Consider the following 72,089-nt stretch of genomic DNA (forward strand, 5'->3'; position numbering starts at 1 on the left):
GTTAGAACAGAGAGGTACTGTGATTTCGTGGGAAATATTCAGAACTGAATTTTATCGAAGATTTTTCTCAGTTTCGTACCGAGAGGACAAGAAAGCAGAATTTGAGAATTTGAGGCAAGGTCAACTGAATATTGAAGGGTATATTGCTAAATTCTCTACTTTAATGCGTTTTTCTCCTCATGTAGCTGGGAATGAGGAAGCTGTAACGGCTCAATTCATCGGAGGATTGAACTCGGAGATAGTTGCATTGATGAATATGCAGCGACCATACCATTTTGCTGATGCCTTGAGTAGAGCGAAGAGAGCGGAGGTGAGTTTGATTAGACAATTAAAAAGGTTGTGTGTGATGCAACCCCAGACACAACAATCCCCTTTTAGATTTGATAGTGGCAGTACGAGTGGGAAGCAGGAGTTGCTGAAAGCTCGAAAGAAACTGTTTAAGAAGTTGGGGAGCGGACTGAGTGATTCATCTAGCTCCAGTGGTTCTAGCCCGAGTTATACTGGAGTTTATTGCAGGACTTGCGGAGGAAGACATCCCACAGAGCAATGCCAGGGAGTGACTGGTAGTTGCAACATCTGCCGACAGTCTGGACACTTTGCTAAAGTTTGTCCACAGAGAGGTCCCCGAAGATTTCAGGGAGCAGAATCCTCTGGTGGGAGGGATCGAGAAACAGACCCAGGACACACTTGATGATATAGCGACAGGTACTGCTCTTTTATGATTATATTGCATATGTATTGATATATACTAATGCATTCTTTACGATTATCTTTGACTGAGTTGCATTGATATACGTTGTACCTGTTGAGTTTGTAATTACTGTAGTATTGATTCCTTACCTTTTTGGGGAAAGAATTTGATATCAGTGATATTCTGTAATACATTGTATACTGCTGTAAGTTGAGAATGAGATTGAATTAGACTAGATGGTACTTGTACTGTCTGATGATGACTGCGTGATTGATATTGATATATCGAACGAGTACAGAGCTATTTTAGATTCTTGCCAGGAGATGGTAAGATTCGGACCTGAAATGGCCAAAGAATGAATGATATACGGTAAGGGATTTGGATTTTTAAATTCTTTGACATCCGTATTAGGACCGATTCGATGATTATCGAAAGGAATGGAGTTATTCCTTTATGTTCGTTGAGGACTGAAGTGGAGCCTATCAAGGATTGATTTACTAATAGCAGGAAGTTTGCTATAGTCTTTCAGATGAGATTTCAGGTTTGTCCTGTATCAGGGAGAGTGATTTCAGTCTTGATTTGATTCCAGGTATTGGTTTCATGTTAGAATTTCTTATAGACTGATACTGATTGAATTGAGAGATATGAGATATCAGTTGAAAGATTTATTGCCTGAAGAGTTAAAGTTACGTCTGATTATATGTTTCTCTGTAAAGTACTTCAGTTCCGTTTATGGGTTGATAAATCATGTGCTTGGAAGTGTTCTGATAATTTTATGCTCGGTTTATCTATGAAATTTTGATATATTCGCAGCATATGATTGATTGAATGGAACAGTGGAAATTTGTATTGAACCTTCTGGGAACTGAGATTGTTGTATACAGATTGTTCGGATATGAATCTCGATTGTAACAGATTGTATTCAGAGTCTGTGATATCTGAAGACGGTATACTGATTGATTTTAGCACCGTGAAATCGTGATCAGTGGTTGGGAACGACATTGAATAAGGCAGAATTTTCGAAATGTCAGAAATTGTGTTCTATGCAGTTATTAGATCAGTAGTGCGTATTGATATTTTGAATCTGATCCGATATTATTATCATCCTAAGTCCATGTTTGATACCGATTGTTATGAACCGTTGAGCTTATATACAGTTCAGTCGAGGCAGAACTGATTTTGAAAATTAAAGCAGTTCAGAAATTTGATCAGACTGTTCAGAACTTGATTTTGATAGTCAGAACCGAATACCAGGTATGTATTTTTCTTTAATTTATATTATTAACTGATTTTTTTGTGCCAGATGTTCGAATTGGAAATGACAGGTATTGTCAGATGCACACAATAGTAGATTCAGTACTATTCTGGTAACAGGAAAAGTGTGGTAATTCGAATAGACAGTTTTGAAGTAAACAGATGAAAATTGGTTATGTCAGAATTTGTATTAAAATGTCTAAATCGCTGACAGATGAAGACAGAAAGATAGAAACTTTTAGATTAATGATCTTGATTATTGATTTCTAAATAGAAATGAAAGTACATTTCTATTGATTGTGTGATGACACTACTGAAATCTTGACAAGTCTGTGCGGTGATGTGATTATGATTGACAGAATTCTCGAATCTGCCTCTGTTATATTGTACAGGATGACGTACAAATATGATCAGACGACTGAAAGGTATGTCAGAAAAAGAGACATATTGTATTGAATGCCAAAGTTAATTATGTCAGACGGTGATTTTCGTTTGATTTTATACTTGTGGCTGAGTGCATGAGATGATATTTCATCTATAATTTATAGATTGACAGATAGCCGGAGTGAACTATCTAGATACTGGAGGATATCCAGGAATTGTAGTGCTGGATTTTAGCACTAGTTGACATGATTCATTGTCACTTGTGAATTATTGTACAATAATAGCTATCAGATGAATATCGAAATAGCTTTAGTCGAGGTATTGTACAATGAGAACTGCGAATTTCCTTCGTATGGGAATGATATTGCGGTGATGCCTGAGATTGGATTTGATAAGATCAGAAATCTGATAAAGAAAATGAAACTGATTCAGAAGAAAATGAGAATAGCTCGGAAATTGATATGAACTATGCTAACGTCGGACGATGACTGTTGGGATTTGAAGCCGAAGATTGAATATATCTTTGACTAGGATTAACAAATTTGGTAGCAGATGCCAATACTGATTTGTTATGAACTGGTGATTGGCATATACGGATGTTGTATAGCCATTGTTCTGAGATTGATTTTATCACGAGTGATTTCGTTGATACGAAGTTATTGTAGTTATATATATCTCCTTCTTGTATCCGATTTGGTATCTGATATGATTACTATGATATATGAGTTGTGATTGCTTGTGATTTCGGGGACGAAATCATATCTTAGAGGGAGAGAAATGTAAGGCCCAAGAATTTAATTACCGTAATCTGAAATGAATTGAGTGTAATTACCGTAATCTGAGATTTATTTGGAATGATTTATTGTTTAATCAAGGTAATTATAGACGGATCGGATCGGACCGGGAAAGGACGAGAAAAGATGCGAAACAGATGTGCGAGGGTGTGCATTACGCGCACATGCGCGACGTGAATGGCGCATAGGGGCGAGTAGGACAGAGAATGTCCCGCACCTGCGCGACGATTTTCGCGCACATGCGCGAGCACTCCAGTAGCCAAGGAGACGGAACAGAGCATTACGCGCACCTACGCGACGTAAGCCGTGCACCTGCGCGAGATGGACAAAAAGTGTGGCGTATATGCGCGGGGTAGAGTCGCGCATATGCGCGAGTGGAGAATTGGAAGGCCGAACCTTCGACGCATATGCGCGGCATTATGGGCGCATATGCGCGAGGCATGCATCACGAAAATACGCCACTTGCTGATCGAGCAAAACTTGCACAGTGAATGGTCCCAAAATTTGTTTTATATATGAAAGCTCGATTTAAATATCGCAAGTGCACGATAGTCAAGTTATAATAAACGTACGTGAATACGAGTATCGATCCACAGGGACTGCGTTACAATATTTTTTATTCTCAATTAAAATTTCTTTAGCAACGATAAAGTGGTTTGGTAATTAAACTAATGTAAATCAAATAACTAAAAGAATTAAAGCGCAAAGAGAATGTATGCAATAATGCAATGATTAAGTTGGATTAAATCAAATGAAAGATGAATTTGTTGGGAATTATCAGTTCACCTACCACTCGTGTTTTAATAATTACCCTCGACTCTTACTCGTGCATTCGACGGAATTCCCTAGACTAATCAATATACTCTGTCGAGCTATATTAACACTAATCATAAACATGCAGTAATCAAGTGTCCTCAATTATTTAACAGTTTAAGATCGCCTTACGTTCTATGGAATCCTCTAGCTTTTATCCGGGTGAACTATCACTATCGACACGTACCCAATTCCGTATGTCTACTAAAATTGTAAGTCCGTGGTTTATACTATGCGATCCTATTGTTAATTAGTCTGTCGACACCGTTAACAATATGCAATAATCAAAGGAAGATAGCTAGGCTTCGCTTGAAACAAGAAATAACAATAGCATAAACAAATCACTTGTAAAAACGTCAAGAAATAATGTTAAACAACGAGTACGGGTAGGATCCCCTCAAATCCCAACAAATCTAGAGTTTAGCCAACCAAATTCATACTAAAAATTAACAATCTATGCAAGAGAATAAAATACTGAATAATAAAATACTAAATATGACGATGGAAGACGGCTGCGACGCTTGGAATTCTCGAGTTCTTCGAAAGTCTTCCTTGCTCCTAGCCTTCTCGCCCAGAAAAGCGATGAAAATATGATGAATAATCCCCAAAGAGGCGCCCAATCTCGTGTATTAGGTTAGTGGTCTTGGATAGAGTCCATGAAAATAGAAACAAATCTCGCAGAATCTTGCTGGATCGCGTGACTCGCTAGGGCGGTAGGTTTTGACCGCTGGGGCGAGTGACTCTCGGGTAAAAATCTTTAGCCTTCTCTCTAGTCTCGCTGGGGCGGCCACTTTTGACCGCCCGAGCGAGAGATCTTCTGTTAAACTCTCCTGTCCAGGCTAGCAGTCTCGCTGGGGCGGTCAGTTTTGACCGCCCTAGCGAGAGGTCTTCTGTTCGAAATCCTCGGTAGCGAGGCTTCTTCGTTGTTGTGCCCATTTTCTGCCATATTTGGTTTCATTCCTACAAAATACCACAAAACACACGAGATCAGTCATATGCTAAATAATGCAAACAAAATGCAAGAATAAACTAAAACAAACTAATATGATGTATGAATGCGACTCGAAACAAACACTAAAAACACGTAAAAACGAGTCCTATCAACCCCCTCATACTAACCTTTTGCTCGCCCTCGAGTAAAATAGGTTAAAGCACGAGATTCTAAACAGACAAAATAAAAACGAAATAACCAACACAAGAAAAAGTTAATGGTGAGTTAACAACTTTATGTTCATGCCTCAGTAAATTTTTTCACATCATAATCAAGTCATTTCACAAATAAATACTCTTTCTCATCTACAAATAAGTCTTGGCACTAATTCGAACGTGTGTGTGTGTCATGGTGGGTCTAGTCATTCGTACGTCAAATAGATCAATCGTCAAGTTATGCAAGTCACTCAATCAACACTTCAATACAAATCTCACTAGCATGCATCCCCGTGTTCATTCATCACTGACCATCATTTTGAACTTTAGTTAATTTTTAAGTGCATAGAAGGGTGTCGAAAGGAAAGAAAATAAGCTCAAGTGGCGAAAAGTTGGGAGTACATCGATCATTTTCATTGTGCAATTGTCAAGACTGTGCGTCTGACTTCCTCGACTCCTTACATCTCCAACTTTTAGCCTAGGAATAGAATTTCATTCCTTTTATTTTCGGCTCCCCCTCACCTTACATCTCCTTTTTTCCCAAAGTTCTTTTTACAAGAACTTTGTTATTTCAACATTTTGATGCACAATTTTCACACATGTACTCCCTAGGCTAAGAATATATCTTTTTGGATTATAGCTGGTTAGGAGTACTATATTTGAATTCAGGGTATTGACAAGGGGGCATCAAATGCTATCATGCACGATCTCAATCAGTGACTTATTTCCACGGGTTTTCATGCTAAATCAATTCATACGTGATGTCTTTCAAGTTAACCAACAAGAATTTCAAATTTCACCATTATTCCTACAAAATTCTAAGCCCCACACATATGTGCTCAAAAAGTTCAAAATTTGCACCAAAACTCATGTTTCAACAATCCAGAGTATCAGTCATGCATTGACCCAATCAATATTTCTCAAAGCAACATCATCATCGGCTCATAAATCATGTCAACTCACCATAAACGACTCACAATCTAACAACGAAAATACGACTTAAAAACCCAAATAACAAACTAAATAACTAAACAAGCAAACAAAACAAACTACCCGACCCCCTCATACTAGAGTTGTGCAATGCCCTCATCGCACAAAACGAAACAGACACGAAAAACAATAACAACTTATGAATTCAAATGCAACAATAGAAAATGCAAAAGAAAAAGAAAGGGGAAACAGTGAACTCCCCTGATCAAAACTCCTCCTCCTCATCATGCTCAGGTGGTGGATTGCCCTCGTCAGCTGCAGGTGGCATAGGATACGTGTACTGGAAGTGGAAAGGTGGCGGGTATGCTGGAACAGGCGGCCGGCCGGAAGTGTCTAAGCCCAAGTGAGTCGAGATGCCCTGCACCAAGTACTCGATGTTCAGAGTGTGGGCTTGGTCGATGGCCTGATAATGAGTCTGGTAGGTGGCCCAAGCGCCCAACTCGTCGACTCGGTCTCGAATGGCACGGCGGCGTGGCTGCGGTGGTGGTGGATGTCCGAAGACCGGAGGTGGTGGAGCGGCTTGCACGAGACCGTAAAATACATCAGCGGGCAGCTCATCCCGTCTCTTCGCGTACTTGGAGGTATGAAGAGCCTCATCGATGGCTCTTAGTGGCGGTAGCCACTCATCATCGTCCGCGAAAATCACACCCGCGCGGGCACATAGCTCAGTCACGATAGTGGGGAAATAAAAGGCTAAATTGTTGCAATTGATACAGATATTAAGCTGCCCGAATATGAGTTTGCCCACATAAATAGGCATCCCGGTATAGATCGCATAAAGAACCACCGCCCTATCCCGCTGTACATCACTCGTATGCCCTACCAGCATCAATCTCTTCGATAGAAAGGCATACCAAAGTGCCGCCTCCACCTTCAAAAATTTCTCAAGAAACACCGTATATGTTCCCGGCTGCTTCCACGTAGTGCCCGGATAACACAATGTGTGAATGATCAGATCGTAATCCGGATTCAGCACCCAAGCCTGGAATACCGAATCATCCACTGCCGGTAAACCCAACAAATCATTTATCGTTGTAGGATCATATGGGACTAGACGTCCCCTCACCTTAGCCTTATTTTCAGTCCCTTCCGGGGCGTTAGCATAAAACTCACGTACAACCGGCACCACAGCCGCATTCGGTTGTGCTAAAAAATTCGTCCACCCTCGTCCTGCAACTGCTAACTCCTCAAAAATATTGTCTAAAATCCACGAAGTACATCCCCTCTCAGGGATTGGTTTTCTATGGAGTTTAGCGTGCTCAAATCGCTCCCTAGCCCTGTCATTCACAAATATAGAGGGGGTGGATCGAGAACTAGAGGCACCGTGAGTTACCTTCGAGCGTTTGGGAGCCATGGTATGATATGAGTGCACAAAGAAGCCCGGAGTAGAAGGTGGTGCCGGAACTTGAAGAGGCGGCGGCGGCGGCGGCGGCGGCGGAGAAGCGACGGCGGCGGCGTGGGTGGTGGTCGGAGAGTGTAGATCTGCCCGGAAAAATCGCGGCTTGGGCTTTGAAACAATGGAGATTCGCAAATATACCTGTAAATTAGCAAGAAACCACGTAAATCGCTTCAAATATGGAGAGGAGGGGCGAAAATTTTGAGAGAGAAGGGTAGGTTTTCGAGTGGGAGAAGAGAGAAGTGATGCGCAGCTTTTTTAAAAATCGCGACTCGCTAGGGCGGTCAAAAGTGTCCGCCCTAGCGAGAGGCTTTCTGTTTGACATTGGCGAGTGCTCGTTGGGGCGGACAAAAGTGTCCGCCCTAGCGAGGTGTTTTCTGTTTTAAAAATATTTAAAAAAATTGCGAGTGTTCGCGAGGGCGGTCAGTTTTGACCGCCCGAGCGAGAGTCTCTCTGCCCGAAAATTATTTTGAAAAGTTGTAACGCTCGCTGGGGCGGTCAGTTTTGACCGCCCTAGCGAGATACTCTCTGCCCGAAAATCCATTAAAATTTGAACCTCTCGCTGGGGCGGTCAAAACTAACCGCCCTAGCGAGGTATTTTCTGAAAAAAATTTTGAAATTTTTTTTTTTTTTTTTATGCAAATGCCATGCAACTACCTAAATGCAAATGATGCGAATGCTAAAAAAAAATCTAATTAAAATCACAATAAGGGATAGAAGTAGTTCTCAATTTATAGTCTAGAGCTCGACTTTTCACCCATGTCCTCAACGACTGTCTTGGAGCCGAGTGACTCCAATTTGTGGCTCAATTGTGCCACCAATATAGTGCTTTAATCTTTGGGCGTTCACAGTAAACGTCCCTTCCTTGCCATCATGTAACACCACTGCACCTGATGGGAACACCTCGGCTATAATGAATGGTCCTGACCATCTTGACTTCAGCTTGCCCGGAAAGAGTCGTAAGCGAGAGTTGTATAACAACACCGCTTCACCCACTTTGAATTCTCTTCTTACAATGTGTTTATCATGGGCTCTTTTGGTGCGTTCCTTGTAAGATAGGGCAAGATCATACGCTGTACCTCGGAACTCATCCAACTGACTCAACTGCAACAGTCGTTTTTCACCTGCAAGAGCAAAATCAAAGTTCAGTGCCTTGGTCGCCCAATATGCTCTATGCTCTAATTCTACGGGTAGATGACATGCTTTACCAAAAAGTAACCTATATGGTGTAGTGCCTATAGGTGTTTTGAACGCAGTACGATAAGCCCACAAAGCATCATCTAACCGAATGGTCCAGTCCTTTCGATTCACATTAACCGTCTTTTCTAAAATCCTCTTAATCTCTCGATTGGACACTTCAACTTGTCCACTAGTCTGAGGGTGGTATGGAGTGGAAACTTTGTGGGTGACACCATATTTGCCCATCAGTTTATCAAAAATTTTGTTGCAAAAATGGGTGCCACCATCACTTATGATTGCACGTGGTGTACCGAATCGATTAAAAATGTGTTTTTTCAAAAATTTTAACACCACTTGTGCATCATTCGTGGCACAAGCCTCCGCCTCCACCCATTTAGATACATACTCCACTGCCACCAAAATAAATTTCTTTGTAAAAGACGCAGGAAAAGGACCCATAAAATCAATCCCCCACACATCAAATATTTCACACTCAATAATGTTATTCAAAGGCATCTCATGACGGTTAGAAATATTACCTGTGCGTTGGCATCTATCACAATTGAGAACATACAAACGAGCATCCTTAAAAAGAGTTGGCCAATAGAAGCCACATTCGAGTACCTTAGATGCCGTCCGTATGGGTCCAAAGTGACCACCTACCTCACGGTCATGGCAGTGGTTCAGAATTTGACTGGTTTCCTCCTCTGCTACACATCTCCTTATCATGGCATCTGCACAGATTTTAAACAAAAACGGTTCCTCCCAAAAATAATATTTCACGTCAGAAAAGAATTTCTTTCTTTGGTGAAACGATAAATTTGGGGGAGGTGTGCCAGTGACAAGAAAATTTGAGAAATTGGCATACCACGGGCACGCATTTACCTCAAACAATTGCTCATCAGGGAACCAGTCATCTATATCAGTGTTAACGCCATTAATTCTAATATCCTCAAGCCTAGACAGATGATCAGCAACCACATTTTCTACACCCTTTTTATCTCGAATCTCGAGATCAAATTCTTGCAATAGTAAAATCCACCTAATTAACCTAGGTTTCGCATCTTTCTTAGCAAGCAAGTATTTTAGGGTAGAATGATCTGTATACACAATCACTTTAGACAGAACAAGGTATGAATGAAATTTCTCGAAAGCAAATACTATAGCAAGTAATTCCTTTTCAGTAGTAGCGTAATTCAACTGAGCATCATTTAAGGTCTTACTTGCATAGTAGATGGTATGAAATACCTTGTTCTTCCTTTGACCCAACACCGCACCAACAGCGGTATCACTAGCATCGCACATCACCTCAAACGGTAACTCCCAATCAGGGGCAGTCAGAACAGGTGCTGTCACCAAGCTCTTCTTGAGTACTTCGAATGCCTGCAGACAAGTAGAATCAAAATTAAACTCAACATCTTTCATCAACAAAGAGGATAAAGGCTTAGCAATTTTAGAAAAATCCTTAATAAAACGCCTATAAAAACCCGCATGGCCTAGGAAACTTCGAACTCCCTTTATCGATGAAGGTGGTGGTAGATTTTTTATCACTTCCACCTTGGCCTTGTCGACCTCGATTCCATTCTCCGATACTTTGTGTCCTAACACAATCCCCTCTTGCACCATGAAGTGACACTTCTCCCAATTTAACACCAAATTGCTCTCTTCACATCTAATGAGCACCAAATTCAAATTTTTAAACATTCATCAAATGAAGAGCCAAAAATAGAGAAATCATCCATAAAAACTTCAAGAAAATTCTCAATCATGTCATGAAAAATAGCGGCCATGCATCTTTGAAATGTAGCAGGTGCATTGCATAGACCAAAGGGCATACGCCTAAACGCAAAAGTACCATAAGGGCAAGTGAAAGTAGTTTTCTCTTGGTCCTCGGGTGCAATTGTGATTTGGTTGTATCCCGAATATCCATCCAAAAAACAGTAAAATTCATGACCGGCTAATCGTTCAATCATTTGATCAATAAATGGCAAGGGGAAGTGATCTTTACGGGTTGCATCATTTAATTTCCTATAATCCATGCATACACGCCAACCCGTAACGATTCTAGTGGGAATCAACTCATTTTTTTCATTGGTAATAACAGTAATCCCACCCTTTTTAGGCACACATTGTACAGGACTTACCCACGCACTATCAGAGATAGGATAGATAATACCTGCGTCCAGAAGTTTGATCGTTTCAGCTTTTACTACCTCTTGCATCTTTGGATTGAGTCTCCTTTGTGGTTGTGCTAGAGGTGAGTACTTATCCTCCATTAGGATTTTGTGCATGCAGATCGAAGGACTTATCCCCTTGATGTCCGAAACTTTCCAAGCGAATGCTCCTCTATGCTCCTTAAGGACTCCCAAGAGCTTACTCTCCATATCATCTGTCAAAGAAGAGGAAATAATAACAGGCATTTTATTATTTTCTCCTAAATATACGTACTTGAGATGTGGAGGTAGTGGTTTGAGCTCCAAAGTAGGTGGCTCCTCTAGGCTTGACTTTTGAGGCATTAAATCTTTTCTATCCCCCAATTCCTCTAGTCGAAGCCTCACTTGCTTTCTCCAAAGTGGAATGGCATTCAAATGAGCTACCATCTCCATCCTTTCCTCGTCCAGCTCGTCCTCCTGTTTTTCAGTAGTGAGAGTAGCCTCCAATGGCTCTTGCAATCCATCCTGCACAAAATCACAAACAAGAGAATCTAAGACATCAACGCGAAAACAACTATCATCGTGCATTGTGTGCTTGAGAGTATTAAAGACATCAAAAATAATTTCTTCTTCTCCAACTCTCAGTCTCAATTTTCCCTCGTCAACATCGATCAGTGCTTTCCCTGTAGCCAGAAATGGTCTCCCCAGGATTAAAGGCATCTCCAAATCTTCCTCCATATCTAGTACTACAAAATCTGCAGGAAAAATAAACTTATCCACTTTCACCAAGACATCTTCGATAATCCCACGTGGATACTTGACAGATCTGTCAGCCAGCTGCAATGACATCCTAGTCGGCTTGGGTTCACCCAATCCCAGTCTCCTAAACACAGAATAAGGCATCAAATTAATACTCGCACCAAGATCACATAGAGCTTTATGAAAATTAATATCACCAATAATGCAAGGTATAGAGAAACTCCCTGGATCTTTTTGCTTAGGAGGCATCCTGTTTTGAACTAAAGCGGAGCAATTTTCAGTCAAGTTCACAGTCATATGATCTTCTAGCTTCCGCTTGTTTGCTAAGATATCTTTCAAGAATTTTGCATAACTTGGCATATTCAGTAAAGCATCAGCAAAAGGAATGTTAATATGCAATTTTTTGAATATCTCAAGAAATTTACCAAATTGTGCATCTAACTTAGCTTTTTTCAGTGCTGCAGGAAAAGGTGGGGGGATAACAATTTTACTCGGTGCAATAGGTGTAAAAGCAGAGTTAGAAGACTTACCTCCTTGTTGTTCCACCTCATCCTCACCTTGCTTGTTCTTTTTCTCCTTAGACTCAAGTGCCTTTCCACTGCGCAATTCCACAGCTTTCACATGCTCTCTCGGGTTAGTCTCCGTGTTGCTTGGCAAAGTTCCTTGCTCCCTATTAGCAATTAACTTAGCCAATTGTCCAATTTGATTCTCTAACCATTTTATGGATGCATCCTGATTCTGAAATCTCGTCTCGGTTGCAGAAATAAATTTAGTCATCATTTGCTCTAAATTTGACTTCTCCTCCCTAGGCGGTTCTGGCTTGAATCCTTGGTGCATCCCATGTGGTGGACCTCTTTGTTGGCTGTTTTGGTTGTTTTGACCTCCCCACGCAAAGTTTGGGTGATTCCTCCATCCCGGATTATAGGAGTTTGAATAAGGGTCATTTCTAGGACGGTTCTGGAATCCCACGTGTTTTGCTCCCTCAGGTACATAGAATGGATTGCCATCTTGGCAATCTTGCACGTCATGCTCACCTCCACACTTATCACAAAAAATCTCTTGCAGACGCATAGCCGATCCACTCGCACTCATCCCATCAATCTTTCTGTTCAAAGCCTCTAACTGTGCTGACACCGCAGATAAATCAGTAACTTGATTAACTCCAGCACCTCGTTTCTGCCTATCAGAATGAGGATGATAGCTACTAGCAGCCATCTCCTCCAATAATTCATATCCTTCCTCAGCCGTTTTTCTCAGCAGGTTACCACAGGCAGCAGCATCTATCATGGTACGGTTAGGAGTAAGCAGACCATAATAAAAAGTTTGAACCACTAACCCAAGAGGTAGCTCATGGTGTGGACATCTCCTCAACAAATCCTTGTATCGCTCCCACGCCTCGTAAAGTGACTCAAGCTCATATTGAGCAAAAGTAGTAATGTCAGCTCTAAATTTCATAGTCTTCGACGGAGGAAAGTACTTGGTCAAGAATGCCTTTTCCATATCTTCCCACGTAGTGATAGACCCTACAGGTAAACAGTTTAACCAAGACTTAGCTTTGTCTCTTAGTGAAAATGGAAATAAACGCAAACGAACAGCATCATCAGATACGCCATTAAATTTAAATGTATCACAAATTTCAAGAAAGTCAGCTATATGAGAATTAGGGTCATCAAGTGCACTTCCCCCAAATTGAACAGTGTTTTGGATCATCTGAATGATAGCTGGCTTGATCTCGAATTGATTCGCACGGATGATTGGCCTTACGATGCTTGGACGTGCTCCATCAAGAGACGGCTGTGCATAATCCATCATCGGTACACGGCGTGGCATCTCAATCCGTCTCTCATTTTGGCGCTCCTCCTCCTGCTCTTGTTCGTGCCTCTCCATTTGTTCCTTGAGTCTTTGCTGTTGTCTTCGGCGTCTAGCAGTGCGTTCGATCTCAGGGTCAAACGGCTCAAGCTTAGACTCGAATGATCTTCGCATGCACCTCAAGAGAATTCTGCAATAAAATGAGAGTATCAAATAACAATAAAATTAAGAATACTAAAGAATTTAAATGAGAAATAAGAAAATTATGAATCAACAGTCCCCGGCAACGGCGGCAAAAACTTGATCGAGCAAAACTTGCACAGTGAATGGTCCCAAAATTTGTTTTATATATGAAAGCTCGATTTAAATATCGCAAGTGCACGATAGTCAAGTTATAATAAACGTACGTGAATACGAGTATCGATCCACAGGGACTGCGTTACAATATTTTTTATTCTCAATTAAAATTTCTTTAGCAACGATAAAGTGATTTGGTAATTAAACTAATGTAAATCAAATAACTAAAAGAATTAAAGCGCAAAGAGAATGTATGCAATAATGCAATGATTAAGTTGGATTAAATCAAATGAAAGATGAATTTGTTGGGAATTATCAGTTCACCTACCACTCGTGTTTTAATAATTACCCTCGACTCTTACTCGTGCATTCGACGGAATTCCCTAGACTAATCAATATACTCTGTCGAGCTATATTAACACTAATCATAAACATGCAGTAATCAAGTGTCCTCAATTATTTAACAGTTTAAGATCGCCTTACGTTCTATGGAATCCTCTAGCTTTTATCCGGGTGAACTATCACTATCGACACGTACCCAATTCCGTATGTCTACTAAAATTGTAAGTCCGTGGTTTATACTATGCGATCCTATTGTTAAATAGTCTGTCGACACCGTTAACAATATGCAATAATCAAAGGAAGATAGCTAGGCTTCGCTTGAAACAAGAAATAACAATAGCATAAACAAATCACTTGTAAAAACGTCAAGAAATAATGTTAAACAACGAGTACGGGTAGGATCCCCTCAAATCCCAACAAATCTAGAGTTTAGCCAACCAAATTCATACTAAAAATCAACAATCTATGCAAGAGAATAAAATACTGAATAATAAAATACTAAATATGACGATGGAAGACGGCTGCGACGCTTGGAATTCTCGAGTTCTTCGAAAGTCTTCCTTGCTCCTAGCCTTCTCGCCCAGAAAAGTGATGAAAATATGATGAATAATCCCCAAAGAGGCGCCCAATCTCGTGTATTAGGTTAGTGGTCTTGGATAGAGTCCATGAAAATAGAAACAAATCTCGCAGAATCTTGCTGGATCGCGTGACTCGCTAGGGCGGTAGGTTTTGACCGCTGGGGCGAGTGACTCTCGGGTAAAAATCTTTAGCCTTCTCTCTAGTCTCGCTGGGGCGGCCACTTTTGACCGCCCGAGCGAGAGATCTTCTGTTAAACTCTCCTGTCCAGGCTAGCAGTCTCGCTGGGGCGGTCAGTTTTGACCGCCCTAGCGAGAGGTCTTCTGTTCGAAATCCTCGGTAAGACTAGAATGCTCGCTGGGGCGGTCAGTTTTGACCGCCCTAGCGAGGCTTCTTCGTTGTTGTGCCCATTTTCTGCCATATTTGGTTTCATTCCTACAAAATACCACAAAACACACGAGATCAGTCATATGCTAAATAATGCAAACAAAATGCAAGAATAAACTAAAACAAACTAATATGATGTATGAATGCGACTCGAAACAAACACTAAAAACACGTAAAAACGAGTCCTATCAACCCCCTCATACTAACCTTTTGCTCGCCCACGAGTAAAATAGGTTAAAGCACGAGATTCTAAACAGACAAAATAAAAACGAAATAACCAACACAAGAAAAAGTTAATGGTGAGTTAACAACTTTATGTTCATGCCTCAGTAAATTTTTTCACATCATAATCAAGTCATTTCACAAATAAATACTCTTTCTCATCTACAAATAAGTCTTGGCACTAATTCGAACGTGTGTGTGTGTCATGGTGGGTCTAGTCATTCGTACGTCAAATAGATCAATCGTCAAGTTATGCAAGTCACTCAATCAACACTTCAATACAAATCTCACTAGCATGCATCCCCGTGTTCATTCATCACTGACCATCATTTTGAACTTTAGTTAATTTTTAAGTGCATAGAAGGGTGTCGAAAGGAAAGAAAATAAGCTCAAGTGGCGAAAAGTTGGGAGTACATCGATCATTTTCATTGTGCAATTGTCAAGACTGTGCGTCTGACTTCCTCGACTCCTTACATCTCCAACTTTTAGCCTAGGAATAGAATTTCATTCCTTTTATTTTCGGCTCCCCCTCACCTTACATCTCCTTTTTTCCCAAAGTTCTTTTTACAAGAACTTTGTTATTTCAACATTTTGATGCACAATTTTCACACATGTACTCCCTAGGCTAAGAATATATCTTTTTGGATTATAGCTGGTTAGGAGTACTATATTTGAATTCAGGGTATTGACAAGGGGGCATCAAATGCTATCATGCACGATCTCAATCAGTGACTTATTTCCACGGGTTTTCATGCTAAATCAATTCATACGTGATGTCTTTCAAGTTAACCAACAAGAATTTCAAATTTCACCATTATTCCTACAAAATTCTAAGCCCCACACATATGTGCTCAAAAAGTTCAAAATTTGCACCAAAACTCATGTTTCAACAATCCAGAGTATCAGTCATGCATTGACCCAATCAATATTTCTCAAAGCAACATCATCATCGGCTCATAAATCATGTCAACTCACCATAAACGACTCACAATCTAACAACGAAAATACGACTTAAAAACCCAAATAACAAACTAAATAACTAAACAAGCAAACAAAACAAACTACCCGACCCCCTCATACTAGAGTTGTGCAATGCCCTCATCGCACAAAACGAAACAGACACGAAAAACAATAACAACTTATGAATTCAAATGCAACAATAGAAAATGCAAAAGAAAAAGAAAGGGGAAACAGTGAACTCCCCTGATCAAAACTCCTCCTCCTCATCATGCTCAGGTGGTGGATTGCCCTCGTCAGCTGCAGGTGGCATAGGATACGTGTACTGGAAGTGGAAAGGTGGCGGGTATGCTGGAACAGGCGGCCGGCCGGAAGTGTCTAAGCCCAAGTGAGTCGAGATGCCCTGCACCAAGTACTCGATGTTCAGAGTGTGGGCTTGGTCGATGGCCTGATAATGAGTCTGGTAGGTGGCCCAAGCGCCCAACTCGTCGACTCGGTCTCGAATGGCACGGCGGCGTGGCTGCGGTGGTGGTGGATGTCCGAAGACCGGAGGTGGTGGAGCGGCTTGCACGAGACCGTAAAATACATCAGCGGGCAGCTCATCCCGTCTCTTCGCGTACTTGGAGGTATGAAGAGCCTCATCGATGGCTCTTAGTGGCGGTAGCCACTCATCATCGTCCGCGAAAATCACACCCGCGCGGGCACATAGCTCAGTCACGATAGTGGGGAAATAAAAGGCTAAATTGTTGCAATTGATACAGATATTAAGCTGCCCGAATATGAGTTTGCCCACATAAATAGGCATCCCGGTATAGATCGCATAAAGAACCACCGCCCTATCCCGCTGTACATCACTCGTATGCCCTACCGGCATCAATCTCTTCGATAGAAAGGCATACCAAAGTGCCGCCTCCACCTTCAAAAATTTCTCAAGAAACACCGTATATGTTCCCGGCTGCTTCCACGTAGTGCCCGGATAACACAATGTGTGAATGATCAGATCGTAATCCGGATTCAGCACCCAAGCCTGGAATACCGAATCATCCACTGCCGGTAAACCCAACAAATCATTTATCGTTGTAGGATCATATGGGACTAGACGTCCCCTCACCTTAGCCTTATTTTCAGTCCCTTCCGGGGCGTTAGCATAAAACTCACGTACAACCGGCACCACAGCCGCATTCGGTTGTGCTAAAAAATTCGTCCACCCTCGTCCTGCAACTGCTAACTCCTCAAAAATATTGTCTAAAATCCACGAAGTACATCCCCTCTCAGGGATTGGTTTTCTATGGAGTTTAGCGTGCTCAAATCGCTCCCTAGCCCTGTCATTCACAAATATAGAGGGGGTGGATCGAGAACTAGAGGCACCGTGAGTTACCTTCGAGCGTTTGGGAGCCATGGTATGATATGAGTGCACAAAGAAGCCCGGAGTAGAAGGTGGTGCCGGAACTTGAAGAGGCGGCGGCGGCGGCGGCGGAGAAGCGACGGCGGCGGCGTGGGTGGTGGCCGGAGAGTGTAGATCTGCCCGGAAAAATCGCGGCTTGGGCTTTGAAACAATGGAGATTCGCAAATATACCTGTAAATTAGCAAGAAACCACGTAAATCGCTTCAAATATGGAGAGGAGGGGCGAAAATTTTGAGAGAGAAGGGTAGGTTTTCGAGTGGGAGAAGAGAGAAGTGATGCGCAGCTTTTTTAAAAATCGCGACTCGCTAGGGCGGTCAAAAGTGTCCGCCCTAGCGAGAGGCTTTCTGTTTGACATTGGCGAGTGCTCGTTGGGGCGGACAAAAGTGTCCGCCCTAGCGAGGTGTTTTCTGTTTTAAAAATATTTAAAAAAATTGCGAGTGTTCGCGAGGGCGGTCAGTTTTGACCGCCCGAGCGAGAGTCTCTCTGCCCGAAAATTATTTTGAAAAGTTGTAACGCTCGCTGGGGCGGTCAGTTTTGACCGCCCTAGCGAGATACTCTCTGCCCGAAAATCCATTAAAATTTGAACCTCTCGCTGGGGCGGTCAAAACTAACCGCCCTAGCGAGGTATTTTCTGAAAAAAATTTTGAATTTTTTTTTTTTTTTTTTATGCAAATGCCATGCAACTACCTAAATGCAAATGATGCGAATGCTAAAAAAAAATCTAATTAAAATCACAATAAGGGATAGAAGTAGTTCTCAATTTATAGTCTAGAGCTCGACTTTTCACCCATGTCCTCAACGACTGTCTTGGAGCCGAGTGACTCCAATTTGTGGCTCAATTGTGCCACCAATATAGTGCTTTAATCTTTGGGCGTTCACAGTAAACGTCCCTTCCTTGCCATCATGTAACACCACTGCACCTGATGGGAACACCTCGGCTATAATGAATGGTCCTGACCATCTTGACTTCAGCTTGCCCGGAAAGAGTCGTAAGCGAGAGTTGTATAACAACACCGCTTCACCCACTTTGAATTCTCTTCTTACAATGTGTTTATCATGGGCTCTTTTGGTGCGTTCCTTGTAAGATAGGGCAAGATCATACGCTGTACCTCGGAACTCATCCAACTGACTCAACTGCAACAGTCGTTTTTCACCTGCAAGAGCAAAATCAAAGTTCAGTGCCTTGGTCGCCCAATATGCTCTATGCTCTAATTCTACGGGTAGATGACATGCTTTACCAAAAAGTAACCTATATGGTGTAGTGCCTATAGGTGTTTTGAACGCAGTACGATAAGCCCACAAAGCATCATCTAACCGAATGGTCCAGTCCTTTCGATTCACATTAACCGTCTTTTCTAAAATCCTCTTAATCTCTCGATTGGACACTTCAACTTGTCCACTAGTCTGAGGGTGGTATGGAGTGGAAACTTTGTGGGTGACACCATATTTGCCCATCAGTTTATCAAAAATTTTGTTGCAAAAATGGGTGCCACCATCACTTATGATTGCACGTGGTGTACCGAATCGATTAAAAATGTGTTTTTTCAAAAATTTTAACACCACTTGTGCATCATTCGTGGCACAAGCCTCCGCCTCCACCCATTTAGATACATACTCCACTGCCACCAAAATAAATTTCTTTGTAAAAGACGCAGGAAAAGGACCCATAAAATCAATCCCCCACACATCAAATATTTCACACTCAATAATGTTATTCAAAGGCATCTCATGACGGTTAGAAATATTACCTGTGCGTTGGCATCTATCACAATTGAGAACATACAAACGAGCATCCTTAAAAAGAGTTGGCCAATAGAAGCCACATTCGAGTACCTTAGATGCCGTCCGTATGGGTCCAAAGTGACCACCTACCTCACGGTCATGGCAGTGGTTCAGAATTTGACTGGTTTCCTCCTCTGCTACACATCTCCTTATCATGGCATCTGCACAGATTTTAAACAAAAACGGTTCCTCCCAAAAATAATATTTCACGTCAGAAAAGAATTTCTTTCTTTGGTGAAACGATAAATTTGGGGGAGGTGTGCCAGTGACAAGAAAATTTGAGAAATTGGCATACCACGGGCACGCATTTACCTCAAACAATTGCTCATCAGGGAACCAGTCATCTATATCAGTGTTAACGCCATTAATTCTAATATCCTCAAGCCTAGACAGATGATCAGCAACCACATTTTCTACACCCTTTTTATCTCGAATCTCGAGATCAAATTCTTGCAATAGTAAAATCCACCTAATTAACCTAGGTTTCGCATCTTTCTTAGCAAGCAAGTATTTTAGGGTAGAATGATCTGTATACACAATCACTTTAGACAGAACAAGGTATGAATGAAATTTCTCGAAAGCAAATACTATAGCAAGTAATTCCTTTTCAGTAGTAGCGTAATTCAACTGAGCATCATTTAAGGTCTTACTTGCATAGTAGATGGTATGAAATACCTTGTTCTTCCTTTGACCCAACACCGCACCAACAGCGGTATCACTAGCATCGCACATCACCTCAAACGGTAACTCCCAATCAGGGGCAGTCAGAACAGGTGCTGTCACCAAGCTCTTCTTGAGTACTTCGAATGCCTGCAGACAAGTAGAATCAAAATTAAACTCAACATCTTTCATCAACAAAGAGGATAAAGGCTTAGCAATTTTAGAAAAATCCTTAATAAAACGCCTATAAAAACCCGCATGGCCTAGGAAACTTCGAACTCCCTTTATCGATGAAGGTGGTGGTAGATTTTTTATCACTTCCACCTTGGCCTTGTCGACCTCGATTCCATTCTCCGATACTTTGTGTCCTAACACAATCCCCTCTTGCACCATGAAGTGACACTTCTCCCAATTTAACACCAAATTGCTCTCTTCACATCTAATGAGCACCAAATTCAAATTTTTTAAACATTCATCAAATGAAGAGCCAAAAATAGAGAAATCATCCATAAAAACTTCAAGAAAATTCTCAATCATGTCATGAAAAATAGCGGCCATGCATCTTTGAAATGTAGCAGGTGCATTGCATAGACCAAAGGGCATACGCCTAAACGCAAAAGTACCATAAGGGCAAGTGAAAGTAGTTTTCTCTTGGTCCTCGGGTGCAATTGTGATTTGGTTGTATCCCGAATATCCATCCAAAAAACAGTAAAATTCATGACCGGCTAATCGTTCAATCATTTGATCAATAAATGGCAAGGGGAAGTGATCTTTACGGGTTGCATCATTTAATTTCCTATAATCCATGCATACACGCCAACCCGTAACGATTCTAGTGGGAATCAACTCATTTTTTTCATTGGTAATAACAGTAATCCCACCCTTTTTAGGCACACATTGTACAGGACTTACCCACGCACTATCAGAGATAGGATAGATAATACCTGCGTCCAGAAGTTTGATCGTTTCAGCTTTTACTACCTCTTGCATCTTTGGATTGAGTCTCCTTTGTGGTTGTGCTAGAGGTGAGTACTTATCCTCCATTAGGATTTTGTGCATGCAGATCGAAGGACTTATCCCCTTGATGTCCGAAACTTTCCAAGCGAATGCTCCTCTATGCTCCTTAAGGACTCCCAAGAGCTTACTCTCCATATCATCTGTCAAAGAAGAGGAAATAATAACAGGCATTTTATTATTTTCTCCTAAATATACGTACTTGAGATGTGGAGGTAGTGGTTTGAGCTCCAAAGTAGGTGGCTCCTCTAGGCTTGACTTTTGAGGCATTAAATCTTTTCTATCCCCCAATTCCTCTAGTCGAAGCCTCACTTGCTTTCTCCAAAGTGGAATGGCATTCAAATGAGCTACCATCTCCATCCTTTCCTCGTCCAGCTCGTCCTCCTGTTTTTCAGTAGTGAGAGTAGCCTCCAATGGCTCTTGCAATCCATCCTGCACAAAATCACAAACAAGAGAATCTAAGACATCAACGCGAAAACAACTATCATCGTGCATTGTGTGCTTGAGAGTATTAAAGACATCAAAAATAATTTCTTCTTCTCCAACTCTCAGTCTCAATTTTCCCTCGTCAACATCGATCAGTGCTTTCCCTGTAGCCAGAAATGGTCTCCCCAGGATTAAAGGCATCTCCAAATCTTCCTCCATATCTAGTACTACAAAATCTGCAGGAAAAATAAACTTATCCACTTTCACCAAGACATCTTCGATAATCCCACGTGGATACTTGACAGATCTGTCAGCCAGCTGCAATGACATCCTAGTCGGCTTGGGTTCACCCAATCCCAGTCTCCTAAACACAGAATAAGGCATCAAATTAATACTCGCACCAAGATCACATAGAGCTTTATGAAAATTAATATCACCAATAATGCAAGGTATAGAGAAACTCCCTGGATCTTTTTGCTTAGGAGGCATCCTGTTTTGAACTAAAGCGGAGCAATTTTCAGTCAAGTTCACAGTCATATGATCTTCTAGCTTCCGCTTGTTTGCTAAGATATCTTTCAAGAATTTTGCATAACTTGGCATATTCAGTAAAGCATCAGCAAAAGGAATGTTAATATGCAATTTTTTGAATATCTCAAGAAATTTACCAAATTGTGCATCTAACTTAGCTTTTTTCAGTGCTGCAGGAAAAGGTGGGGGATAACAATTTTACTCGGTGCAATAGGTGTAAAAGCAGAGTTAGAAGACTTACCTCCTTGTTGTTCCACCTCATCCTCACCTTGCTTGTTCTTTTTCTCCTTAGACTCAAGTGCCTTTCCACTGCGCAATTCCACAGCTTTCACATGCTCTCTCGGGTTAGTCTCCGTGTTGCTTGGCAAAGTTCCTTGCTCCCTATTAGCAATTAACTTAGCCAATTGTCCAATTTGATTCTCTAACCCTTTTATGGATGCATCCTGATTCTGAAATCTCGTCTCGGTTGCAGAAATAAATTTAGTCATCATTTGCTCTAAATTTGACTTCTCCTCCCTAGGCGGTTCTGGCTTGAATCCTTGGTGCATCCCATGTGGTGGACCTCTTTGTTGGCTGTTTTGGTTGTTTTGACCTCCCCACGCAAAGTTTGGGTGATTCCTCCATCCCGGATTATAGGAGTTTGAATAAGGGTCATTTCTAGGACGGTTCTGGAATCCCACGTGTTTTGCTCCCTCAGGTACATAGAATGGATTGCCATCTTGGCAATCTTGCACGTCATGCTCACCTCCACACTTATCACAAAAAATCTCTTGCAGACGCATAGCCGATCCACTCGCACTCATCCCATCAATCTTTCTGTTCAAAGCCTCTAACTGTGCTGACACCGCAGATAAATCAGTAACTTGATTAACTCCAGCACCTCGTTTCTGCCTATCAGAATGAGGATGATAGCTACTAGCAGCCATCTCCTCCAATAATTCATATCCTTCCTCAGCCGTTTTTCTCAGCAGGTTACCACAGGCAGCAGCATCTATCATGGTACGGTTAGGAGTAAGCAGACCATAATAAAAAGTTTGAACCACTAACCCAAGAGGTAGCTCATGGTGTGGACATCTCCTCAACAAATCCTTGTATCGCTCCCACGCCTCGTAAAGTGACTCAAGCTCATATTGAGCAAAAGTAGTAATGTCAGCTCTAAATTTCATAGTCTTCGACGGAGGAAAGTACTTGGTCAAGAATGCCTTTTCCATATCTTCCCACGTAGTGATAGACCCTACAGGTAAACAGTTTAACCAAGACTTAGCTTTGTCTCTTAGTGAAAATGGAAATAAACGCAAACGAACAGCATCATCAGATACGCCATTAAATTTAAATGTATCACAAATTTCAAGAAAGTCAGCTATATGAGAATTAGGGTCATCAAGTGCACTTCCCCCAAATTGAACAGTGTTTTGGATCATCTGAATGATAGCTGGCTTGATCTCGAATTGATTCGCACGGATGATTGGCCTTACGATGCTTGGACGTGCTCCATCAAGAGACGGCTGTGCATAATCCATCATCGGTACACGGCGTGGCATCTCAATCCGTCTCTCATTTTGGCGCTCCTCCTCCTGCTCTTGTTCGTGCCTCTCCATTTGTTCCTTGAGTCTTTGCTGTTGTCTTCGGCGTCTAGCAGTGCGTTCGATCTCAGGGTCAAACGGCTCAAGCTTAGACTCGAATGATCTTCGCATGCACCTCAAGAGAATTCTGCAATAAAATGAGAGTATCAAATAACAATAAAATTAAGAATACTAAAGAATTTAAATGAGAAATAAGAAAATTATGAATCAACAGTCCCCGGCAACGGCGCCAAAAACTTGATCGAGCAAAACTTGCACAGTGAATGGTCCCAAAATTTGTTTTATATATGAAAGCTCGATTTAAATATCGCAAGTGCACGATAGTCAAGTTATAATAAACGTACGTGAATACGAGTATCGATCCACAGGGACTGCGTTACAATATTTTTTATTCTCAATTAAAATTTCTTTAGCAACGATAAAGTGGTTTGGTAATTAAACTAATGTAAATCAAATAACTAAAAGAATTAAAGCGCAAAGAGAATGTATGCAATAATGCAATGATTAAGTTGGATTAAATCAAATGAAAGATGAATTTGTTGGGAATTATCAGTTCACCTACCACTCGTGTTTTAATAATTACCCTCGACTCTTACTCGTGCATTCGACGGAATTCCCTAGACTAATCAATATACTCTGTCGAGCTATATTAACACTAATCATAAACATGCAGTAATCAAGTGTCCTCAATTATTTAACAGTTTAAGATCGCCTTACGTTCTATGGAATCCTCTAGCTTTTATCCGGGTGAACTATCACTATCGACACGTACCCAATTCCGTATGTCTACTAAAATTGTAAGTCCGTGGTTTATACTATGCGATCCTATTGTTAAATAGTCTGTCGACACCGTTAACAATATGCAATAATCAAAGGAAGATAGCTAGGCTTCGCTTGAAACAAGAAATAACAATAGCATAAACAAATCACTTGTAAAAACGTCAAGAAATAATGTTAAACAACGAGTACGGGTAGGATCCCCTCAAATCCCAACAAATCTAGAGTTTAGCCAACCAAATTCATACTAAAAATCAACAATCTATGCAAGAGAATAAAATACTGAATAATAAAATACTAAATATGACGATGGAAGACGGCTGCGACGCTTGGAATTCTCGAGTTCTTCGAAAGTCTTCCTTGCTCCTAGCCTTCTCGCCCAGAAAAGTGATGAAAATATGATGAATAATCCCCAAAGAGGCGCCCAATCTCGTGTATTAGGTTAGTGGTCTTGGATAGAGTCCATGAAAATAGAAACAAATCTCGCAGAATCTTGCTGGATCGCGTGACTCGCTAGGGCGGTAGGTTTTGACCGCTGGGGCGAGTGACTCTCGGGTAAAAATCTTTAGCCTTCTCTCTAGTCTCGCTGGGGCGGCCACTTTTGACCGCCCGAGCGAGAGATCTTCTGTTAAACTCTCCTGTCCAGGCTAGCAGTCTCGCTGGGGCGGTCAGTTTTGACCGCCCTAGCGAGAGGTCTTCTGTTCGAAATCCTCGGTAAGACTAGAATGCTCGCTGGGGCGGTCAGTTTTGACCGCCCTAGCGAGGCTTCTTCGTTGTTGTGCCCATTTTCTGCCATATTTGGTTTCATTCCTACAAAATACCACAAAACACACGAGATCAGTCATATGCTAAATAATGCAAACAAAATGCAAGAATAAACTAAAACAAACTAATATGATGTATGAATGCGACTCGAAACAAACACTAAAAACACGTAAAAACGAGTCCTATCACTTGCCTTGCATGCAATGTATCTATGTATATATATATATATATACGTATATACAAGCAAATTCTCTCAGAAACGAGAGGAAAGGGCCGATGAAGCTTAGAAAATCCTTATGCCTTTTTACTTCAATCCGCCCGTCTGATTTTGAATCCGAGTACAGCACCGTGTTCCTAACAACGATAGCTACAACTGGACGTAAGTTTTGCTACGTTTTGACATGTTTTGAAATTAGACTATTGTCAGAATTGAATAGGATCCATATATGATGTTCTTGTCATGTTAGACATCATAGAATCAAAGTCAGATTGAGAAACAGACTGATTATGGAATTGTTATGATTTTTGGAATCGATATGACTGAGAATTCATATCAGATAGGTATTGTTATTGAGATTATGACTGGTATTGATACTTATTACGAGTTCTGGTATTATATCTGTGATGTTTGGATTGACGGGGTTATCGAAACTGTATTGTTATACCGTCGAAACATCAGTTAATTGATATTGATCAGATTCAGTAGTGATTTCGATCATATCATGATATCGTCGATATGAATTGGATTGTATCTCAATTGACATTGATCAGATTATGTGTTCGATTTGAATATTGATCAGAACAGGTATTGAATTGAGTTGTATATTGATATTATATCTGTTCGATATTGTTATTACCAGATTGGGAATGGACCGAGATAGAATCGGGACTTCTTCTTCTTCTTCTGAGCGAGAAGATAAAAGTATAAATTAATGTTGAGTTGGGATTGCACAACTCGAGTGAGGTTTGACTCGAGTTTCCCTAAATCACATACTTTATTTTATTGCATAGATATTTGCAATGAATGAATTGATATGCTTGTTTTCTTGATGGATAGATAGCAGGTATTAGACGAGTAATCTTGTGACAGAAGTGCCTGACAGTGGTGGGATCTCCACGGGCACATTGCACGATGTCACAAGATAGTGTCATAATCTTGGGACGGAAGTGCCTAATAGTGATGGGATCGCCACGGGCACATTGCACGATGTCTGAAGATAGGATATTAGCGATAGAGCTACAGTCCATGACGGTTAGGTCAGGACACCGGATGTTGGTTATATCGAGTAAATAGAATTGGAATTTCTTCTATTACGGAATTCGATATAGGAACACCATATTTGGTTATATCGAGTAATAGGATCAGAGTTCCTTCTATTACGGAATTCGATATAGGAACACCACATTTGGAAACCGGGATCCCTAGACTAGGATTGAGTCTAGTCTAAAAAGTAGAATTAAGAGTCTGATTGACAATTATATTGATTTATATTAATTGATGTGGATTAAGTTCCTGAATATGGTACATGTCGATTTATGTTCCGGATTAGGACACATGTTTAGAATATGAATTATTCTTGTTATTGATTCATGTCATGATTTTGATATAGGATATGATTTTCTGTTATATGCTTTTATATTGTTATATGATTGAATGTATACATGATTTATACTGGGATATTTATATCTCACCGCAGTTATCCGGCTGTTGTCTTGTTTGTATGTGTGCATGACAACAGGTGGGGCATGATAAGGGTCAAGAAGAGAACGAGGCTGGACTAGATAGCGTGGAGATCCGGGCTTCAAAACAACTTAGGATTCAACACTGATATGTAGTTGAACCTAGTTGAATTCTTGTAGATAACACAGGATTGTATATTTATGTTTAATATGTAATTTGAAGTAAATTACATAACGTTTCCGCTTTGCATTTAAAAAATATATATAAATTTAGACCCTGTTTATACTAATTGATTAATTCGTCATAATTATGATTTAGAACATGATTAGCGTCCTTATGATTTAGAACATGATTAGCGTCCGGGTCCCCACATGTGTTGAGTCTTTAGACTCACTAGGCGTGTGTGATGCAGGTGAACTTAATGATGAGGAGACTAGAGGTGCCGAACTCTGAGTAGGCAGACCTGGTGCGGTGACACGACCCAAGGACCACATGTTTTCCGCATTACGATTTATGAGATTGAGAGGAGATGAATATTTTCATACGTTGATGATTTTAAGATTTTTTAATTGGTCATGTTTTCGTATAACTATGGATGAGTTTGATTTAAAAAAAAAATTAATTTCCGTATTTTTAAAACGAGTAGAGTTACATGTTATGTTATGAATATGATGTTACGTTACGAAAAGTATGATGTATTTATGTGTTGTTTTCGAAAATGGAGTAAATATTTTTTTATGCTGTGCTCGTACGGCCCCCACTTGCTGAGTATTTTCCAAAATACTCACCCCTTACTCTACCTTCCCCAGATAAATCAGAAGAAGAAATAGAGAAAGAAGAATCAGACATCAGTTTTGGGACTGATAGTGGACACATGAAGCATTTTAATTAAGAATATGTTCTTGTGAGTTTTAATTCAAGTTATAAACGCTTCCGCAGATTTTTATCGTTTTCAGAGTTACTATTGTAAAGAAGATTCCATTTTTATGGTATTTATGATATAAACTGGTTTCGTTTTATATTGTACTACGAGGCTTGTTGTTTAGAAATTATGTGATTGTTGAATAACGTCGGTGTCGACTAACTTCGGTCTCGGGGCTTGACATTTAAGTGGTATCAGAGCCGTCAGGTTCATAATTAGACTTGTCAAATTGGGTTAGGCCCGTCGGACCGATCCGCCCCGCTATAAAAATTGAACGGGTTGGGTTGATAAAATAGCAGCCCGTTTGAAGGCGGGCCAAATTGGTTGAGCCCGTTTGGGTTGCGGGTCAAGACGGGTCGAGCCAAAACAGGGCGGGCTGGCTCGCCAAATTCGGATAAATTTTACATTTTTAAGTTTTATATAAAAATTAGAATAAGTTTCATGTGCCTCCATGTCTTAGAACAAATATATTAATAATTTATTCTTAAACAAATTTATTGATAATTTACTCTAAGAACAAATTTACAAAAAGAAAATAAAAAGAGAGAAATTTACAAATATACATAAAGAAAACAAAAGGTTAGAAATTCCTGTAAATTTTATTCATGAATCTTAAAATAATTTTTAAGCATAACAGTTGTTTGTGAACCCAAGAACGGTTTCGTTTGAATTTCGACGAGTTGCAATGAAATTTTGTGGACTATGTGTATTGTTGAAGACATGATATTTTTTAATTATGTGTATTGTTGAAGACATAATATTTTTGAAGACCTCATATTTTTCTAATTATGTGTATTGTTGAAGACATAATATTTTTTAAAATTTACAACCGTCAACTTTATGTTCTCTTCCAGGTCTCGATCTTCATGTTTGGTTTAAAAACTTTACTTTTTATGGATTATGTTGTATGCTTTCTTAATTTCTTATTTTAATATTTTTAAGTATTTTATGAAACTATTTGACTGAAATGTATTTTTCTTCTATGTTTACTGCGATATTGTTTAGCATTTTTTTCTTTTAAAAAAATAAGCGGGTCGGCCCACCTAACCCACGGTCCAATATGGGTTGGGCTGGGTTGACCATTTAGAAGCTCGCCGAAATGGCGGGCTGGCCCACCCCGCCCCGCCAGCCCATTTTTACATGTCTATTCATAATCCAATTGAGAAAATTTTACCCAAAAAAAATCGGCCAGATTTTGCAAAAAGCCGATCCAATCTCCTTCAGAACGACCCATCGAGTAATATCCATAACGAAGTTGAGAGGCATAGTCCGAAAACGCAAAATTCTTTCGTTTAGGCATCTGAAATCGCGTCCATTTTAGAAAAGTTTCGTAGAACCCATATCTTTCTGAAGAAAATTTCAAATTCGATTCCGTCAGTTGTTCTAAACGCCTCTCGAAATATGCTTTAAATTCATATGTTTTTATCTAAACTTTACATTTTTCAAAAATTTCTCGAAAATTCTCGTTCAACGCGTTTCTTGTAGTGTTTATCGGATTTTTTATGGAATTGGATTAAGGAAACAATTAGTATTGATCTATATTGTTGGGATTATATCTATCTGAGATAAGTTGACTTAAGCTTCTGACTTAAGATGAAATATTTGATTTGGGGACAATAAATTATTTATGAAAAAAAAATATTACGTAAAAATCTGAGATAAGAGTTATAATAAGTTTTGAATATTCCAATATAGAAGTTGATTTTTGAGTAATAGTTAAAAGGGTGAACATCAATTTGGGTTCTTAAGAACGTTAAGCGTTAACTTTAAATATGTATGATTTTGGATTGTCTTGTTTAAAATGAAGTTGGGGGACATTATCTTAAGGTTAAGAAATTTATATTATTTTGGGATAATTAGTAGATTACGACCTTATGTGAATAAAATAAATTATGAGATATGGCTGGATATTGAGGAAAATATAGCATAATAAGTTTTGACTTTTGTTACGGTACTAAGAATGATTCAAGGAGAAAGACATTCAATAAAAATAGTTTGTGTTGGAACTCTCTAAGATCATTGTCTTGTTGAAAGTAAGATTTAGAGCAAGAATTAATTGATGATTAATTTCATTCGTACAAGCTTGAATAAGATTTTATTTTATGACGGCTGAGTTATAATTTTTGGGATTTAAATTGATAGGCTATAGATTGAGATTGAGTTAAGTTCCAAGATTTTATATGAGTTTTAAGTTTTGAAATGAAAATCGTGATAATTTCAAGATAGAATAAAATCATCATCTATTCGCATATATTCAGTGCCGACTTGATTCAAAGCACTTTGGTAGATTTCGACGTCATCATATGGATGAGTTGGTTATCTAAAAGCAGTGCAATAGCAGATTGCCGGAGTAAGAATTTCAAACTTCGAACCGCGAACCAAGAAGAAATAAGGTATCATGGAAATGACAAGAGACAGAAATACATTCTTTTTGCTTCCTAGACTTGGAAAGCCATAAAATCAGGCAAAGAAGTTTACCTAACAATGGTGAACGAAGTGCAGAAAGAAATTGAGTTCAAGCTGGAAGATACCCTAATAATGCGGGAATTCAAGAACGTTTTTCTGGAAGAATTCTCGGGATATTCTCGGACCACGAGGTTGAGTTCAAATCAATGAAGTTCTTAGTGCTGCACCAATTTCAATAGCACCATACTGAATGACGCCAACTGAACTTCAGGATCTAAAAGAACAACTCCAAGAATTGCTAGACAAGAAGCAATTTCAACCGAGTACGTCTCCATAAGGAACTCCAGTACTGTTTGTGAATAAGGAAGACATAAGTATGAGATTGTGTATAGATAACTCAATAAGATCACAATCGAGAATAAATATCTTCTTAAAATGATAGATGATCTTTTCGATCAACTTAAAGAAGCTACAAATCCTCCAAACTCGTCTTGAGAACATGCTACTACCAATTGAAGGTCAGGGCTGAAGATTTTCCAAAAACAGCCTTCCGAAAAAGGTACATGCATTATGAGTTCACAGTAATGCATTTTTTCTTGACGAACGTGTCGACGGCCTTCATTGATCTAATGAACATGGGTTCAAGTCATTCATTGACAAAAATTTTAGCAGTGTTTATCGAGGAGATCCTCATTCACTCACCAAATGAAGAAGACCACAAGGAGTATCTTCGTCTCACTCTATATAAACTAAGGGAGAGAGAATTATATGACAAGTTCAAGAAAGGTGAGAACATCACTTTCTTATGTCTCATAATATGTGAGGCATGAGAATTTGTGGATCCTAAGAAAATAGAGACAATCACCGACTGACCAAGACCAAGGACAATGACAGAAATTAAGAGCTTCTTAGGATTGACGAGCTATTATCGGGTATTTTTTAAAGATCTTCTCTCAATAGCAATACAACTTACAAAACTCACAAAAGAACCCTAAATTCAATTGGAGCAAAGAATGTGAGAAAAGTTTTGAAACCTTAAAGATGAAACTTGCAACCACAATAGTGGTAGTGCTTCCTGATGAAGCCAATGATTTTTTTTCAATTACAGAGATCCGTTTAAAAAAGGTCTAAGATATGTGCTCATGCAAGAAAGAAGAGTAATTTCCTTTGCATCAAGGCAATTGGAATTGTGTAAGCAAAACTACACAACTCGCGACCTTGAGTTAGCCGCAGTAGTCTTTGCATTAATGAAGCATTACCTTTACGACGCCAAGTGTGAGATCTTCACTGACCATCAGAGCCTAGAGTATTAGAAAGAATTGAACATGAGGAAGAGATGATGAATTGAATTATTTTGATGTAACGATAAGCTACATTCCAAGCAAGACGAATGAGGTAGATGACGCTTTAAGTCTGAAAAACATGGGTAAGATGATTCTAACCTCACTATCAGGACAATCGTGCCTTGAGAAATCGTTAAGCAAAACCAGTTTCATGGTCTTGATGAGAAATTAAGATTTAGTATTAGAAAAAGAAAAGAAAATTTGAGATTAGAGTTTATGTGAAATGATCAATTGGAATTTTGATTTTTATCTTTTAAGATAATACTTTTGAGGTTTACTTTAGGTTGACCGTATTGGGTTATAGTTTGAATTTTTGGAATTTTACATTACTACAAGCATTGGGATAGGAAACAATAATAATTGGGATCCAGCTTATGCATTACATGGTTGATATAAAATTTAAGAAATGATTTTTGGGATTTATATTGGATTGTCTTTATATTAAATGTTCAATGGAAAATTTGATATTGATTTTTTGGATTTCAGTTAGATTTACATTATTGGGCTACATTTGGATTCAAAAGGTTTTATTTGAGTTTTCTTCTCTCATAAGAGAAATAGTTTATCAAATTATGATTATGAGATATGCGACTATTGGGTTACAATAACTTTTCGTAGAATCAATGATTCTAATAATTATGGTTCAATAGAAATCATATTATTGGATGCAGTAATAGAAGTAATAATAAGAAATTATGATGTTACAAGTATAATTGAAAGTATGAGTAAGTGAACACTTTTCTTATTAAGATGTCTGACAAGAATCACTGGGATATGATTTAGGAATTTTAGATGATTTTCTAATCATACTGAAGGAGAAGTCACTTGGGAACTAGAATAGAAAATACGTGAGCAATACCCGTACCTCTTCCTAGACCAAGTCAATCCAAGTTTCGAGGACGAAACTTCTCATAAGGAGGGAGAGATGTAAAATCCAAGATTTTTGCATAATCGTGATAATATTTTGGTACTAGGATTTACACAATCTTCGGGTATCTATATCATTATAAGATGTAAGATTTGCAAGATTATCTAAAGTTAGTGGATAATTATATTGTGTACAATATTTTTGGAGCTCAAAATTTAAGATAATATTGTACATATTTTGAACTTGAGATAATAAATAAATAATGATCTAAGAAATTAAATAAGAAATTTTTGGATATAATCAGGTAAATTTTGAAATATAAATTCAAAGTTGAAAAGATTATAACAGATAGAGATATAAGATTTGAGATGGTATTGATATTTGAGTAAGGATAATGAGATAGATAAGAGATAATAATCTATCCTAGATTCAAGTTTGATTTAAAATTTCAAACGCGAGGATAATACACGGTCAGGATAGCAGCCACCTCTCTATAAATAGGAGAAGCTTTCATTCAGAATTTACATCTCAAATTTTCGAGTTTTCCTCTACAATTTTCAAAATTTCCTCTCCAAAATTCTGCACGAGTCATCAAAATTCAATCAAAGTTCAGAAATTTGTTTCTCTCGCTCGGTTATTCGGAATCCGATCTCCACCGTTCAAAATGTGCTTCTATATGTTTCGAATAACATATCCAAATTTCGGCCAAATCCAATAGTTAGTTTTTCGTTATAGCTTTCGCAAGAAAACTGCTTAGATTCTAGGTGAGAAACATCATACCTACTGTTTTTCATCCATAAATAGGTAAAATGACTTCAAACCAAATCTCCACTGTTCATAATTATTTTGACGTGCTGTTAAACATACTGTGAAATTTTGAGCCCGATCCAACGGTCAAAAAGGCGCAAAGAATTTTTAAAGACGACTGATTTTTCGGGCGATGTGCTGTTGCGTTTTCGAAGTGTCGGTTGCATGATTATTCTATGATTTTCGAATTCTTCGCATTTTTCTTCAAGGATTAAGGTAAGTGGGTTTGTTTTAAATGTGTAAGTTTCGGTTTATGCATTTCGTGTGTTTTGAAAATTCGGTCGAGCACCGTCGTTCTGTCTCTACGTTTTTTTTTTAATTTTGGTACGTTTACGTGTTGGCACTGTGAGAATTACCTGAAAATGAGTGGAATTCCAACATATGGCCCTTCACGGTGGGATAGAACCGTTTATGGCCTCGCCCCCTCAGAGGATTAAAACATAGGGACTGATATCAGTAAACCATAGAAGGTGGAAAAATCGCAGTGCTGTTATGTTATGAATATGATGTTACGTTATGAAAAGTATGATGTATTTATGTGTTGTTTTCGAAAATAGAGTAAATATTTTTTTTTATGTTGTGCTCGAACGGCCCCCACTTGCTGAGTATTTAACAAAATACTCACCCCTTACTCTACCCTCCCCAAATAAATCATAAGAAAAAATAGAGAAAGAAGAATCAGACATCAGTTTTGGGACTGATAGTGGACGCATGAAGAATTTTAATTAAGAATATGTTCTTGTGAGTTTTAATTCAAATTGTAAACGCTTCCGCAGATTTTTATCGTTTTCAGAGTTACTATTATAAAGACGATTCCATTTTTATGGTATTTATGATATAAACTAGTTTTGTTTTATACTGTACTACGAGGCTTGTTGTTGAGCAATTATGTGATTGTTGAATAACGTCGATGTCAACTAACCCCAGTCTCGTGGCGTGACACAAGCATACAAATCCAGGCATAAAGAATAATTGTCTTACATAAAAGAAGAGAACATAAAAGGAATTTGTACTGAACAATTGATTTCATATTAACTAACTAGAATCATTAGATAAATAGTGGCAATGGAATTCTTCACAACAGAGTTTACCTTGGAGGTGACGCGAACAATGACACGACTACAGGAAAAAATAAATCCGTCGTTCTTCTGAGAATTTTCACAGTTGAAGACCACCTGTAAACAACACGACTCACTCAGTAAAAATACATTTATCAGACAATCTCTGAGCATGACGATGTAATTTTCTTCCACCTAAATCTCTTATGTAATCAAACAAATAAATGAAAACACATAACTCCTTCAAGTGATAATAACAGTACCTTTTATGCGAAGGACATGATACTGAGGAACCAAGGATATTCCGAACTGTTGATTATACTGACCAACTCATCTGCTTTTGTTCTGTTGAAAAAAAAATAAAAATGTGCAATTCTCACATAACATAAGATATTTTATCAGAAGAAAATATAAGCTATTGAACAACAAACTGAAAGACTTATTGGTTTGTTAAAATGAAAGAATGATAAAATCCAACTGACCTGACATTTTCTACAGTAGCAGAGATGGTTTTAATCAGCCTATTAAAATTCTGTCCAATTTTTCGCTTACCCTGGATTTGACAGACAATTGTGGTTCACAAATGTCATATCATTGAAATTGTGCCCATGAACAACATCACAGACAAATAATGAATCTTAATAACCACCAAACATAATTTACTCTAGCATGCGATGATCTTTTCAAAGTTGCGACCACCTTATGTGCCTTACTTATTTTAGACAAATGATTCTATAAATATGTTAAGATATTTAAATGTATAACACAGTAATCTAAGAATTTGAAATTCAAATCATCCATAATGATTTACCTGATTATAACTTCCTTTAATAGCCTCATTTTCAGACGTCAACTTTTCATAAATATGTAGTCTTTTATCCTCCAATTCTAAAGCATTTTTTGAAGCTTTAGTCATATTTATTTCTGCCAAATAGACTCAGTCAAACTTCAGATTAGAATGGGGGACAAAATGAAAATTCTTCTTTATAAACATAACACAATCCCCAAATACCTGATAATGAAACCTGTATCTTATCGTCAGACCCTGTAGCCACAACCTGACCAAGTGTTTCCTTCGAATAATCCAGTAACGTGGGAACACCATTTCTTAAAGTTTCAACAACATTTTTGGTTGCAGCTGCTTCCGCAGCTTGCTTCATTTATTCAACATACTGCTTCTCAGCTTCGGCAGCCACTTTAGCCATTTCAGTTCTCTCAGCTTGTAGCCTAGCCTACGTTGATTCAAAAATACTAGACAAAAAAACAATTATTTAAGATACGAAACAAATAGTGGACGATGGATGCATATTCACATAGCTACAATTATTTTTCTTGGCAAATCGAATGCATGAAATGGATCATCCATCATTTGGTGTGCAATTTAGAAACAATTTCTTTCTGAGAAATTTTCCAATGGTTGGAAACTTTCAGACAGATGCATACACAACATGACAATAAGATATGGAAGACAATACCATGCTAACATGCCAAAAATTTTGTGTGTGTGTGTTGGGGGGGGGGGGGGGGACTTGGACATGAATTTAAAAATATTGATTTTGATGAGATTGTAATTGACAGGTACATTCATAAAAGAGCAGAAGTAGTACACGCAGCCAACCCCAACGTTCTTGTCATTTTATCTGGGCTGAAATTCGACAATGATCTACCATCATTCAGACTGCACGTCTCTCTTTTCTCTCTCAAACCTTCATATTAAAGTTGAAGGCGAGGCTAAAATGCCAAAATTGTGTGTGTGTCTGTGGGTGGGGGGGGGGGGGGGGGGGAGGGGCTTGAACATGAATTTAAAAATATGGATTTTGATGGGCTTGTAATGGACAGGTACATGCAGAAAGGAGCAGAAGTAGTACACATCGCCAACCCCAACGTTCTTTTCATTTTGTCTGGGCGGAAATTCGACAATGATCTATCTTTTTTATTAGCAAACCTGTGAATTTGAATTACTCTAACAAGATTGCGTTTGAGCTTCATTGGTATAGCTTCACAGACGGCACATCGTGACAATCAGGCAAACCTAACCAAGTATGTAGGCAAGTTGCTGCAATAATTCTCATTTGAAACTCTCAAGTTTCTGAATGATTAAAACAAAATTATAACCAATAAACTTCATATAATGAAGCAAAATAAAAAATTTACCTAGGCTGCTTCTTGTCAAAAGGTACAGAAATATCTCAATTCGCAATAATCTTCTTTTCAATCGTATCAAGCTCTGATAATAAGTTGTCAAAGCTCCACTTAGGTTGTGGATCCGTCGTTATCCCATTAATATTTGGTAGACAACGAAGTTCTAAATTAATGACTCCCCTGAATTTTGACAACTTCATCATTCAGACTGCGCGTCTCTCTTCTCTCTCTCAAATCTTCATATTAAAGTTGAAGGCGATGCTAACATGCCAAAAATCGGCCCGGGGAGGAGGGGCTTGAACATGAATTTAAAAATATTGATTTTGATGGGCTTGCAATGGACATGATGTACATGAAAAATGGAGTAGAAGTAGTACACGCCGCCAACCCCAACGTTCTTGTCATTTTGTCTGGGCCGAAATTCAACAATGATCTATCTTTTTATTAACAAACCTGTGAATTTGAGTTACTCTAACAAGATTGTGTTCGAGCTTCATTGGTATAGTTTCCCAGACTGCACATCATAACAATCAGGCAACCCTAACCAAGTATGTGGGCAAGTTGCTGCAATAATTCTCCTTTGAAACTCTCAAGTTTCTGAATGAGTAAAACAAAGTTATAACCAATAAAATTGTTGTAATGAAGCAGAATAAAAAATTTACCTAGACTGTTTCTTGTCAAAAGGTACATAAAGATCTAAATTCGCGATAATCTTCTTTTCAATCGTATCAACCTCTGATAAATAAAATAGATCGGGTCAAGTTTCAAACCGAAAAGATAAAAGATAAACACACATATAAGATATATCATATATATATATATATATAATACTAATAATAATAATAATAATAATAATAAGAAAATATAATCACCATCATCCAAACGTTTCTCTCTCCCCGTAAATTCCATTTCCAAAATATCCAAACCACCACCGCCGCTTTGACCGTCGATTGTGGCCGCACCGTTGATCAAAAAATTCAAGTAAATATATGGTTGAAAAGCTGTCGATGACAGCTACGTTTTGGTACCCATATTGAAGTGTTTATCGACACTTTTCGAAAAACGCCATTGGCTTCACCGCTAAAATCGCCATCTGCCGCCGCTCAAAACTAAAAATTGATTGAGGGGTTTTGTTCCTTATGTCCTAAGTTTTTTTTTTGGTATCAATTTTGCAAATTTTAAAGAACGACCGTCGGCTCTGATTTTCTGCGTAATTCCGGTCATCTTCTCCGGTGAGTTTGCCGCCTGTCGCCGGTCAGCTTCGATTTATGCTCGATTTTAGCCACTGTTCTTGGAAGTACAAGCTGTATCGGTGCGAATTGTTGTATCGTGTATTAAATTCAATTTAGACTCAAATATTGTATCATTCTTGATTAATTATTGGGTTATTGTTGTAGGTTCCGGAATTGTGCGAGTTGGAGGTGTAATCTGGTGAACCTAGAATTTATCGCAGTCGCTTGAATTTGAAATTTAAAATGCCTAAATTGTTGAAATTGGATTTTTAGTGAATTTAAATGGTTCTAAAATTTTATATGATAATAAGACCATTTAAATTAATATTCAGGTGAATTGTCTGAATTGGCATTTCCAAGACTTTCTTGAGGATTTAAGCTACTGGTAAATTAGTTGAGGTACGTAAAGATCGGTTATTTTCACGATGTCTGACAGAGGCATCTGATGATCCTGTGTATGATTTATTTGTTATTTGTTTATTATGTGATATTATATGCTGACTTGCATTTTATCAGTTGGTAATTGATGTGAAAAATAAAATAAAATATTTCTTTTGTTCACACACATTTTATTTCAGTTAGACACATCAATACCACTGAACATATCATATTGAGCCTGTCTGTTATTGAGATACAGTTATATTTCGATTGAGATCCGTTATATATATGATATGATATGGTGTCCTGGAGATGTTTGGCTACATTGATTCGGTCTGTCTTAGGTAGTTGCTGGCTTCGAGGCTGGACCATATCCCAGGCACGTTCCGCTGAGTTGTGGACCAGCTCGAGCATATATGTATGATTGTTGATATCGATCATTTGATTCCTGATATCCTGATATCTTGCACCTATTCATGCATTGCATTCATGCATGGCATCATTGCATTTCTATGTCATATATCGTGGTTTCTTGATATCTCGTACTGGGGTTTCTGACCCCGAGAGGGGGCTGTCGTGTCTTTTGTGTGTGGACATGACAGGTGGTACAGGTGGTTCGACCTCAGGCGCTCGAGAGAAAGCCTAAGGAAGTACCAGAGCTCCTTGAAAGTGAGCTCAATTGTATTTAGGTACTGCGTGGTGTTGTTGTCTCCCAGATACTATATGTATATATTTGGAGGATTGTATTATGGTAGTATCGAGCTTTGTCGGCTCTATGATATTTTGGTTCGTATATGTCACGATTGTGTCTGGCTGGCACATGTTTATGCTGTTGTGTTTATTGAGGGCATATATTTTGTATTTTGAGTATTGATTTCCTGGTATGTCCTATTTATAGGAAGGTCATGTCAAAATTTTTATAGGCCCAAACACAAATTTTTAACTCACTTTTTCGCTGTTTACTAATTAATCATGATTGCATGCTAATAAATCATTATTAAGAAAACGGAACATGAATTTAAAAATATTGATTTTGATTGGCTTGTAATGGAAAGGTACATGCAGAAAGGAGCAGAAGTAGTACTTGCCGCCAACTCCAACGTTCTTGTCATTTTGTCTGGCCGAAATTCGACAATGATCTATCTTTTTTATTAGCAAACCTGTGAATTTAAGTTACTCTAACAAGATTGTGTTTGAGCTTCATTGGTATAGTTTCACAGACTGCACATCACGGCAATCAGGCAACCCTAACCATTATGTGGGCAAGTTGCTGCAATAACTCTCCTTTGAAACTCTCAAGTTTCTGAATGAGTAAAACTAAGTTATAACCAATAAACTTCATATAATGAAGCAAAATAAAAAAATTTACCTAGGCTGCTTCTTGTCAAAAGGTACAGAAAGATCTAAATTCGCAATAATCTTCTTGTCAATCGTATCAAGCTCTGATACTAAGTGTTCAAAGCCCCAATAAGGTTGTGGATCGCCGTTATCCCAATAATATTTGATGGACAGTGAAGTTCCAAATTAATGAATCCCCTGTATTTTGACAACTTCATCATTCAGAATGCGCGTCTCTCTTCTCTCTCTCAAATCTTCGTATTAAAGTTGAAGGCGAGGCTAACATGCCAAAAATCGTTGGGGGTGGGGGGAATTGAACATGAATTTAAAAATATTGATTTTGATGGGCTTGTAATGGACAGGTACATACAAAAAAGAGCAGAAGTAGTACACGCCGCCAAACCCAACGTTCTTGTCATTGTGTCTGGGCCGAAATTCGACAATGATCTATCTTTTCTTATTAGCAAACCTGTGAATTTGAGTTACCCTAACAAATTTGTGTTTGAGCTTTATTGGTATAATTTCACAGACTGCACATCATGGCAATCAGGCAACCCTAACCAAGTATGTGGGCAAGTTGCTGCAATAATTCTCTTTTGAAACTCTCAAGTTTCTTAATGAGTAAAACAAATTTATAACCAATAAATTTCATATAACAAAACAAAATAAAAAATTTACCTAGGCTGCTTCTTGTCAAAAGATACAGAAGATCTAAATTCACGATAATCTTCTTTTCAATCGTATCAAGCTATGATAATAAGTTGTCAAAGCTCCAATTAGGTCGTGGATCGCCGTTAACCCATTAATATTTGGTGGACAGCGAAGTTCCAAATTAATGACTCCCTGAATTTTGATAACTTCATCATTCAGACTGCGCGTCTTTCTTCTCTCTCTCAAATCTTCATATTACAGTTGAAGACGAGGCTAACATGACAAAAATCGTGGGGGGGGGGGGGGGGGGTGCTCGAACATGAATTTAAAAATATTGATTTTGATGGGCTTGTAATGGACAGGTACATGCAGAAAGGAGTAAAAGTAGTACACGCCGCCAACCCCAACGTTCTTGTCATTTTTTCTGGGCTAAAATTCTTTAAATTTGAGTTACTCTAACAAATTGTGTTTGAGCTTCATTGGTATAGTTTCACAGACGACACATTATGGCAATCAGGCAACCCTAACTAAGTATGTGAGCAAGTTGCTGCAATAATTCTCCTTTTACAAACAAAACGTCGCTGGTGTAGACAAATGAGTACCTTGGGAAGGTTCAAATATGAAATTAAAATATGAAACATTGAGGCGACCTTTGAGTGCAGCGAAGAAAGATGTAATTTGGGCTAACGCAGAGAGTGCAGAAATTAATTTTAAGGATGAAAGGCGTAGAGATATTTTCTTAAATAGCTTTGGAAAGTACTCCTTATTAATTTTAATCATAAAATAATTAATTCCTAAAAAAATCTAAAAATAAAAGAAATATGTAATGAAAAGATATATATTTTAAATTTAAAAACCTAAAACAAATTATAAAAGAAATTTAAAACGCTCTTTACTTGCAACAAGAGTTATATTTTTATTTCATTTTGACTGATAAATATTATCATCAAAATTGTATAATATTCATGTAAAAATCGTAATTAAACTCATAGATGAGAACTATATTTTCTACGAGAATGAAGAATAAACAGTGTAGGTACAAGTATGGTTTGACTTCCGCAGAATGTGTCAAAAGTATACATTTAAAAAAGTAATAACGACTTCAATTTTTACGTTCTAATAAAATATATACCCATACTGAAGATCATCATATATTATTAGGACGAGTTCCAATTAATAGTAATTGGTTACATGCATAATAAAATATATCATTTTACAAACAAAACGTCGCTGGAGTAGACAAATGAGTACCTTGGGAAGGTTCAAATATGAAATTAAAATATGAAACACTGAGGCGACCTTTGAGCGCAGCGAAGAAAGATGTAATTTGGGCTAACGTAGAGAGTTCAGAAATTAATTTGAAAGATGAAAGACGTAGAGATATTTTCCTAAATAGCTTTGGAAAATACTCCTTATTAATTTTAATCATAAATTAATTATTTCCTAAAAAAATCTAAAAATAAAAGAAATATGCAATAAAAAGATATATATTTTAATGGGCTTGTAATGGACAGGTACATGCAGAAAGGAGCAGAAGTAGTACACGCCGCCAACCCCAACGTTCTTGTCATTTTGTCTTGGCCGAAATTCTACAATGATCTATCTTTTCTTATTAGCAAACCTGTGAATTTGAGTTACTCTAACAAGACTGTGTTTGAGCTTCATTGGTATAGTTTCACAGACGACACTGCATGACAATCAGGCAACCATAACCAAGTATGTGGGCAAGTTGCTGCAATAATTCTGCTTTGAAGCTATCAAGTTTCTGAATGAGTAAAACAAAGTTATAACCAATAAACTTCATATAATGAAGCAAAATAAAAAATTTACCTAGGCTTTTTCTTGTCAAAAGGTACAGAAAGATCTAAATTCGCGATAATATTATTTTCAATCGTATCAAGCTCTGATAATAAGTTGTCAAAGCTCCAATCAGGTTGTGGATCCGCCGTTATCCCATTAATATTTGGTGGGCAGCGAAGTTCCAAATTAATGACTCCCCTGAATTTTGACAACTTCATCATTCAGACTACGCGTCTCTCTTCTCTCTCTAAAATCTTCATATTAAAGTTGAAGGTGAGGCTAACATGCCAAAAATCGTGGGGGGGGGGGGGGGGGGGGGTGGAGGTGGGGCTTTAACATGAATTTAAAAATATTGATTTTGATGGGCTTGTAATGGACAGGTACATGCAAAAAAGAGCAGAATTGGTATACACCGCCAACCCCAACGTTTTTGTCATTTTGTCTGGGCTGAAATTCGACAATGATATATCTTTTTTATTAGCAAACCTGTGAATTTGAATTACTCTAACAAATTTATGTTTGAGCTTCATTGGTATAATTTCACAGACTGCACATCATGGCAATCAGGCAACCCTAACCAAGTATGTGGGCAAGTTGCTGCAATAATTCTCTTTTGAAACTCTCAAGTTTCTTAATGAGTAAAACAAATTTATAACCAATAAACTTCATATAATGAAAAAAAAATAAAAAATTTACCTAGGCTGCTTCTTGTCAAAAGATACAGAAATATCTAAATTCACGATAATATTCTTTTCAATCGTATCCAACTCTGATAATAAGTTGTCAAAGCTCCAATCAGGTTGTGGATCGCCTTTATCCCATTAATATTTGGTGGACAGCGAAGTTCCAAATTAATGACTCCCCTGAATTTTGACAACTTCATCATTTAGACTGCGCGTCTTTCTTCTCTCTCTTAAATCTTCATATTAAAGTTGAAGACGAGGCTAACATGCCAAAAATCTTTTTTTTTGGAGGGGGGGGATGCTTGAACATGAATTTAAAAATATTGATTTTGATGGGCTAGTAATGGACAGGTACATGCAGAAAGGAGTAGAAGTAGAACACGCCGCCAACCCCAACGTTCTTTTCATTTTTTTTGGGCTGAAATTCGTTAATGATCTATCTTTTTTATTAGCAAACCTGTGAATTTGAGTTACTCTAACAAGATTGTGTTTGAGCTTCATTGGTACAGTTTCACAGACGACACATCATGGCAATCAGGAAACCCTAACCAAGTATGTGAGCAAGTTGCTGCAATAATTCTCCTTTTACAAACAAAACGCCGCTGGAGTAGACAAATGAGTACCTTGGGAAGGTTCAAATATGAAATTAAAATATGAAACATAGAGGCGACCTTTGAGCGCAGCGAAGAAAGATGTAATTTGGGCTAATGCAGAGAGTGCAGAGATTAATTTGAAAGATGAAAGGCGTAGAGATATTTTCTTAAATAGCTTTGGAAAGTACTCCTTATTAATTTTAATCATAAAATAATTATTTCCGAAAAAAAAATCTAAAAATAAAAGAAATATGCAATGGAAAGATATATATTTTAAATTTAAAAACCTAAAACAAATTATAAAAGAAATTGAAAACGCTCTTTACTTGCCACAAGATTTATATTTTTATTTCATTTTGTCGATAAATATTATCATCAAAATTGAAAAATATTCATGTAAAAATCGTAATTAAACTCACCGATGAGAACAATATTTTCTACGAGAATGAATAATAAACAGTGTAGGTACAAGTATGGTTTGTCTTCCGCAGAATGCGTCAAAAGTATACATTAAAAAAAGTAATAACGACTTCAATTTTTACGTTCTAATAAAATATATACCCATATTGAAGATCATCATATATTATTAGGACGAGTTCCAATTAATAGTAATTGGTTACATGCATAATAAAATATATCCTTTTACAAACAAAACGTCGCTGGAGTAGACAAATGAGTACCTTGGGAAGGTTCACATATGAAATTAAAATATGAAACACTGAAGCGACCTTTGAGCGCAGCGAAGAAAGATGTAATTTGGGCTAATGCAGAGAGTGCAGAAATTAATTTGAAGGATGAAAGGCGTAGAGATATTTTCTTAAATAGCTTTGGAAAGTACTCCTTATTAATTTTAATCATAAAATAATTATTTCCTAAAAAAAAATCTAAAAATAAAAGAAATATGGAAAGAAAAGATATATATTTTAAATTTAAAAACCTAAAACAAATTATAAAAGAAATTGAAAACGCTCTTTACTTGCCACAAGAGTTATATTTTTATTTCATTTTGTCGATAAATATTATCATGAAAATTGTAAAATATTCATGTAAAAATCGTAATTAAACTCACCGATGAAAACAATATTTTCTACGAGAATGAAGAATAAATAGTGTAGGTACAAGTATGGTTTGACTTCCGCAGAATGCGTCAAAAGTATACATTAAAAAAAGTAATAACAACTTCAATTTTTACGTTCTAATAAAATATATACCCATACTGAAGATCATCATATATTATTAGGACGAGTTCCAATTAATAGTAATTGGTTACATGCATAATAAAATATATCCTTTTACAAACAAAACGTCGCTGGAGTAGACAAATGAGTACCTTGGGAAGGTTCAAATATGAAATTAAAATATGAAACACTGAGGCGACCTTTGAGTGCAGCGAAGAAAGATGTAATTTGGGCTAACACAGAGAGTGCAGAAATTAATTTGAAGGATGAAAGGAGTAAAGATATTTTCTTAAATAGCATTGGAAAGTACTCCTTATTAATTTTAATCATAAAATAATTTATTCCTAAAAAAATCTAAAAATAAAAGAAATATGCAATAAAAAGATATATATTTTAATGGGCTTGTAATGGAAAGGTACATGCAGAAGGGAGCAGAAGTAGTACACGTCGCCAACCCCAACATTCTTGTCATTTTGTCTGGGCTGAAATTCGACAATGATCTATATTTTCTTATTTACCTAGGCTGCTTCTTTGTCAAAAGGTACAGAAAGATCTAAATTCGCGATAATCTTCTTTTCAATCGTAACAAGCTCTGATAATAAGTTGTCAAAGCTCCAATCAGGTTGTGGATCCGCCGTTATTCCATTAATATTTGGTGGGCAGCGAAGTTCCAAATTAAGGACTCCACTGAATTTTGACAACTTCATCATTCAGACTGTGCGTCTCTCTTCTCTCTCTCAAATCTTCATATTAAAGTTGAAAGCGAGGCTAAAATACCAAAAATCGTGGGGGGCGGGGGGCTTGAACATGAATTTAAAAATATTGATTTTGATGGGCTTGTAATGGACAGTTATATGCAGAAAGGAGCAGAAGTAGTACACGCCGCCAACCCCAACGTTCTTGTCATTTTGTCTGGGCCGAAATTCGACAATGATCTATCATTTCTTATTAGCAAACCTGTGAATTTGAGTTACTCTAACAAGACTGTGTTTGAGCTTCATTGGTATAGTTTCACAGACGACACAGCATGGCAATCATGCAACCATAACCAAGTATGTGGGCAAGCTGCTGCAATAATTCTGCTTTGAAGCTCTCAAGTATTTAAATGAGAAAAATAAAGTTATAACCAATAAAATTCATATAATGAAGCAAAATTAAAAATTTATCTAGGCTGCTGTTTGTCAAAAGGTACATAAAGATCTAAATTCGGGATAATCTTCTTTTCAATCGTATCAAGCTCTGATAATAATTTGTCAAAGCTCCAATCAGGTTGTGGATCCGCCGTTATCCCATTAATATTTGGTGGGCAGCGAAGTTCCAATTTAATGACTCCTCTGAATTTTGTCAACTGAGGGGGCGCTTGAACATGAATTTAAAAATATTGATTTTGATGGGCTTGTAATGGTCATGTACATGCAGAAAGGAGCAGAAGTAGTATACGCCGTCAACCCCAACGTTTTTGTCATTTTGTCTGGGCTAAAATTCGACAATGATCTATCTTTTTTATTAGCAAACCTGTGAATTTGAATTACTCTAACAAATTTGTGTTTGAGCTTCATTGATATAGTTTCACAGACTGCACATCATGGTAATCAGGCAACCCTAACCAAGTATTTGGGCAAGTTGTTGCAATAATTCTCTTTTGAAACTCTCAAGTTTTTTAATGAGTAAAACAAAGTTATAACCAATAAACTTCATATAATGAAACAAAATAAAAAATTTAACTAGGCTGCTTCTTGTCAATATGTACAGAAAGATCTAAATTCGCGATAATCTTCTTTTCAATCGTATCAAGCTCTGATAATAAGTTGTCAAAGCAACAATCAGGTTGTGGATCGCTGTTATCCCATTAATATTTGGTGGACAGCGATGTTCCAAATTAATGACTCCCCTGAATTTTGACAACTTCATCATTCAGACTGCGCTTCTTTCTTCTCTCTCTCAAATCTTCATATTAAAGTTGAAGACGAGGCTAACATGCCAAAAATCGTGGGGGGGGGGGGGGGGGTGCTTGAACATGAATTTAAAAATATTGATTTTGATGGGCTTGTAATGGACATGTACATGCAGAAAGGAGTAGAAATAGTACACGCCGCCAACCCCAACGTTTTTGTCATTTTTTCTGGGCTGAAATTCATTAATGATCTATATTTTTTATTAGGAAACCTGTGAATTTGAGTTACTCTAACAAGATTGTGTTTGAGCTTCATTGGTATAGTTTCATAGACGACACATCATGGAAATCAGACAACCCGAACCAAGTATGTGAACAAGTTGCTGCAATAATTCTCCTTTTTCAAACAACACGTCGCTGGAGTAGACAAATGAGTACCTTGGGAAGGTTCAAATATGAAATTAAAATATGAAACACTGAGGCGACCTTTGAGCGCAGCGAAGAAAGATGTAATTTGGGCTAACGCAGAGAGTGCAGAAATTAATTTGAAGGATGAAAGGCGTAGAGATATTTTCTTAAATAGCTTTGGAAAGTACTCTTTATTAATTTTAATCATAAAATAATTAATTCCTTAAAAAAAATCTAAAAATAAAAGAAATATGCAATGAAAATATATATATTTTAAATTTAAAAACCTAAAACAAATTATAAAAGAAATTGAAAACGCTCTTTACTTGCCACAAGAGTTATATTTTTATTTCATTTTGCCGATAAATATTATCATCAAAATTGTAAAATATTCATGTAAAGATCGTAATTTAACTCACATATGAGAACAATATTCTAGAATGAAGAATAAACAGTGTAGGTACAAGTATGGTTTGACTTCCGCAGAATGCGTCAAAAGTATACATTAAAAAAAGTAATAACGACTTCAATTTTTACGTTCTAATAAAATATATACCCATACTGAAGATCATCATATATTATTAGGACGAGTTCCAATTAATAGTAATTGATTACATGCATAATAAAATATATCCTTTTACAAACAAAACGTCGCTGGAGTAGACAAATGAGTACCTTGGGAAGGTTCAAATATGAAATTAAAATATGAAACACTGAGGCGACCTTTGAATGCAGCGAAGAAAGATGTAATTTGGGCTAACGCAGAGAGTGCAGAAATTAATTTGAAGGATGAAAGGCGTAGAGATATTTTCTTAAATAGCTTTGGAAAGTACTCCTTATTAATTTTAATCATAAAATAATTAATTCTTAAAAAAAATCTAAAAATAAAATAAATATGCAATAAAAAGATATATATTTTAATGGGCTTGTAATGGACAGGTACATGCAGAAAGGACCAGAAGTAGTACACGCCGCCAACCCCAACATTTTTGTCATTTTGTCTGGGCCGAAATTCGACAATGATCTATCTTTTCTTATTAGCAAACCTGTGAATTTAAGTTACTCTAACAAGACTGTGTTTGAGCTTCATTGGTATAGTTTCACAGACGACACAACATGGCAATCAGGCAACCATAACCAAGTATGTGGGCAAGTTGCTGCAATAATTCTGCTTTGAAGCTCTCAAGTTTCTGAATGAGTAAAACAAAGTTATAACTAATAAACTTCATATAATGAAGAAAAATAAAAAATTTACCTAGGCTGCTTCTTGTCAAAAGGTACAGAAAGATCTAAATTCGCGATAATCTTCTTTTCAATCGTATCAAGCTTTGATAATAAGTTGTCAAAGCTCCAATCAGGTTGTGGATCCGCCGTTATCCCATTAATATTTGGTGGGCAGCGAAGTTCCAAATTAACGACTCCCCTGAATTTTGACAACTTCATCATTCAGAATGCGCGTCTCTCTTCTCTCTCTCATATCTTAATATTAAAGTTGAAGGCGAGGCTAACATGCCAAAAATCGTTTGGGTGGGGGGGGGGGGGACTTGAACATGAATTTAAAAATATTGATTTTGATGGGCTTGTAATGGACAGTTACATGCAGAGAGGAGCAAAAGTAGTACACGCCGCCATCCCCAACGTTCTTGTCATTTTATCTGGGCCGAAATTCGACAATGATCTATCTTTTCTTATTAGCAAACCTGTGAATTTGAGTTACTCTAACAAGACTGTGTTTGAGCTTCATTGGTATAGTTTCACAGACGACACAGCATGGCAATCGGGCAACCATAACCAAGTATGTGGGCAAGTTGTTGCAATAATTCTGCTTTGAAGCTCTCAAGTTTCTGAATGAGTAAAACAAAGTTATAACCAATAAACTTCATATAATGAAGCAAACTAAAAAATTTACCTAGGCTGCTTCTTGTCAAAAGGTACAGAAAGATCTAAATTCGCGATAATCTTCTTTTAAATCGTATCAAGCTCTGATAATAAGTTGTCAAAGCTCCAATCAGGTTGTGGATCCGCCGTTATCCCATTAATATTTGGTGGGCAGCGAAGTTCCAAATTAACGACTCCCCTGAATTTTGACAACTTCATCATTCAGAATGCGCGTCTCTCTTCTCTCTCTCATATCTTCATATTAAAGTTGAAGGCGAGGCTAACATGCCAAAAATCGTTTGGGGGGGGGACTTGAACGTGAATTTAAAAATATTGATTTTGATGGGCTTGTAATGGACAATTACATGCAGAAAGGAGCAGAAGTTGTAAGGACCGTGTATCGTATTATCGTAAATCATATGTGATTATCGATAATCTATGAAATTGTCATATGATTATGTATTTGATGTATATTATGAAAATGAATTGAGAAAATGAATATTGTATATGAATTGATGTTGTACGAATTTGATTTAAGAGGCCGGACGCCAATGTTGTACAAAAAATGAAATATTTCTACAGAACAAGTGGCGCCCGGGCGGTAGAAAATGACCGCCCGAGCGCCAAGGAAGGAAAAGGTAGTGTTCGGGCAGAACACTCCGCGCCCGAGCGGTAATTTGTGACCGCTTGAGCGCGGTATAAGTTAACGCCGGGGGCAGAACTTCTCGCGCTCGGGCGCGAGAATTCTACCGCCCGAGCGCGGTAAACGGTGAGAGATAAGTTCGAGTTTGCTGTACGTTGTCTTCATTCCATTTCAGCAAATTCAAGAGAGACCCGAGAGATTCAAAATTTCTTTCGTCCGATTCGACTTTGAAACGCCGTTTAAACGCGAAACAAATTATATATTTGTTATCTGCGCGTCAAGGGCTTCAGACTGAGGTAATTTTCTTCTGGTTTCAGCAGTTTTAAATATCAAAGTGCTGGAATAGCTAGTATTTGAAGTTGAATTTCTGATATGTAGTAGAATAACCGACAATAAACGTATATTCGAAGTCGGAATTGAATTATGATATGATTTGAATTTAATATGAATTATTGAAGTTTCAAATGATATTTGAAACTCATATTAATGATTTTGGAGCATGTTATTGATTGAAATGAATATGTAATTGATGTAGATAAAGTGTATCTGCAGACTACATCAATTTGGAACGAAGAATTGAGGTATGTTGCGACCGGGTAACATACGACAGGTATCTGTATTATATGATATATGTTGAATTGATTTGATTGATTGGATTGAGAATATGTGTCTATATGCCTATTTGTTGATTTATGTGGCATACATGACATTGAGATTTGAATATCGGTGTATAAAATAAATGTTTTGTTAACACACATCATTTTATGCATACATCGATACATGACATGCACGTTGAGCTATGATCCTTGGATACCCTGATATGATTTGATTGGATTCCGGGGTTTGTGAACACAATGCTATGTTTGGTATTATATGACCCTTAAAACATAGACATTTGTGGCCCCATATGATTGGATATGAGATGTGGGATTGATGGCGCTTCGACGACGCTATCATATGTGTATTCCCATATCGGCCGGTGTGCCAGCTCGAGCATTGATTTGATTTGACAGCGATTCGATTGATTCTGACATGTGCTCAGTGGATGGGCATTTGACCTGATACCTCCACGACATACATGCATTGCATACCATATATCATTGTTTAGATATCTGTGGTATATATAATTGGTTGTTCCATACGGAGCTTTGCTCACCCCCAAGGGGGGCTGTTGTTGTCTTTGTGTGTGGACAATGGCAGGTACTCCAGGATATCAGGAGACCGGAGAGGGTACTTCTGGAGGGAGCCACAGCTTGGGCTGAGGTTTATGTTTATGTCTTGTTCCCAGTATATGTATATATATCTATATACCGGGGCATGTCCCGAGGATATTAGTTGGTTGTATATGATTGGTTTTGATTACGTGTGGGCGTGTTTTATGATTTGAATTTAGATACTATTTTTAGTATGTAAATATCAGAAGAAATATTTTGGGCTCGTTGTAAAAGAAATTTTAAACTCGTTTTCCGCTGTAATTAATTAACCCTAATCAGATTGTGTTGTAATAACGATTAGGAGCTAAGGGCCCCACACAGTATGGTATCAGAGCATAGCTGGGAATGCTCTATTGAGTCTTGTGTACACTTGAATAGGCACAAATAAATTGTGCGTATGTGTTTGACTTATTTGTATTACTTGCTCTTATGTGATTTGATTTGAGTAAGTATATGATGAGATTGATGATATGAAACGATGAGATTATGAGATTGATATTGATCTGTGATATTCATCATTGATTTGTAGATGGATCACACAGATGAAGTTGCGAGTAGTAATACTGAGAGGATTGTTGGGCAATTTGAAGGGTTGTCCATGGATGTGGTTATGGCTCGATTCCAGGATTTGAAACCACCGAGGTTCTTTGGCACCGAGAGTGCTGAACGAGTTGAGGCCTGGCTGAAGGACATCGAGCACTTGTTTAATATTGTTGAATATTCCAAGGCTCGGAGACTGAAACTTGCTTTGTATCAGCTGAAAGACCGAGCTAAATCTTGGTGGGAAGCCGCTGAGATTGGATGAAAGAGGCCGGGACTGAAGTCACATGGGATGTCTTCAAGGCCCAATTTCTTGAGCAGTATTCTCCTCCTTCTTATTATACTGCACATGAGAATGAATTCAATAATCTGCAGCAGGGAACGATGTCTGTTGCAGAGTATGCTTCCAAATTTTCTACTCTACTGAAGTATGCACCTCACGTAGCTGGAAATGCGAGGGCGAAATATAACAGGTTTGTAAATGGTTCACATCCTGTTTTGTATACATATGTTGTTTCTGGATTGCCTACCAGCTACGCAGAGGCGGTTGAACGAGCCAAGGCAGCCGAGGCTGGACTTAAGAGAGGGGGTCCACAGTATACTCCTCCACCACCGGTATCAGCTCAGCAGCCTACTTTGCGACCGAGAGGTAAGAAGTTCAAGAAGACTGGCTCTGCTTCTTCGTCTTCTTCGAGTTCGAGTGGATCTCAGCGAGGGAGTCCTGTGATTGCTCCCTATTGTAGTCATTGTGGAGGCAAACATACTATCGAGCAGTGTCGAGGTATGTTTGGTACTTGTTATCAGTGTGGGCAGGAAGGCCATTTCTCTCGAGTATGTCCGAACAGGGGTACGACTTCTGCTCAGCCCCAGCCAGGATTTAGAGGTGGCCCTAGTACGATGAGACCTGCTGTACTTGTTCCATCTTTTCAGCAGTCGAATGTCCCACGATATCGAGGACCGGGTGGTCCGAGTGCCCAAGTTCCTCCTCAAGTGAGAGTATATGCCATGACTGAGGATCAGGCGAGAGAGGCTCCTGGAGGTGTGATTGCAGGTATTTGCACGCTTTGCGATTATCCTGCACGTGTTTTATTTGATACATGAGCATCTCATTCATTCATATCTCATGCATTTGTTGCATCTCATGATATTGAGTGTACATCGTTGTATGATACTTTGTCGATAGCCACGCCAGCAGGGAAGATTATCTTGTCTGAAAAAGTTGTGCATAATTGTGTATTGATATATGAGGATAATGTGATATTCTTGAATTTGATTGTCCTCCCAATGCACGACTTTGATTGTATTATTGGCATGGATATCCTGGTGACAAATCGAGCTACTGTTGATTGTTGTCACGGAGTGGTTCGATTTCGACCGATTGATGGACCCAAGTGGAATTTTTATGGCAAGGGTTCCCAAGCCAAAATTCCATTGGTATCTTCTTTGGAAATGTCTCGATTGTTGACTAGCGGAGATGAGGGTTATCTTATCTACGCTATTGATGTCTCGAAGAAGGAACCTTCTTTGTCTGATATTCCTGTTGCGAAAGAATTCCCGGATGTATTTCCCGATGAGATTCCTGATTTTCCTCCTCATCGAGAAGTTGAGTTTGGTATTGATCTTGTGCCGGGGACTGCGCCTATATCTAAAGCTCCTTATCGCATGGCACATCTGGAATTGAAAGAACTGAAAGAACAATTACAGGATCTTCTCGATAAGGGATATATTCGACCGAGTGTATCACCTTGGGGAGCTCCAGTTTTATTTGTTCGAAAGAAAGATGGTACTATGCGAATGTGTATTGATTATAGGCAACTGAATCGGGCTACTGTGAAAAATAAGTACCCACTTCCGCGTATCGATGATTTATTTGATCAGCTTCAAGGTACTTCTGTATACTCGAAGATTGATCTTCGTTCTGGGTATCATCAAGTACGAGTTCGAGACGAAGATGTGCCCAAGACTGCTTTTCGTACGAGGTATGGCCACTATGAATTCTTGGTTATGCCTTTTGGTCTTACGAATGCTCCTGCTATTTTTATGGACTTAATGAATCGTGTCTTTCGAGATTATCTAGACCGATTCGTTATTGTATTTATCGATGATATTCTTGTTTATTCGAAATCGAAAAAGGAGCATGCTGAACATCTGAGACTGGTACTTCAGATTCTGCGTACTAGTCATCTGTATGCCAAATTGTCCAAATGTGAATTCTGGATGGACAAAGTGGTATTTCTGGGCCACGTCATTTCGAGACATGGCATATCTGTTGATCCTGCGAAGGTCGAAGCTGTATTGAATTGGCCGAGACCTACAAATGTTCCTGAGATCCGAAGCTTCATGGGTTTAGCTGGTTATTATCGTCGTTTCATTGAAGGGTTTTCGAAGATAGCTAAACCTATTACTCAACTGACACAGAAGAATCAGCGATTCATTTGGTCAGATGAATGTGAAGCTAGTTTTCTTGAATTGAAGACGAGATTGACCACAGCGCCTGTGCTTACTATTCCCTCAGGTACCGGAGGATTCGTGGTATGTACAGATGCATCTGGTAAAGGTTTGGGCTGTGTTCTGATGCAACATGGCAAGGTGGTTGCTTATGCGTCTCGTCAATTGAAATCTCATGAAACACGTTATCCTGTTCATGATCTCGAATTGGCTGCCATTGTATTTGCTCTGAAGATTTGGCGCCATTATTTGTATGGAAAAAAGTTTGTTATCTATTCAGACCATAAAAGTCTGAAATATCTCTTTTCTCAATCTGATCTGAATATGAGGCAACGCAGGTGGATGGATCTCCTGAAGGATTTTGATTGTGAGATTCAATATCACCCTGGAGCAGTGAATGTTACTGCGGATGCCCTGAGTCGGAAAGTTTATGATTCTGTTTTAGCTTCTGTCAATGTCGCCAAGGTACATGAGGATATATGTACTTCTGGTTGGACTTTTCACTCGAATTGGAATTCTGTCACTGTCTCTGCATTGCAAATTGAGCCGAATTTGATATCGAAAATACGAAAGGCCCAACGAAGCGATGCTCAGATTCAGAAGTCGAAAGAACTTGTATCTGCTGGACATCAGTCTGGATTTCAGATTTCTTCTGATGGTTCTTTACGACTTAATGGTCGGCTGGTAGTTCCTGATGATTCTGATTTGAGATCTGCCCTTCTTCGAGAAGCACATTGTAGCAAATATAGTATTCACCCGGGAGGTCGGAAGATGTATTTGACATTGAGACCTCAATTCTGGTGGAGACGTATGAAGAAGGACATTGCCGAGTTTATTTCTAAATGTCTGGTCTGCCAGCAAGTGAAAGCCGAGAGAATGAAACCTGGAGGATTACTCCATAGTCTTGAAATCCCGAAATGGAATTGGGAGCATATTGCTATGGATTTTGTGACTCATTTACCTCGTTCGCCCAAGGGCTGTGATGCTATTTGGGTTATTATTGATCGGCTTTCCAAATCTGCGCATTTCATTCCGTATGAGCGGACTTATCCCTATAAGAGAATGGCCCGTTTGTACATCGAGAATGTGGTGAGACTGCACGGAGTGCCAGTCTCAATTGTATCTGACCGTGATCCCAGCTTTGCTTCTAAATTCTGGGGTAGTTTCCAAGAAGCGATGGGTACGCGTTTGGCTATGAGTACTGCTTATCATCCTCAAACTGATGGCCAGACTGAGCGTACGATTCAGACTTTAGAGGATATGTTGCGTGCAGTTGTGATGGATTTCAGAATGGGATGGCAAGATGCCTTACCATTGGTTGAATTTTCATATAATAATAGCTTTCAGACGAGTATCGGTATGGCACCGTTTGAAGCTCTATATGGGAGACGTTGTAGATCACCGTTATTCTGGGATGAAATTGGTGAGAAACAATTGACTGGACCTGAAATGATACAGGAAATGAATGATAAGGTTCAGTTAATTCGGCAACGGATGAAAGCTGCTCAGGATCGTCAAACGAGTTATGCGAGTAAACGAAGACGACCCTTGGAATTCCAGAAAGGTGACAGAGTGTTCTTGAAAATATCTCCCTTTAGAGGTACGGTTTGATTTGGCATGCGAGGGAAATTATCTCCTCGTTATGTTGGTCCATACGAGATACTGGATCGAGTTGGTGATCTTGCGTATCGATTGGCATTGCCACCAGCTCTATCTGCTATTCATGATGTGTTTCATGTTTCTATGTTGAGGAAATATGAACCAGATCCATCACATGTGCTTGCACCTGATGAGGTTGAATTGGATCCTTTTCTTTCCTATGTTGAACAACCTGTTCGCATTATGGATCGAAAGGAAAAGATATTGAGAAATAAATCGATTCCTCTCGTACGAGTGCAATGGACACGACACGGTGTTGAAGAATCAACGTGGGAACTGGAGAGCAAGATGCGAGATTCGTATCCGCATTTATTTGATTCTACGACATCTGTTCCATTGTATTCGATGTATTCTGATCCTTTTACTGATTTTAGTTTTGAGATGTACTATAACTGGTGACATATATATGTTTGCCAATGTTATGTATATAGAGATGTTTGAGATTTCGAGGACGAAATCTTTTAAGAGGGGGAGAAATGTAAGGACCGTGTATCGTATTATCGTAAATCCTATGTGATTATCGATAATCTATGAAATTGTCATATGATTATGTATTTGATGTATATTATGAAAATGAATTGAGAAAATGAATATTGTATATGAATTGATGTTGTACGAATTTGATTTAAGAGGCCGGACGCCAATGTTGTACAAAAAATGAAATATTTCTACAGAACAAGTGGCGCCCGGGCGGTAGAAAATGACCGCCCGAGCGCCAAGGAAGGAAAAGGTAGTGTTCGGGCAGAACACTCCGCGCCCGAGCGGTAATTTGTGACCGCTCGAGCGCGGTATAAGTTAACGCCGGGGGCAGAACTTCTCGCGCTCGGGCGCGAGAATTCTACCGCCCGAGCGCGGTAAACGGTGAGAGATAAGTTCGAGTTTGCTGTACGTTGTCTTCATTCCATTTCAGCAAATTCAAGAGAGACCCGAGAGATTCAAAATTTCTTTCGTCCGATTCGACTTTGAAACGCCGTTTAAACGCGAAACAAATTATATATTTGTTATCTGCGCGTCAAGGGCTTCAGACTGAGGTAATTTTCTTCTGGTTTCAGCAGTTTTAAATATCAAAGTGCTGGAATAGCTAGTATTTGAAGTTGAATTTCTGATATGTAGTAGAATAACCGACAATAAACGTATATTCGAAGTCGGAATTGAATTATGATATGATTTGAATTTAATATGAATTATTGAAGTTTCAAATGATATTTGAAACTCATATTAATGATTTTGGAGCATGTTATTGATTGAAATGAATATGTAATTGATGTAGATAAAGAGTATCTGCAGACTACATCAATTTGGAACGAAGAATTGAGGTATGTTGCGACCGGGTAACATACGACAGGTATCTGTATTATATGATATATGTTGAATTGATTTGATTGATTGGATTGAGAATATGTGTCTATATGCCTATTTGTTGATTTATGTGGCATACATGACATTGAGATTTGAATATCGATGTATAAAATAAATGTTTTGTTAACACACATCATTTTATGCATACATCGATACATGACATGCACGTTGAGCTATGATCCTTGGATACCCTGATATGATTTGATTGGATTCCGGGGTTTGTGAACACAATGCTATGTTTGGTATTATATGACCCTTAAAACATAGACATTTGTGGCCCCATATGATTGGATATGAGATGTGGGATTGATGGCGCTTCGACGACGCTATCATATGTGTATTCCCATATCGGCCGGTGTGCCAGCTCGAGCATTGATTTGATTTGACAGCGATTCGATTGATTCTGACATGTGCTCAGTGGATGGGCATTTGACCTGATATCTCCACGACATACATGCATTGCATACCATATATCATTGTTTAGATATCTGTGGTATATATGATTGGTTGTTCCATACGGAGCTTTGCTCACCCCCAAGGGGGGCTGTTGTTGTCTTTGTGTGTGGACAATGACAGGTACTCCAGGATATCAGGAGACCGGAGAGGGTACTTCTGGAGGGAGCCACAGCTTGGGCTGAGGTTTATGTTTATGTCTTGTTCCCAGTATATGTATATATATCTATATACCGGGGCATGTCCCGAGGATATTAGTTGGTTGTATATGATTGGTTTTGATTACGTGTGGGCGTGTTTTATGATTTGAATTTAGATACTATTTTTAGTATGTAAATATCAGAAGAAATATTTTGGGCTCGTTGTAAAAGAAATTTTAAACTCGTTTTCCGCTGTAATTAATTAACCCTAATCAGATTGTGTTGTAATAACGATTAGGAGCTAAGGGCCCCACAGAAGTAGTACACGCCGCCATCCCCAACGTTCTTGTCATTTTGTCTGGGCCGAAATTCTACAATGATCTATCTTTTCTTATTAGCAAACCTGTGAATTTGAGTTACTCTAACAAGAATGTGTTTGAGCTTCATTGGTATAGTTTCACAGACGACACAGCATGGCAATCGGGCAACCATAACCAAGTATGTGGGCAAGTTGCTGCAATAATTCTTCTTTGAAGCTCTCAAGTTTCTGAATGAGTAAAACAAAGTTATAACCAATAAACTTCATATAATGAAGCAAAATAAAAAATTTACCTAGGCTGCTTCTTGTCAAAAGGTACAGAAAGATCAAAATTCGCGATAATCTTCTTTTCAATCGTATCAAGCTCTGATAATAAGTTGTCAAAGCTCCAATCAGGTTGTGGATCCGCCGTTATCCCATTAATATTTGGTGGGCAGTGAAGTTCCAAATTAACGACTCCCCTGAATTTTGACAACTTCATCATTCAGAATGCGCGTCTCTCTTCTCTCTCTCATATCTTCATATTAAAGTTGAAGGCGAGGCTAACATGCCAAAAATCGTTTGGGGGGGGGGACTTGAACATGAATTTAAAAATATTGATTTTGATGGGCTTGTAATGGAAAGTTACATGCAGAAAGGAGCAGAAGTAGTACACGCCGCCATCCCCAACGTTCTTGTCATTTTGTCTGGGCCGAAATTCGACAATGATATATCTTTTCTTATCAGCAAACCTGTGAATTTGAGTTACTCTAACAAGACTGTGTTTGAGCTTCATTGGTATAGTTTCACAGAAGACACAGCATGGCAATCGGGCAACCATAACCAAGTATGTGGGCAAGTTGATGCAATACTTCTGCTTTGAAGCTCTCAAGTTTCTGAATGAGTAAAACAAAGTTATAACCAATAAACTTCATATAATGAAGCAAAATAAAAAATTTACCTAGGCTGCTTCTTGTCAATATGTACAGAAAGATCAAAATTCACGATAATCTTCTTTTCAATCGTATCAAGCTCTGATAATAAGTTGTCAAAGCTCCAATCAGGTTGTGGATCCGCCGTTATCCCATTAATATTTGGTGGGCAGCTAAGTTCCAAATTAATGAATCCCTTGAATTTTGACAACTTCATCATTCAGACTGCGCGTCTCTCTTCTCTCTCTCAAATCTTCATATTAAAGTTGAAGGCGAGGTTAACATGCCAAAAATCGTGGGGAGGGGGGAGGGGGGGCTTGAATATGAATTTAAAAATATTGATTTTGATGGGCTTATAATGGACATGTACATGCAGAAAGGAGCAGAAGTAGTATATGCCGCAACCCCAAAGTTTTTGTCATTTCGTCTAGGCTGAAATTCGATAATGATCTATCTTTTTTATTAGCAAACCTGTGAATTTGAATTACTCTGACAAATTTGTATTTGAGCTTCATTGGTATAGTTTCACAGACGGCACATCATGGCAATCAGACAACCCTAACCAAGTATTTGGGCAAGTTGCTGCAATAATTCTCTTTTGAAACTCTCAAGTTTATAAATGAGTAAAACAAAGTTATAACCAATAAACTTCATATAATGAAACAAAATAAAAAATTTACCCAGGCTGCTTCTTGTCAAAAGGCACAGAAAGATATAAATTCGCGATAATCTTATTTTCAATCGTATCAAGCTCTGATAATAAGTTGTCAAAGCTCCAATCAGTTTGTGGATCGCCGTTATCCCATTAATATTTGGTGGAGAGCGAAGTTCCAAATTAATGACTCCCCTGAATTTTTACAACTTCATCATTCAGACTGCGCGTCTTTCTTCTCTCTCTCAAATATTCATATTAAAGTTGCAGACGAGGCTAATATGCCAAAAATCGTGGGGGGGGGGGGGGTGCTTGAACATGAATTTAAAAATATTGATTTTGATGGGCTTGTAATGGACAGGTACATGCAGAATGGAGTAGAAGTAGTACACGCCGCCAACCCCGACGTTCTTGTCATTTTTTCTGGGCTGAAATTCGTTAATGATCTATCTTTTTTATTAGAAAACCTGTGAATTTGAGTTACTCTAACAAGATTGTGTTTGAGCTTCATTGGTATAGTTTCACAGACGACACATCATGGCAATCAGGCAACCCTAATCAAGTATGTGAGCAAGTTGCTGCAATAATTCTCCTTTTACAAACAAAACGTCGCTGGAGTAGACAAATGAGTACCTTGGGAAGGTTCAAATATGAAATTAAAATATGAAACACTGAGGCGACCTTTGAGCGCAGCGAAGAAAGATGTAATTTGGGCTAACGCAGAGAGTGCAGAAATTAATTTGAAGTATGAAAGGCGTAGAGATATTTTCTTAAATAGCTTTGGAACGCACTCATTATTAATTTTAATCATAAAATAATTAATTCCTAAAAAAATATAAAAATAAAAGAAATATGCAATGAAAAGATATATATTTTAAATTTAAAAACCTAAAAAAAATTATAAAAGAAATTGAAAGCGCTCTTTACTTGCCACAAGAGTTATTTGTTTTATTTCATTTTGTCGATAAATATTATCATCAAAATTGTATAATATTCATGTAAAAATCGTAATTAAACTCACTGATGAGAACAATATTTTCTACGAGAATGAAGAATAAACAGTGTAGGTACAAGTATGGTTTGACTTCCGCAGAATGCGTCACAAGTATACATTAAAAAAAAGTAATAACGACTTCAATTTTTACGTTCTAATAAAATATATACCCATACTGAAGATCATCCTATATTATTAGGACGAGTTCCAATTAATAGTAATTGGTTACATGCATAATAAAAGATATCCTTTTACAAACAAAACGTCGCTGGAGTAGACAAATGAGTACCTTGGGAAGGTTCAGATATGAAATTAAAATATGAAACACTGAGGCGACCTTTGAGCACAGCGAAGAAAGATATAATTTGGGCTAACGTAGAGAGTTTAGAAATTAATTTGAAGGATGAAAGGCGTAGAGATATTTTCTTAAATAGCTTTGGAATGTACTCCTTATTAATTTTAATCATAAAATAATTAATTCCTAAAAAACTCTAAAAATAAATTAAATATGCAATAAAAAGATATGTATTTTAATGGGCATGTAATGGACAAGTACATGCAGAAAGGAGCAGAAATAGTACACGTCGCCAACCCCAACGTTCTTGTCATTTTGTCTTGACCGAAATTCGACAATGATCTAGCTTTTCTTATTAGCAAACCTCTGTGATAGGATCGGAAAAGAATTTAGAGGGTGGGGTGAATGAACTCTTTCAAAATCTTATTTGTTTTTTGAATTTTTTCTATCAACCTTTTTTAGGCGGTTGGAAAATATTTTCTCTAACGGTTGAAAACTTGAACTACTAATTGTGCGGAAAACAGTTCAGAGTATTTCAATGACCAATAAAATCAATGACACCTTCAACAATGATAAACGACTGAGAAATATTAAAGTATGCTAGAGATAGATGACACAGGATTTTATGGATGTTCGGAGATTGAATACTCCTACGTCACCCCTTCTTCCTTTGTTAGGAAGGATTCAATTAAAAGACTTTGACTTTACAAAATGTTTGTAACAGTCCGATCAAACCAGGACTTATCACACTGCCTGCATTGGAACTCTTAGTGATCACTTTACACTTCTGGATATTAAGAACACCCAGTTCTCCAGAAACCACAAATTTTAATCAAGTAACCACAAGGTTACTGATATGAAACCGTAGTTTGTTTGAGTAACACGAAAAGATCCTTGAATGATCAAATGTGTTCCTGTTGAACGGCGTGCAGAAAGAGAGCGAAGATGACTATTGACTATAATTGCGCTCTGAGATATTTGAAGGCAAGCTCAATGATCTTTTGGATTTCTGTATAAGCTGTATTGGTTCCCCTTGCGTTTTGGCTAGCAACCCTTTCTGTTGATATAGTCGAATGACTTAACGGTCGGAAAGGACAGTTAACGTAAACCTGAGCTTCTGAATCAGATGAGTCGCTTTCATATTTATGAGCAATAAATGTGCGCATTAAATCTTCCTTTTGCTTATCATAAATCTGAAGCTCTTTCCTTGAGGATTTCCTTTTAAGGCAACTGTTCTCTTAGTATCAGAATAAGACGTCTATCTTTGAGCTTCCTGTCTGGGATAGAGAGATAAATGCATATCATTCTTGAAATTGATGTGTAATCGTTGACTTCAAGGAGTTTTGAATGCATTCAACCGGTCAGAGAATGTCTTTTATTCTCTTAAATGAGCCGGTTCTCTTTTGCCGAAGTCTGAAGAGTCAGCGGTCGAAAATCAACGGTTTGAGAGCGGTTGGGTTAATTTAAATTCCAGCCGCGGTTGATTTTGATTTGTCATACACCAAAATTCTTGAAACCCAAGTTTCATTTCTTAACAATTTCCCCCTTTTTGGTGATGACAAAACTAAGCTGAAAGTTTGTTTATCAGAACTAAGAACCTAGATTTTATTAACAAAAACCAAGGAACCAGAAATTATTTTATATAGAAAATCTTGAACTCTATTCTTTGGCTTTAGTCTTGTCTTCTTTTTTCTTCAGGACTGCTAATTCTTCTTGAATTTTCTTTTCCTACTCTCCTTCCCTCTTTTTGACATCACCATGAATTAGAAATTCCATAATTTCTGTAAGTTGAGTACCCTGGGCGTCCATTCGTTGTTCAAGACGAGTGATTTGTGCCGAAAGACCAAGGCACATATTGATATGAGCCGTATGATGATGATCCTGTCGGTAAAGTTCTTGTGGTCATGGCATCAAAGTCTCTGGTCATAGCACGTTTGATAGAGTAAAAGTCTTCTTTCAGATCAAATTGTTTGCGATTTAGAGCTAGGATAGATTGATCCATATTTGCAAGACGGTTCAGAAGTTTTTGTTTGAAGTTTTCGTCGACAAATTCGTCCTCCTCAGATGCTGCCAGTTCAGCAAGTTGGTCAGTCTTGAAAGCAATTAATTTTGAGGAAGTTGCTTTGTCAGCAGATGCAGTAGATCCAGTCGCATGAGGTTCCGCCGTGATACTCTCAATAAATTGATCAATATCCTCATTTGAGACGAAAGAGTCTGAACCGATTACCTTTGATTCCTCTGGTTTTTCAATTTGATGATTGGGTGAGGGAGTTATTGATGAGATGGGTACTCCAGCTTCCTGTACTTCCTTTGAGGGAGATTTTAGCTGTTCCTGTAAAACGATCGGAGTATCATCCGTAATGTGATCTTGCGAAGAGATAACGGGCTCTTGAAATGATTTAGTCGTATCAAAATCAGAAATAAACTGTTCTTCTTCAATAATTGAAAGAGATGGAGCTTCGTTTGAGTCATCAGGAGGTGGAGAGGCAGATGCGCCCTGGGCATAAAGTGGTGGAGAGACAACTAAAAGAGCCGAAACATCCTGACAGCATTTTTGTTCAGCACTTGGAGGTTCTACCGCCATTTGTTTTTCAGAGGGTGTATGAGTGGGCGCTATATGAGTTTGTTGGTCGATTTCAAGAAGAGTCTCAGGTGAGGATGCTTTATCACGCGCATCTAATGAGTGGTCTTGACCAGCGGAGAGAGCTTGTGGCTTTTCTGATTGTGGAATATTCTGAATAACATCTAGCTCCTTCTGAGCTGTTTTGGTAGTTTCTGGTGAAGAGGGTTTAGAGCTAGTGCTAGGAATGAACGAGGAGGCCTTGTGAGTGGCAATGCGGTCAATGGATGCAGAGCTAAGATCGTCATTAATATCCATCAAAGAGTCAAATTTACTTTGTTCAGCAATCTCCGGGAGATTGAGCTCCTGACGCATGTGTGAGACTGATATAGCTAATGACAAAGCGTCCATTTCAAGTTGAGATATGACTGCAGAGTCATCCTTGGCAGTAGGACATGTAGAGTCAAAATTTTTCCTTTTCAGCTGTATAAAGATTCGAAGATTGTTTTCTTTCATTTGAAGTTTCAGAAAGTCGCGTCTTTGAAGAACGGTTTGAATGTTTGTTGTTTCGGCCCATTCTAAAATGGACCGTTCAAGCTTGGCCGCTGCCTGTATCTTCCCGGTTTGAAGGAGCGAGTCAAAAGTTACATCAGTGCGATATTGAACCCATTTGTCAAACATCTTTATTTTTGTCTGAACTGCTTCATTGACACGCTGACTGGTAAGGATGATGGCCGTATGAACTGCGTTTTTTTGTGGAGGATTATCAGTCATCACATGTTTGCCTTTATCAGTGGAGAGAATAATAGGAACTCCTGAATAGGAGGATTGAATGTTGGGTTATGTAATTTGAATTTCTTTCAGCTTGGCGATAGAAACTGCAGGGAGAGGAGTAGGGATGAGTGGTGCAGAAATATGCTTGATTAGCTTAATCTTTGTTGGGTGTGCTGTTCTTCGTTTCTTGAAAACCTGAGCAACTGGAACATCGTCTTTGGATTCATCATCAGAGCTTGTTTGAACAACCAGTCTTCTTTTGGCTTCTTTGGGAGTAGAGACACTCTATTTCTTTTGTTTCACATACTCGACACCATTTTCTGTTTTGACAGGGACGAACTCTTCATCTGTCGGTTTGTTTTTCTGAATGAATTTGTCAACCGATACCCAGGAAAACAATTTTGTTTTTCCAACCTCAATCATGTCAACCGGTTGGACTCCCGCTTTGATCAACATGTGGCAGATTTGAACCGCGAAACCGGGAGATTGATTTTCTTTCTTAATCATGGCTACCAGTATTTTGAAGAGAATATCAGACCAGTTGATTCGGAGATTTCAGGAGAGAGTGGCCATAACAAGGAATTTTTCCAAAGTAATTTTATCATATGCACCAGCTTTTGCAAGAATTCCTTTTGCCACAATATCGGCTAACAGTCGAAATTCGATCTTTAAGTCTCGCTTCTGGCATGTTGGATAAGAAATAAGAGAATCAGTAAGTGAAAAGCTTCTTCGCCAAATATCAATGTTGCCATCTGGTAGTGTTGAGAAGTCAGTCATGTCATTCGTTGGTAAGCTAAACAATTCAGCAAACACTTTCTGGGTGAAGATAAGTTGTTTGTTTTGAACCGAGCAAAGAATTTCTCCGTTCTTCATGTGAGCAGAATCAAAGAATTCTTTCAGTAAGGTTTCAGAATAGTTGTAGCTGCAGCCCAGAAAAGTGCGAAGTCCAGATTCTTCGAGTGAACGGAACATAATCTTCATAGATTTGTTGGGCATCGCGAAGGTGGATGGGAAGTTGATAGCTACTGTATTTTGTGCAATGGAGGCAACCATATGTCTTCAATTTGCAAAGAACTTTGTTTGCTTGTGCCTGCAGAGTGAGTTCACTGAGAACGATGAAGTGAATGATGGTATGTATGTTCGTTTCAAGAGTGCACTAGTTAGGCCATGTGGAGGACTGTTAGTGGAGGATTTTTTGAAATATTTGAAAATTTGGACGGCAGTAAGATGAGTATTTTTAAATTTGAAGGATAAAACCGTCAGTTCATAAACGTTGTCAAAGAGTTGGAGTGTTTTTTACGAAAATGACATGGATGTATTATGTCCACAGAATTTGAACCGGCTGATTGATGTGATTAGGAAGGGATCGGTTAAAGAATATAATAATTATTCTTATCCATTGTTCCCCCTAAATACGTGTATGAATGATAATGAACCGTCGGTTGCTCCTGATAGAGCGCTTCACATTTCCCACCGTAGTCATGATGACTTTAAACTTTTGGCGTTTAGATTTTCACCTATAAATACAAGCAGCTATGTTATCAATAAAATCAAAGAGAAGAGATGGAGAGAGATAACAGCCCTGACTTAGCCGAAGAGTTCATGAGTTCTGTGGTGGTTTCTCGTAAACTGGATATTGAGGATCGAGTGATGAGGAAGACGCTGACTATGTGGGAGAAAGTTCAAAGACTCCAGTCCATTTCTGAATACGGACGAGCTGCTTCCTCCAGAGAGATTTCGGCACTGAGAAGATATCGGCGACGTCTTCGCGTGGCTGATAATGTTAGCGTCTTTTCTGACAAAGGAGTTTATCTTCTCATGCTGTTGAAGGAAAAGAGGGCTCTGAGAAAGATAGCCTTCTCAGAGGAGTTTGCACGTATTTCTATCGGAGGACTGAGCAGCTGGTTGCAGTTTGGAGGTTGAAAGTATATAGGGAGATTGAGAGTGTGTGTTCTCGCCTTTGTTGATGTACTGCCCCCGCCGTTTGTTTTGTACTGCCCATGTCGCTTGTTTTGTACTAGTTGATGGTTTCTTACCTCTCTTTTTTTTATATTATATTTCCTGCAAAATTACACTGAGCATACAAAAAGACTAATCATATCATGATAAATCAATCAAACCAAGCATATTACGAAAATAAGAGAATTTAGCTTCGGGTATTGGTTTTGTGAAAATGTCGGCTGTTTTTTGATCAGTATGAACATATTCAAGCCGTATTTCTTTCTTCATGACATGTTCTCGGATGAAATGGTGTCTGATATCGATATGCTTTGTTCGAGAGAGCATGACAGGGTTGTATGTTATGGCAATAACGCTTGTGTTGTCGCAGAAAATGGGAGATTCAGCAGCTTGGATTCCATAGTCTTTTAATTGTTGCTGTATCCATAGCATCTGAGCACAACAACTTCCGGCTGCTACGTATTCTGCTTCAGCAGTTGATGTAGCAATTGACGTTTGTTTTTTGCTATCCCGTGAAACAAGTCTTTCACCTAAGAATTGGCATGAACCACTTGTGCTTTTTCGATCGATTTTGCATCCAGAATAATCTGCATCTGAGTAACTTACAAGACTAAAACTTGAGTCTTTGGGATACCAAAGACCCACATTTGCAGTTCCCTCTAAATATTTGAGTATGCGTTTACATGCAGTAAATGAGATTGCATGGGTTTAGCTTGAAACCGTGCACATAAACATACGGCAAACATAATGTCAGGTCGACTTGCGGTTAGGTATAGTAAGGACCCAATTAGTCCTCTGTACATTTTTTCATCAACTGAAATCCCCCCTTCATCTTTATCTAATTTGACTGATGAACTCATTGGAGTGCTGGCTTGAGAGCAATTTTCCATGTCAAATTTCTTTAACATGTCTCGTGTATATTTGGCTTGATTAATGAAGATACCATTTTCAGACTGTTTGACTTGCAGCCCTAAAAAGTAGTTCAATTCGCCCATCATACTCATTTCAAATTGTTCATGCATCATCTTAGAAAATCTTCCACATAACTTGGGGTTAGTTGATCCAAAGATAATATCGTTCACATAAATTTGGACAAAATGAGAATGATCTTTTTTGGAGAATTTAAATAGAGTTTTATAAATTGTACCAATAGTGAATCCATGCTGAAGCAAAAATTTGGTTAGTGTGTCATAACATGCTCTCGGAGCTTGCTTGAGTCCATATAGAGCTTTATCAAGTTTGTAAACGTGATCAGGAAAGGCATGATTAACAAAACGGGTGGTTGTTCTACATAGACTTCCTCATTTAATAAACCATTCAGAAAAGCAGATTTAACATCCATTTGATATACTTTGAAGTCCTTAAATGCTGTAAAAGCTAAAAATATTCTAATGGCTTCTAATCTGGCAACATGGGCAAAAGATTCATCAAAGTCTATTCTTTCTTCCTGTCTATATCCCTGAGCTACTAGACGAGCCTTATTTCTTATGATTAAACCACTTTCATCCATTTTGTTTATGTAAAGCCATCTAGTTCCAATTATGTGAGCATTATTAGGTCGAGATACTAAGTGCCATACTTTGCTCCTTTCAAACTGATTAAGTTCTTCTTGCATAGCCTCTATCCAGTTTGTGTCTAGCAAAGCATCATCAATTTTCTTGGGTTCTATTTGAAAAACAAAAGCAGCCTGCATAAATTCATTTATCATCTGATTTCTAGTTCTAAGAGGAGCAGTAGGGTTACCAATTACCAGTTTGAGTGGGTGATCTATGTTCCACCAGAGACAAGGTCCATTTGGATTTGGCTCGATTGGTTGATTGATGTCATTTTCTTGTTCTGGTGCATCTTCTTCTGTTTGAATGTTCTGCGGTTGATAATTGTTCTCTGGTTCATATGTTTGCTGATTTTGATCTTGACCGGTTGGGTTTTCTTTGGAGATGATTTCACCTGTTCTTCTTAGGTCTATCTCATCATCATTGCTAGCTTCAAGGTTGGCAGCTTCAAAATTATTTATCAGATCATGCATGTTACTGTTACTATTGTCATGACATATAGATGATTCATCGAACACAATATGTATGGATTCTTCGACAGTAAGAGTTTTTTGATTATACACTCTGTATGCTTTACTTACTGCTGAGTATCCCAGAAAGATGCCTTCATCAGCTTTTACATCAAATGCAGTGAGATGCATTTTCTCATTTATATGAATAAAACACTTACAGCCAAATATGCGAAAGTACCCCACTTCTAGCAATTTGCCGGTCCATACTTCATATGGAGTATTTTCATGATTTTTGTTTATCATAGACCGATTCTGAGTGTAACAAGCTGTGTTGATGGCTTCAGCCCAAAATCGTTGTGAGATACCAGATTCAGCCAGCATGGTTCGAGCTGCTTCCTTCAGAGTGCGGTTCCTTCTTTCTGCTACTCCATTTTGTTGTGGCGATCTTGCAGCTGATAATTCGTGTTTAATGCCATGATCTTCAAGGTAAGATGACAGGTATTTGTTCAGAAATTCGGTTCCTCTGTCACTCTTTATTCTGTCAACTTCTTCCCTTTTCTCATTTTGAAGCCTCTTGAGCAGCTTGATTAGTTGATCGGCAGTTTGATCTTTGGAACTTAGGAATAATACCCTTGTGAATCTGTAGAAGTCATCGATGACTACAAGAGTGTATTTCTTTTCCCCTAAGCTTATTACCTGAATAGGTCCAAACAGGTCCATATGAAGAAGTTCCAAGCATCTTGCTGAAGAATTTCTTCCCTTGCTTTTGAAAGTTGATCGAACTTGTTTTCCTAGCTGACAAGCATTGCATACTTTATCTTTGGCAAAATCAGCGTTAGGCAGTCCAGATACCATCTTAAGCTTACTAATAGTGGCAATAAATTTGAAATTTAGATGATTGAGCCTCTTATGCCACAGCCAATTCTTATTACCATTTAGAGCAACGAAGCAAGTAGATGAATTGAATCGTTCATCATTCCATTCTACTCTATAGGTATTTTGACTTTGGTAACCGGTAAGCACAATGGTGCCTACATTAGTTTTAACCATGCATTTGTCTTTATGAAATTCAACCGTATACCCATTGTCGCACAGTTGACTTATCCTGATCAGGTTATAACATAGATTTTCTACTAGGAGTACATCTTTAATGATGATTTTGCCATGAATAATCTTACCCTTACCTATGGCTTTACTTTTAGCGTTGTCACCGAAAGTGATTGTTGGCCCCTTGAAATTTACAACTTCTGATAAGAGATTTTTGTTTCCTGACATATGTCTTGAGCATCCGCTGTCTAAAAACCATGTTGATTCTTCCAAGTTTTTCTTCTTTAGTTCCTGAAAATTTAAGATAAGAAATTGGTACCCTTTCTATTTGGGTCCTGAGTTAATTAGACCCTTAGGAATCCACACTTGAATTATCCTTGTGGATTTTTTGTGATGTGTTCCAGGGTAACCGTGAATGGATAAATAATTTGATGGTGAATGCAATATATGTTGTTTGGACTTTTGGTTATTGTCATTCAATCTATACCTCTTTTGAACTGGTCGGCAATTGTAGTAATTTTTGGATCTGGTTCTTGAGTGATATCCAGTTGAGCCATCATAACCGATTGAGTTTGGCCTTAGTTTGCGCCAATATGGTATGGATTTATCACTGTGAACGTAACTCAAACCACGTCTCCTTCCATTATTCTCAAGATTCATATTTTGAATACCTTGAACTTCAGGTTTATCATGTTCATATACCGAGCTAGATCTGAAAAATTTAATTGATCTTAAACTGTCTTTTTCTAGAAACGGTTGAGTTAAAGCTTCTGAGGTGCGGCAATCATTGATGTTGTAACCAAGTCCAGTTCTGTCTCCAACTGGTTTTTGCATCTCATGTATCCTATTAAGAGAAGCAGAGGACTTGTTCCAAGTATTGACAATATTTATCAACCGTTTGTTTTCTTTTAGTGTAGCATGGAACAATCTTCGTAAATCATCATTCTCAGCCGCTAGCAGACTTAACTTAACTTTCAAACTGTCAACCTCTTTGTGCTGCGAACAGTCAGAGAGAGTTAACTTGTTTTTTAAGTCTTGTTTTTCTGCTTTAGCTTCATTGAATCTCATAGATAGTCTTTTGAACTCATTTACCATGTCATGTAGTGCTGTAACAAGATCTTCTCGTGTTAATTCTTTAGAGTTAAAGTCAAATACCATTTCATCTGTGGATTCTTGATCTTCTTTGGCCATGAGACACTCCACAGTCTCGTCTTCGCTTTCACTTGAAGATGCCTCAGAAGAGGATTTTTCTTACTCGGTTTCCGCCCATTTACCTTTGTCTTCTTCTGCGATCAGAACTCGCTGATTCTTTTTCTTGATGAATTTCTTGTTGTCTTTGAACCGTCTTCTATTTTCTTGCTTCTTTTCATCATTCTTTGGCCTGTTGCATTCTGCAATAAAGTGTCCCTTTTTTCCATAGTTAAAACAACCTTGACCATCCTCAGTATGGTCCTTTTTAAAATATGGTTTATTATTTTGAGATTGATTTTTGCGCATGAACTTGCTGAATTTCTTAACAAAAAGAGACATGGCTTCATTGCTTAGTTGCTCAGTCGATTTCTTACTTGTGGACTCTTCGACCGGAAGAGTCATTGTAGCAGCTGCCAAAGCCTTGGTTGGTTGAGTTGCGGATGGCTCTTCTTCAGTTCGTATTCCAAGCTCAAATTCGTATGCTTTAAGATCAGCAAACAGATCATGGAGTTCCAGTTTGTTCAGATCTTTGGATTCGCGCATTGCTATAGTCTTTACATCCCATTCTCTGGGAAGGGCTTGCATAACCTTCAACGCGATTTCTCTGTTGGAGTACTCTTTTCCAAGTGAGATGAGCTCGATGATAATGCTGTTAAACCGTTCATCAAATTCTGCAAGAGTTTCTCCTAGCTTCATCTTTGCATTATCGAATTTTTGAATAGCCACGGTCAATTTGTTTTCTTTGGTTTGATCATTGCCTTCGCATAGTTGAGTAATTTTTTCCCATATCTCCTTTGCAGTGGTACAGGTCTTGATTTTGGCAAATATGTTCTTATCCAGAGTCTTATAGAGAATGTCTTTTGCAACGTTGTCCAGGTTTGCTTTCTTTTTATCCTCAGCTGTCCATTCAGATCTATGTTTTTCTATCATTTGAGGAGCACCTTCAGTTGTCCCCACAGCTGTGTTTACTTTCATGATCTTCATTGGTCCATCGGTAATTACGAACCACATATCGTCATCCTGTGCTGCTAGATGTGCCTGCATGCGAATTTTCCAATCATCATAGTCTTCCTTGGAGAACATAGGAATTTTGTTGAAAGATGCCATGATTATTTGAATAATGTCAGTTTTTAGAAAAAACCCCGCTTTGATACCACTTGATAGGATCGGGAAAGAGTTTAGAGGGGGGATGAATGAACTCTTTCAAAATCTTATTTGTTTTTTGAATTTTTTCTATCAACCGTTTTTAGGCGGTTGGAAATTATTTTCTCTAACGGTTGAAAACTTGAACTACTGATTGTGCGGAAAACAGTTTAGAGTATTTCAATGACCAATAAAATCAATAACACCTTCAACAATGATAAATGACTGAGAAATATTAAAGTATGCTAGAGATAGATGACCCAGGATTTTATGGATGTTCGGAGATTGAATACTCCTACGTCACCCCTTCTTCCTTTGTTAGGAAGGATTCAATTAAAAGACTTTGACTTTACAAAATGTTTGTAACAGTCCGATCCAACCAAGACTTATCACACTGCCTGCATTGGAACTCTTAGTGATCACTTTACACTTCTGGATATTAAGAACACTCAGTTCTCCAGACACCACAAATTTTAATCAAGTAACCACAAGGTTACTGATATGAAACCGTAGTTTGTTTGAGTAGCACGAAAAGATCCTTGAATGATCAAATGTGTTTCTGTTGAACGGCGTGCAGAGAGAGAGCGAAGATGACTATTGACTATAATTGCGCTCTGAGATATTTGAAGGTGATAGGACTCGTTTTTACGTGTTTTTAGTGTTGGTTTTGAGTCGCATTCACGCATCATATTTATTTTTTTTAGTTAATTTTGCATTGTTTTAGCATTATTTAGCATTTGAATAATCTCGTGTATTCTGTGGTTATTTTGAAGGAATTGAACCAAAAAACTGGGAGAAACTTTGGCATAATATCGAAGAGGTCTCGCTAGGGGCGGTCAAAAGTGACCGCCCCAGCGAGCATTGTGGTCTGGCCGAGATTATTTTGCGCAAGTGTTTCGCTAGGGCGGTCAAAAGTGACCGCCCCAGCGAAACCAGGGACATGCTCGAGGAAGCTTATTCGAGGACCTCTCGCTAGGGCGATCAAAATATACCGCCCTAGCGAGAAGCGAGATTGAGAAAGATTTGTTTCCAAATTTTGAGGGACTCTATCCTACACCAAAACCTACACACGAGATCAGGCGCCGTTTTATCATACTTTATCAGACTTTTCATCACTTTTCTTGGAGATGAGGCTAGGAACAAAGGAGATTTCGAAGACCTCGAGATTTCCACGCGTCGTGGCCGTCATCCATCGTCATATTTAGTATTTTCATTATTCAGTATTTTATTTCTTACATTGATTGTTGGTTTTTATCATGAATTTCAGTAGCTAAACTCTAGATTTGTTGGGATTTGAGGGGATCCTACCCCGTACTCGGTGTTTAACATTATTTCTCGACATTTTTATTAGTGATTTGTTTATGCTATTGTTCTTTCTTGTTTCAATCGAAGCCTAGCTAACTTCCTTTGATTATTTCATGTTGTTAATGATTT

General features: G+C 38.3%; 2 protein-coding genes, 1 long non-coding RNA gene and 2 other non-coding genes across 5 annotated transcripts; 3 read left to right on the forward strand and 2 right to left on the reverse strand.

Moving 5' to 3' along the window:
* Positions 1 to 6,277: 6,277 nt before the first annotated feature.
* Positions 6,278 to 12,774, reverse strand: LOC140822171 (uncharacterized). Its single transcript, XM_073182911.1, is given in 5 exon segments — positions 6,278 to 7,609; positions 9,431 to 10,344; positions 10,347 to 10,761; positions 10,852 to 12,221; positions 12,729 to 12,774. Coding segments are annotated over 5 exon segments (4,077 nt in total).
* Positions 12,775 to 12,904: 130 nt separating this feature from the next.
* Positions 12,905 to 13,011, forward strand: LOC140822267 (small nucleolar RNA R71). Its single transcript, XR_012115920.1, has one exon. It is a non-coding gene; the product is annotated as a small nucleolar RNA R71 (small nucleolar RNA).
* A 3,388-nt stretch (positions 13,012 to 16,399) lies between these two features.
* Positions 16,400 to 35,540, reverse strand: LOC140822172 (uncharacterized). The gene is made up of 10 exons (XM_073182912.1): positions 35,187 to 35,540; positions 34,986 to 35,098; positions 34,657 to 34,727; positions 34,469 to 34,519; positions 34,208 to 34,291; positions 23,496 to 23,674; positions 22,233 to 22,337; positions 20,969 to 22,134; positions 19,547 to 20,878; positions 16,400 to 17,725 (listed from the first exon to the last, which is right to left on the reverse strand). The coding sequence occupies exons 1-10, from the start codon at positions 35,332 to 35,334 to the stop codon at positions 16,400 to 16,402; spliced, it is 4,575 nt and encodes a 1,524-aa protein (XP_073039013.1). The 5' UTR covers positions 35,335 to 35,540.
* LOC140822268 (small nucleolar RNA R71) lies at positions 23,021 to 23,127 on the forward strand. The gene has a single exon (XR_012115921.1). It is a non-coding gene; the product is annotated as a small nucleolar RNA R71 (small nucleolar RNA).
* A 1,967-nt stretch (positions 35,541 to 37,507) lies between the features above and the next one.
* On the forward strand, positions 37,508 to 38,707 carry LOC140821679 (uncharacterized). The gene is made up of 3 exons (XR_012115800.1): positions 37,508 to 37,628; positions 37,714 to 37,737; positions 38,529 to 38,707. It is a non-coding gene; the product is annotated as an uncharacterized lncRNA (long non-coding RNA).
* Positions 38,708 to 72,089: the final 33,382 nt, after the last annotated feature.

Source organism: Primulina eburnea, unplaced genomic scaffold (genome assembly GCF_022965805.1).
Source record: "Primulina eburnea isolate SZY01 unplaced genomic scaffold, ASM2296580v1 ctg739_ERROPOS11973397, whole genome shotgun sequence".
In the NCBI taxonomy this organism is placed as follows: Eukaryota; Viridiplantae; Streptophyta; class Magnoliopsida; order Lamiales; family Gesneriaceae; genus Primulina; species Primulina eburnea.

Excerpts from the sequence above, each read along its gene's own strand:
- LOC140822172 (XM_073182912.1), bottom strand. The coding sequence starts at position 35,334 with ATGAAGCAAGCTGCGGAAGCAGCTGCAACCAAAAATGTTGTTGAAACT. Across the intron at positions 34,520-34,656 it reads GCTACTGTAGAAAATGTCAG|AACAAAAGCAGATGAGTTGG; the intron begins GTCAGTTGGATT and ends TTTTTTCAACAG. Across the intron at positions 22,135-22,232 it reads GGAGAAAAAGAACAAGCAAG|CACTGAAAAAAGCTAAGTTA; the intron begins GTGAGGATGAGG and ends CTTTTCCTGCAG.